Source organism: Perca fluviatilis, chromosome 7, assembly GCF_010015445.1.
Source record: "Perca fluviatilis chromosome 7, GENO_Pfluv_1.0, whole genome shotgun sequence".
In the NCBI taxonomy this organism is placed as follows: Eukaryota; Metazoa; Chordata; class Actinopteri; order Perciformes; family Percidae; genus Perca; species Perca fluviatilis.
In genome coordinates, this window is record NC_053118.1 from 40,115,185 (window position 1) to 40,178,503 (window position 63,319).

At 40.5% G+C, this 63,319-nt stretch overlaps 2 protein-coding genes across 2 annotated transcripts; one reads left to right on the forward strand and one right to left on the reverse strand.

Annotated features, from left to right (window-relative positions):
• Positions 1-10,240: 10,240 nt before the first annotated feature.
• LOC120562362 (membrane-spanning 4-domains subfamily A member 18-like) lies at positions 10,241-59,932 on the reverse strand. The gene is made up of 9 exons (XM_039806077.1): positions 59,795-59,932; positions 59,598-59,708; positions 56,051-56,107; positions 55,234-55,401; positions 52,907-53,011; positions 46,174-46,223; positions 45,590-45,637; positions 13,050-13,099; positions 10,241-10,880 (listed from the first exon to the last, which is right to left on the reverse strand). The coding sequence occupies exons 1-5, from the start codon at positions 59,930-59,932 to the stop codon at positions 52,958-52,960; spliced, it is 528 nt and encodes a 175-aa protein (XP_039662011.1). The 3' UTR covers positions 10,241-10,880; positions 13,050-13,099; positions 45,590-45,637; positions 46,174-46,223; positions 52,907-52,957.
• Positions 24,549-36,901, forward strand: LOC120562363. The gene is made up of 5 exons (XM_039806078.1): positions 24,549-24,681; positions 24,790-24,873; positions 25,046-25,108; positions 29,546-29,756; positions 35,276-36,901. The coding sequence occupies exons 1-5, from the start codon at positions 24,549-24,551 to the stop codon at positions 35,550-35,552; spliced, it is 768 nt and encodes a 255-aa protein (XP_039662012.1). The 3' UTR covers positions 35,553-36,901.
• Positions 59,933-63,319: the final 3,387 nt, after the last annotated feature.

Here is a 63,319-nt window from a genome sequence, read left to right on the forward strand (position 1 = left end):
GTTTCTGTTGATTGGAAGATGGTTGTAGTATTGTTGTTGTAGTATTGTTGTTTTGACTTCGGGTCAAATTGACCCATTTTCAATTTATTTTTTATATCAGAAAATATGGGACGTAGAAATAAGCGCTGAAATTGTGTTGAAAAAAATGTAACAATTTAAAACGCTGGAAAAAGCAAAAACAAACTGTGGTTTGACAGAAAGACAACACAAGAGTTATGATAATGTTGAAATGTACCAATGCATTCCTGTGAGGTGAACTATGTCATTATCACATTGGCCAATGTCTTTTTCTGTACTTGGACCCACATAGACAGCAAGATGGTTGTAGTATTGTTTAGGGCTGCCACCTCTTAGTCGATTAGTCGACTAATCGGTCGTTTTGGTCTTAGTTGACTAAGATTTCTTTAGTCCATTAGTCATTTTGTATGCTTATTCATGCTTGATTACTTATTTCCAAGAAACTCATGAGCACATTTATGGTAAACACAAGATTTAAAGTGGTGCTTTTGCAGGATTAATTGTGGAGAAACTCAGTTTTACAGATGGTTAATTAACTACATTTATATTGTGCTTTTCTAGTCTTAACCACCTCTCAAAGCGCACAGCTCTGTCAATTAAATCAACTAATCGATTAGTCAACTAAATCCTATAAGTGTTAGTCGACTAAGAATTTCTTTAGTCGAGGACAGCCCTAGTATTGTTGTTGTTGAAGATAATCTTTAAATGTATAAATGTTTTGTAGTTTTATTCATTAAAATGTTAAACTGGTATTTGCTTTGTTTTTATTTTTAACATGTTGGTATAGGTCTGGGAAAATCACGTCAAATTTACAGTGTTCACTGTAAATTCAAAGCAAATTGCTGGCTACTGAGTTGCATTACTTTTACAGTAAAAATTCAAAATATACAGGATATTATTGTGATTATATACAGCAAGATACCTTAAAATAATGTAATTCACAGCAAATTGCTGGCTACTGAGTTGCATTACTTTTACAGTAAAAATGAAAATATACAGGATATTATTGTGATTATATACAGCAACATAATGTAATTTCACAGCTAAATGCTGCTTTATTACAGTAAATAGGTGTGCCCGACTGCTGTGAAGTTACAGTATATAGCTGTGGATTTATTGTAATTTACTGTAAAATAGTACCAGTAAATTACTGTGAAATTACTGTGAAAGTAATGCAACTAGTAGCCAGCAATTTGCTTTGAATTTACAGTGAAAAATTTTACAGTGTTTTGCTGAAATAGTCATAGTTGCATGCAGTATGGACGCCACCTTAAAGCTACTCAAGATGGGCTTCTCTCCCTGATCTCATCAGAGATGGCTCTCCTTCTTCCTCTTCTTCCCTCCTCCTCCTCCTCCTCGTTGTTATCCCCTGTCTCTTCCTCCTACTCCTCTTCCTCTCTGTCTATTGTTGGCATCCATTGTTCCAAACTGGTAATCTGACCTTTGACCTATGTATAGGCCTATACTAAAGCAATGATTGGTTAGTGTTCAGTTTTGACATAATGTGTTTGCAAATGTGAGGAGTGAGTGTGTGTGTGTGCCCTGGTAAATAAGTGTAGCATTTTGATTGGTTGTGTTTAGAAATGGATAGCAAGTCACTTCCTGTTAGATTTTTGTGTCTTAGGTAAAGTGTGTAATCAAGTTCAAGTTCATTTATTTAAATAGCACATTTAAACAGCCGCTAGACAGACCAAAGTGCTTTACAGAGCTAGCATAAAAAAACATAAAATCAGCAAGACAGCGCGTAAAACACATAATAAAAACAACAGGGCTAAGAGCAACCTTAAAACACTGACTCAAATATACAAAAGGACAACTCACATAGGAAATCAATATGCTAATGAGAATAGGTAGGTTTTTACCAACGACTTGAAGATAGCGAGGTTGGGGGCCGTTCTGATCTCTAAAGGCAGGCTGTTCCACAGACGAGGCCCTGCCACCGCAAACACTCACTCCCCTCTCCGCTTTAGTCTGGCACCAGGGGCCACCAGCAGAGCCTGGTCGTGTGATCTTAGGCTTCTGAGAGGGGTGTACGGATGAATGAGTTTGGATAGGTAGACGGGAGCTAAGTTATGTAGAGATTTGAAGACAAAGAGAAGGATTTTGAAATCTATTCTCTGTCGAACGGGCAACCAGTGTAGAGATTTGAGAATAGGAGAGATATGGTCATATTTGCGACAGTTAAAAATAAGTCTGGCTGCAGCATTTTGAACTAACTGAAGACGGGCAATTTGGGAACTAGATATACCACAGTAAAGTGAGTTGCAGTAATCTAGCCGGCACGTGATGAACGCATGAACCGCCTTTTCCAGAGTTCTCGCGGTGAGAAAGCCTTTGATTTTAGACAATAGGCGTAGTTGGAAGAAACTGGAGCTGTAATGTTTTGAAAAAAGTGTTTTATGCAATTGAAAACTGAGTGAAAGGCTGAGAAATAGCTTATGGTTTTGGAGATTTGCTGTGTAGTTTTGCACTTTGAGTGAGAGATTTCAAAAATTGTGTGACATGAAAAGATTTTGTGTGTAAGCAATTGGAAAAAACTGTAATATGACAATCCCCAAGAACCAACTAGAAAATGTGCATAGAGCTTTGAAAGATATTGACTGGTTTGGTCTTATGGAATGCGAGGATGCAGACACTGGCAGTGACTTATTTCTCTCGAAGGTCGATGAGGTTGTCCTCTCTTTCTCCAGGAGGGGGCACCATGGGAGAAAGAGGTCCAACTCTCTCCCCTGTCTCAACCCTGCCTGTTTAAAGCTAATAAAGCATAGGGATCAGTTACTCCTAAAATCAATTAAATCTGGACTTAATATAGACAGACTTAACTTTACAGGAGCCAGAATAAAGTTATGTCCGAATTACGAAAGGCCAAAGCAAACTTTTTTATCCAAATTATTGAAAACCCTAGAGGTGACAGCAAAAGAATATGGCAGAACATAAATTAATTGACAGGTAAACAACCCAAGCAGGAAACTAAAGGTTTAGAATTAAAAATGAATCTGCTGGTGAGAGACCCTGTTGTTCTGGCACAGGAGCTTAATTCCTTCTTCGTTAAATCAATAGAAGATTTGGTGAACAATTCACATCTTTCAAGGGTTCTGATCAGCAGGTTTCTACTCTACCTGACAATGCTCATCCCAAATTTTATATCCAAGAATTCACAGAACCAGAAGTTATTGATATTATTACGGCTTTGAACAACTGTAAAGCCAAGGATATCAATTTACAGGCAACACCGAAAACTGCCGTGAATTGTCGGAAATTGACGTGGGCCTTTCTTGGCAGTTGTCCCCCCATGACCCCCCCTCCCTCTAATTCTAAGGGAGGCTTTCACATGTAAATGAAAATGCTGTGAGCTATACAAATGCAAATCAGGGCAGCAGGGGGAGTTTTACCCCAGGTGACATTTTTCTAAAAGGTATTAACTTCATTTTAAGAAAATCTCTTAAAATAGATCAAACTCAGTATAGCCTAATTGTAGACTCTTCAATTTTAGCTTGAATTGATTTATTTAATGGAAGTATGCTAGATTAATTACGTATGTCATTAGTAATGACTAATGTTATGTAAAAAAGATACACAAAATAATTTATTTCAACAATTAGTTTTAATCAGGCTTTGCCACAAAGGTAAAATGTGCAGTCTATGATTCATTCACAGTCTCCTCGAGCTCAACCACTGTGCATAGTGACAGGACTACAGTGACCTTTCTTTGGTCTTGCTCATCCAACATTGTCTGGTGGAATGGAGACAGAGGCTCCACTGGACAGTTTTCTAAGAGAAGTCTTTCTGCTGACACCAGAACACTGGGCTTCACATAAAGCATATCAGCTTTGTCATTGCATGACAAGGTCCCAACCATTTCTCTTCTTAAAATACTGGCAAATTCAGCACCATATTCACATGTCCATGGCATATGAAGCTGTTGGCTCTGCTGAAATGGCCTCATAATCCAGACTTCAATAGTCCTATTGTTATTAAACTTCCCCAGTAATCCATTATAACTCACTGTAATTCACCTCCACACCAGTATGTGCGCTGTTCGCGCCCTGCTGGTTAATCTGCTCCACGGTCTCTCTATCACTCTGCCCCCCCCCTACCCCCGCCCTCACTGCTTCCATTTGAAAAATAGCGGCGGGAGATGAGTCCGAGAGTTAGAGCAAAAGCTTCCGAAATATGGGAATATTTAATAGTTCAGGCCAAATGGTAAAAGAGTTGTCGGTACACTCTGTCAAACTTCACTTGGAAACACACAGGAGTTGTTCAAGACGTTTGGAGCGTTTTTTCTCTCCTCCATGTCACCTCCGGGGCTCCAGAGATGCGCTCACAGAAAAGAAGACAACGTAAGTATATGATTATTAATGAAACGGCGAGCTAGTCTGTACTGTTTATTAACTCTTGATCGTACAGTGACTGTCTTTGGATGTTAAACAGGCTACTTAGACTTGGCAGTAATGTTTTAACCCCACCAAGTTTAAACGCGAGCAGCACAGAGCTGTGGCTGCTTTCAGCGCCATTCATTATTGAGGCAGAGCTGAGAGGGTGAGTTGTTTTATAAAAGTATATTTTTATTATCTTGTAATTTTCAGAAAGCAGTCCGCCGTCTTCACAACTCGGAGACAAATTGTAGTAGGCGCTACGAACCGGAGCAAGGGTAAGATTTAAAGAATATGCTTTCATTGAATGAACTTCATTAATTCATACGTTAATAGATACCGATCTTAACCGTACTTTTTTATTATTATTATTACAGACCTCGTCTCATAACCAGGCTGTGACCTATATTTGCTCGGAGCTACGTCTGCAAGTCCAGATTTACATGATGCTGATAATGACGCCATTGTAAGTATTTTTTACTTTTTCATCTTTCCATGTTTAATTTTACTGTGACTTATGTTTTTTTTTTTTTTGTTCATACCACTCTCATTTAATTGTTTTCCAGCTGCCTGTAAGACATATTACGAGACAGCAGCAGGAGCTTCAGCTAGAAACAACCAGATGTGGCATCGCGGGCAGAAGCTGTGAAGAGTTCAGCTCGGAGTCGGTCGAGAAGAAAAGAGGGTAAGATTAGATCCGTTTGGTTAATGTGAATATTTTTCAGGTGCATTCATAGATGTGTTGTGTCCATACGCATCGCACAGTACTGACTGTCTTTATTGATTGATTTTACAGCTGCTGGAAGCGAGACAGAGTGCTGGCTGCGGGTGAGGTGGACATTTGGAAGTGCGCCACCATAGACCTGATGATCCAAAATACAGGACAACGCACCACAGACGTCTGCTAAATGGACCGAATTGCGTTTGTGTTTTGTGTCAATAAAGCTCTATCTTTGAATAAACAGCACGTTCCTGGCAAATCATTTTAATTAGGATAACCATGACATGAATATACAACATAGCATATGAAATAAATATATAATACATAAATAAATATATATATATATATATATTTATATATATATATATATATATATTATATTATAATAATAATGGCCCAGGTTGACCAATAACCTAACCCATGACAGACCTGTCAACCAATCACGAGAGATTTTTCTTGTTTAAAAGTAGTGGTTTCAGCCAATCCTGAGTGAGTAAATTCCAGCCAGGCCAGACGTTCTCTGGCCAGGCGCCTATTCATATTCTAATTAGATCCTTTAACACCTCCGCGGGGGCTCTCCACATACGTCATGGTTCGTTTCCGACAATTTGTGGCACAGACGACCGTGACGTTCGCAGCCTGTAAATTGTCGATAACTGCCGAAAATTAGGGGGATTTCCGGGCATTTACAGGCATTTACGGGGACGGAAATCCCACTTTTCATGCAGTGTGTGGAGTGGTCTGATCTCATGTGATCTGATCTGATCTGGAGTGATTTCATGTGATCTGATGTTTTTTGAAATTTTTATTAAGGTGGTGTAAAAGAATAAAATGTGTGGGAAATAATAAAAAAAAATGTATATTATGGGAGGAAGTAAAAAAGGTGATAATAAAAAAGAAAAAAAAGGGAGAAAAAAAAAGGTGGGAAGAAAGAAAGGAAAAAAAAAAAAAAAATGAGATAGGGAAAAAAGAAAAAAAAAAAAAAAAAAAAAAAAAAGAGGGGCAGAAGGGGGAAAAAAAAAAAAAAAACAAGGAAAAAAAAAGGAAGAAGGTAACTGGTCTGAATAATATGTTTTGTTTGGTGTTTTGTGTGTGGTTTTATGGTTTAGGTTTTTGTTTTTTTTTTATTTTTTTGTGGTTTGTGTGTTGAATGTGTTTTTATGTTTTTTGTTTTGTTTTGTTGTGTTGTGTTGTTTTAGGTGTTTGGTTTTGGCTTTAACACTCTAGGGGGGAGAGAAGGGTTAAGCGTAAAAAGTTCGTTTCTTCGGCAAGGGGGATGGGAGAGATACTTTTTATTTATTTTTGAATTGATTTTATTAATTTTTGTAGTTTTATGATTTTGTTTTTTTATTTTTTTTTTTTTTTAAATTTATTAATGTATTTTTTTTTTGATAAGAGTTTTTTGTTAAATATTAGATTTAAAAATTTAATAAGAAATAAAGATAACATGCTCAAATACCAGGTAGGAGCTAACTGGGCTAACATGCTACACGGGCTAACTACGGCTCAAATACCGGGTACAGGAGCTAACGGGCTAACATGCTAACGGGCTAACACGCTCAAATACCAGGTAGGAGCTAACGGGCTAACATGCTTAAATACCAGGTAGGAGCTAACAGGCTAACGGGCTAACATGCTCAAATACCAGGTAGGAGCTAACGGGCTAACATGCTCTAATACCAGGTAGGAGCTAACGGGCTAACATGCTTAAATACCAGGTAGGAGCTAACAGGCTAATGGGCTAACATGCTGAAATACCAGGTAGGAGCTAACGGGCTAACATGCTAACGGGCTAACACGCTCAAATACCAGGTAGGAGCTAACGGACTGACATGCTAACGGGCTAACACGCTCTAATACCAGGTAGGAGCTACCAGGCTAACAAGCTCACAGCTTACTGAGTTCATACATACCAGCAGGGAGTTCAGAATGGGTCTCTAACATGTGTCTAAAGGGTGTATTGTGTGTGTCTGTGTCTGTGTGTGTGTGTGTAATGTGTGTGTATAATGTGTGTGTGTGCATAATGTGTGTGTGTATGTGTGTGTGTATAAAGTGTGTATAATGTGTGTGTATAATGTGTATAATGTGTGTAATGTCTTCAGGATCTGCTGCAGCTGCAGTATGAAGGCGTGGCCGTGATGAAGATGTTCGACAAAGCCAAAATCAACGTCAACCTGCTCATCTTCCTCCTCAACAAGAAGTTCTTCAAGAAATGAAGTCCTGCTCTTCTTCTACTCTCCTATCTCTGGTTTAATATCTACAACAGAGTGACCCATCCTCTCTACACTCCTATCTCTGGTTTTATATCTACAACAGAGTGACCCATCCTCTCTACACTCCTATCTCTGGTTTAATATCTACAACAGAGTGACCCATCCTCTCTACTCTCCTATCTCTGGTTATATATCTACAACAGAGTGACCCATCCTCTCTACACTCCTATCTCTGGTTTTATATCTACAACAGAGTGACCCATCCTCTCTACGCTCCTATCTCTGGTTTTATATCTACAACAGAGTGACCCATCCTCTCTACACTCCTATCTCTGGTTTAATATCTACAACAGAGTGACCCATCCTCTCTACTCTCCTATCTCTGGTTTAATATCTACAACAGAGTGACCCATCCTCTCTACACTCCTATCTCTGGTTTTGTATGCTACTACATCATGTTTTTATATATCTCATAACTAACTAACCAATCAGCTAAGCTTTATCGACATGTTATTGCTGCATTATTGCACATTTTAATAAGGGAACCAAATAGTTAAATAATCATGAGACAGGGTTAGTGTTGGGCATCTTCTCTACACTCCTATCTCTGCTGTTATGTCACTACGTTATCTTTTATATATATTATATATCTATCTCTATATACGTCACTGTACTTGTGTTTTTCTCTCACTCTCAACGTGTAGATCTGCTTCCTGTCTGTGTTTTAATCTCACTAGAGTTTAAACAGAGTGAAGCATCTTCTCTACACTCCTATCTCTGTTTTATACGTCACTACGTTTCCTGTTTTTATTTCTTACTAATCAGACAGAGTGAGACATCCCTCTGGCTCCTATCTCTGCACGGTGTAAATTGTTGTATGCAGGGTTACAGGTTGCCAGGTTGAGGGTTATAGGTTGCCAGGTTGAGGGTTATAGGTTGCCAGGTTGAGGGTTACAGGTTGCCAGGTTGAGGGTTATAGGTTGCCAGGTTGAGGGTTACAGGTTGCCAGGTTGAGGGTTATAGGTTGCCAGGTTGAGAGTTACAGGTTGCCAGGTTGAGGGTTATAGGTTGCCAGGTTGAGAGTTACAGGTTGCCAGGTTGAGGGTTATAGGTTGCCAGGTTGAGGTTACAGGTTGCCAGGTTGAGGGTTATAGGTTGCCAGGTTGAGAGTTACAGGTTGCCAGGTTGAGGGTTATAGGTTGCCAGGTTGAGGGTCACAGGTTGCCAGGTTGGGGGGTGTAGGTTGCCAGGTTGAGGGTTATAGGTTGCCAGGTTGAGGGTTACAGGTTGCCAGGTTGAGGGTCACAGGTTGCCAGGTTGGGGGGTGTAGGTTGCCAGGTTGAGGGTTATAGGTTGCCAAGTTGAGGGTTAGAGGTTGCCAGGTTGAGGGTCACAGGTTGCCAGGTTGAGGGCTATAGGTTGCCAGGTTGAGGGCTATAGGTTGCCAGGTTGAGGGCTATAGCTTGCCAGGTTGAGGGTTAGAGGTTGCCAGGTTGAAGGCTATAGGTTGCCAGGTTGAGGGCTATAGGTTGCCAGGTTGACGGTTATAGGTTGCCAGGTTGAAGGCTATAGGTTGCCAGGTTGAGGGTTATAGGTTGCCAGGTTGAGGGCTATGGGTTGCCAGGTTGAAGGCTATAGGTTGCCAGGTTGAGGGTTATAGGTTGCCAGGTTGAGGGCTATGGGTTGCCAGGTTGAGGGTTATAGGTTGCCAGGTTGAGGGTTATAGGTTGCCAGGTTGAGGGTTATAGGTTGCCAGGTTGAGGGTTATAGGTTGCCAGGTTGAGGGCTATAGGTTGCCAGGTTTATAGTTTTCATTCTCTTGATATGATCATATTAATCTGCTGTATGTCTCGTTAGTGTTGAGCTCTGACTGTCAGACTGTAAAAAACGTTGAGCTGCTTTAATGTGAGAAAAGTGCTGAGTCATGAATCAGCTCATAGCTCCTCCAAATAATAAGAAACACGAGACCACACGTTGTTAAGAGTTGAACTGTTTTATTCAACAGGATTTATTCATCAGGTAGTAATAGATTACTCTGGTTCATCAGGTAGTAATAGATTACTCTGATTCATCAGGTAGTAATAGATTACTCTGGTACATCAGGTAGTAATAGATTACTCTGGTTCATCAGGTAGTAACAGATTACTCTGATTCATCAGGTAGTAATAGATTACTCTGATTCATCAGATAGTAATAGATTACTCTGATTCATCAGGTAGTAACAGATTACTCTGGTTCATCAGGTAGTAACAGATTACTCTGATTCATCAGATAGTAATAGATTACTCTGGTTCATCAGGTAGTAATAGATTACTCTGGTTCATCAGGTAGTAACAGATTACTCTGGTTCATCAGGTAGTAATAGATTACTCTGGTTCATCAGGTAGTAACAGATTACTCTGATTCATCAGGTAGTAATAGATTACTCTGATTCATCAGGTAGTAATAGATTACTCTGGTTCATCAGGTAGTAACAGATTACTCTGATTCATCAGGTAGTAATAGATTACTCTTGTTCATCAGGTAGTAATAGATTACTGTGATTCATCAGGTAGTAACAGATTACTGTGATTCATCAGGTAGTAATAGATTACTCTGGTTCATCAGGTAGTAACAGATTACTCTGATTCATCAGGTAGTAACAGATTACTCTGATTCATCAGGTAGTAACAGATTACTGTGATTCATCAGGTAGTAATAGATTACTCAGATTCATCAGCTGATTACTGAGGCAAGATTTAAGGATTAATAAACCCTTCAAAGTGATAAGGATCGCTTTTGTTATCACATTCGACTTTAACTCTCCCGTGTTGATCCTGATGCTGAACAGCATAACCACATGGATGTGGTGTTTTGTCATTAGTCATGAATCAGCTCATAGCTCCTCCAAATAATAAGAAACACGAGACCACACGTTAAGAGTTGAACTGTTTTATTCAACAGGATTTATTCATCAGGTAGTAATAGATTACTCTGATACATCAGGTAGTAATAGATTACTCTGGTTCATCAGGTATTACTAGATTACTCCGATTCATAAGGTGATAATTACTGTGGCAAGGCTTAAGGATGAACAAACCCTACAAAGTGAACAGGATTACCATTGACACAGTCGACTTTAACTTTCCCTTTTTGATTGTCACGCTGAACAACATACTCGCATGGATGAGGGTGTGTGTCTCTAGTCATGCATTTAACACCTTGGAAAGGTTCTGTGGTTGTTTTGTCATCTCTATCACAGGCGGCTCTGATGTCAGCATACTTCCCAAAGATGAAGGTATTGGAGGGCTTACATTTGTTGCTGTTCGGGGCCAAGAGATTTCTGCGTTCCATCACATCCTTACAATTATAAAAATTATCAGCAATCATATCCGAGATGATATGATTTCTATCAAAATCATTAACAAACTTCTCAGCCTTAGTTTCCTGCCCAGAGAGATCCAGAGATGTCCAAACCTTTTTCTTTTTACCAGCATCTGCAGGTTCTGGTCCCAGGAACATGAGAGCAGCAGAGATCAGCAGAACACCAGCAAAGATAGAGATCTTCATGTTGATCTGGAGAACACAGAGTTATAAAAGCTGTTAGAGACTTTACTCTGACATATCTAACATCTCTTTATATTATCATATAAAAGCTGTTAGAGACTTTACTCTGACATATCTACCATCTCTTTATATTATCATATAAAAGCTGTTAGAGACTTTACTCTGACATATCTAACATCTCTTTATATTATCATATAAAAGCTGTTAGAGACTTTACTCTGACATATCTACCATCTCTTTATATTATCATATAAAAGCTGTTAGAGACTTTACTCTGACATATCTACCATCTCTTTATATTATCATATAAAAGCTGTTAGAGACTTTACTCTGACATATCTACCATCTCTTTATATTATCATATAAAAGCTGTTAGAGACTTTACTCTGACATATCTAACATCTCTTTATATTATCATATAAAAGCTGTTAGAGACTTTACTCTGACATATCTACCATCTCTTTATATTATCATATAAAAGCTGTTAGAGACTTTCCTCTGACATATCTAACATCTCTTTATATTATCATATAAAAGCTGTTAGAGACTTTACTCTGACATATCTAACATCTCTTTATATTATCATATAAAAGCTGTTAGAGACTTTACTCTGACATATCTAACATCTCTTTATATTATCATATAAAAGCTGTTAGAGACTTTACTCTGACATATCTAACATCTCTTTATATTATCATATAAAAGCTGTTAGAGACTTTACTCTGACATATCTAACATCTCTTTATATTATCATATTAAAGCTGTTAGAGACTTTATTTGACATATCTAACATCTCTTTATATTATCATATAAAAGCTGTTAGAGACTTTACTCTGACATATCTAACATCTCTTTATATTATCATATAAAAGCTGTTAGAGACTTTACTCTGACATATCTAACATCTCTTTATATTATCATATAAAAGCTGTTAGAGACTTTACTCTGACATATCTACCATCTCTTTATATTATCATATAAAAGCTGTTAGAGACTTTACTCTGACATATCTAACATCTCTTTATATGATCATATAAAAGCTGTTAGAGAACTTGTTTAACATGAAATCACCATCTCCAAATCCACCAGACTCCATGTAAATAATCAGGACTTTTAGCGTGTATAGAGCCAGCATATCTCCACCAGACTCCATGTAAATAATCAGGACTTTTAGCGTGTATAGAGCCAGCATATCTCCACCAGACTCCATGTAAATAATCAGGACTTTTAGCGTGTATAGAGCCAGCATATCTCCACCAGACTCCATGTAAATAATCAGGACTTTTAGCTTGTATAGAGCCAGCATATCTCCACCAGACTCCATGTTAATAATCAGGACTTTTAGCGTGTATAGAGCCAGCATATCTCCACATGTAAATGGGTGAATTAACGGTTCATTTAACCCAAACCAGAGTGGTGATTGGAAATATGAACCAAGACAGCTTTTGATAGTTTTATTTAGTTTCTGTGCACTTTAAATGAAGTGTGTTTTACGATGATAAAAGTCCTGATTATTTACATGGAGTCTGGTGGAGTTTGGTGATGGTGATTTCGGGGCTGTTTCATGTTAAACTAAAATTATCTTACTCTGAGAATTGAAGAAAAAAAAATCATTGAATAAGGTGAGAAAATAATAATAAAAGTTCAGTAATCTAACCCTGTTGGAACAGTGAAAGATGAACCAGTATATCTCTACCAGACTCCATGTAAATAATCAGGACTTTTAGCGTGTATAGAGCCAGCATATCTCCACATGTAAATGGGTGAATTAAGGGTTTATTTCAACCAAACCAGAGTGGTGATTGTTGGAACAGTGGAAAGATTTATCTCTGTAGAAGGTCTATCTCTGTAGGGATCCATCCCATAATGTTGTCAGACACTTAGAATAATAATCTGAGTCTGTCAGCAGCAACAACAGAACTTTTAGTTGAAGGGAAACCAGATTTCGGGTCCTTACCTACCATATGTTTTTAGTTTTATGAAAAGAGTTCTGCAAAACTCATAACTAAACATCCTGATGCAGTTAGAATACGGCAGACAGAGAAATGTTTGAGACCATCAAACTGAAAATAAAAACTAACCTTTTGTGTTTTTGTCTTTGCATCTGAAACAGAATCTAAACCAATCAGAGAAGTTTAAAAGTGTTAAAGAGAGAATAATAATCTAAAGTATATTTACCTGAATGACAGGAGAGAGATGAGTTCTAGAGTCAACAGCAGGAGAGATACCTGGAATATCACATGATAACACACTTCATTACATCACAGTTAACTACAAGGTTCTTTAGAAAACAATCGAGAAAAGGACCACAAATGTCCCAAAAATGTCTGTAAATTGTATTTATGTTCTAACGACAAATAATAAGTTGTCCAAAAAACAAAAAAACAACAACAAAGAAGTTGAAAAAGTGCCCAAAACGCAAAAAAGTGACTAAATTGTTAAAAAAAATGTAAATTGTATTATTTTTAATGTTTAACATAAATTGTCAACAAAAAAGTTGTCCAAAACGTTAATAAAGTGAGAAAAATGTTGGAAAAAAAACGTTGAAAAAACCTTAAAGAAGCTGATAAAATAATAAAAGTTGGAGAAGAGTCGTAGTCTACGAAGAGTTGGTGGAGAAAGTTTCAGGTACGAAGGTCCAAAAATGTAGAAATGTAAAATCTAAACTGCACAAAATCTGAAGATGCAGATGAAGAAGAGCAGACCTCTGACACGATGAAGAATCTGAAGAATGTTCAGACACAGAAATGAAATAAGTTCTCAGTCTTATATCCTCCGACAGAGAGAGGTTGTCTCTGAAACAAACAGCTGAATATCATATCCATATACGGTAAACATTCAGCTACAGGTTCAGGCGTTACACCCCCACAGATCAGATACATTAGAATAAACAGTTTCTAGGGTTACAGGTCAAAGGTTCAGACACGTACACATTTAACCAGAAGAGAAGTTAAGATAATATCACAGACATGTACACATTTAATCAGAAGAGAAGTTAGGATAATAGCAGACATGTACACATTTAATCAGAAGAGAAGTTAGGATAATAGCAGACTCATGCTGTGTTGTTGTGAGTCAGCAGCTACACTGAGTAGGTTTATATCTACTTTATATTCCACTATTACTCTGAATGTGTTAACAGCATATTCTGGTTGGATATTGAGAATAAAACCTTTCTCTGATTATAGCATTTCCAGATTAAAGAACAACATGCAGGTTGGACACCTTATATAGCATAGTGTATATTAATGATAAACAACTAGATTTTCAAAACTGGAAAATATATAACTATGCCATAAACAATATTTTGAGATAACTTCTGCATCTATAAATCACTGGGCATGCCTATGATGGCCCACAGGCAGTGGTGTAGTCTCACTGATAGGCAGGTGTATGGAGTATACCCACTAGGAAAGGTCAAGGATTTCCATATACCCACTTACAAAAACACAAGGATAACATTACGTAATAATGATTATTTTTTGAGAGAACGTTACGTAACAATGATTGTTTTTGAGAGAACTTTCACACTCAAGCTACGTTTCATAAATTCACCTGGTCTGTGTTGTCACCCGGAACAATACTGTTGCTCGGCGGTCATTTTCTGTGCATATTTGAAATGAACTAATGTGAATCACTGAAATAAATATATAAAACAAAAGCAAATTTAAACTACACTCTTTCAGTGTTTTGGTAAGCCTGCCCCCTGATGCTATCCTGCCACTTTGAGTGACTGCAGCAGACGGTAACGTTACAGAAACTACAGAAAATGAGCCAGATGAGGCTGATGCTTTATGCAGTTGTGTTACAAAAAAAACCTATTGGGAGAGTCTAATGCTTAGAGGGAAATAATTACAGTATACTCACTACAAAAAACTAGACACACCACTGCCCATAATTATGAGCATCCTAGGTGAGATAGAGGCCAGGGGGAGATTAGGGGGGAGATCAGGGGGAGGAACAATGGGCAGAGGAGAGAAGTAGAGTCATGGTGTCAACAAAACCAGTGGCGAATCGGACAAGTGACTTGGTGAGTTACTGTAGCACGGTGGCTACTGCTGGTTCATCTAGGCTAGTACCTTGGTGTTATACAATAAATCTGCTTTAGTAAACATACTTTCGACCTTGTTCTTGATTAAACATACATGTAGATTGTCTGAATGTAAGCCAGCAACATTTTGTCTTCTCATATTCTACAACCTAAGATTTTAATGCTGAGACGGGGACTGTGCAGCCCATCCAAGTGGGTTAGCACTAGTAACTTTTGACCTAGCTACAGTGACTAATGGCCATGCCATAACAACATAAATAAATAATGTCAATACCTACAATAGCAACAGTCCAACAATCATCTCACAATGTCTATAAAAATCCAGTTCGCGGTTTAGCCTGCAAAAGGGAGGGAGGAAGGGGCAGATTAGGAAGAGAGGCAAGGGTTTCTCTTATTTTTTTTATTTATTTGATTAGGACAATGCACATTAATGAACATTTCTGTAAATGCACCAGTGTTAGCCAGTCGGCTAATTTTCAACTGTAGTCCTAGTTACCCAGCATGCATGTCTTTATGGTGGAAAGAAACCGGGGAAACCCACGCAAACACGGGGAGAACATGCAAACTCCACAAAGAAAGGGCTGGGACGAGCTGGGTTCAAACCCAGAACCTTCTTGCTGAACCACTGAGCCACCGTGCTGCCTTGTGCGGACATATTGAGGCTAAGGCGTCGGCGGTGGACAGCATGTGTTGTCGAGAGGTGGATGCCTACTGGGTTCTAGTTGAGGGTTTAGTCGGACATTACCTGCCTGGCGCTCCATCCCGGCTTTGATGCGTGCTGCCTCAACCTGTTCTTACTGCAGGTAGCATATCTCAACTTCAGGCATGACTATGGCCCTCCCCAAGCCAACAGACCAGAGTATGTTTACACAAGACTAATTCATAACACTATTACATTATTACACATTATCAATGACTTGGATATTAACAGGTTTCTAGATACGAGCCAATCGTTTCTAGAAGCTGGTTGAAGGAATGAAAGACAGACGCTCCAACAAGTCCTCCACCACTGGAATATGCTAGAACAGGGGTCTCCAACGTTTCTAAGCCAAGGACCCCTTAACTGAAAGAGAGACAGAGCAGGGACCCCTTACTACATATATTGTATAAAATGAAGTTGCATATTAAACTGGGCCTACAATAACGTGTGGGCGGTCTAAAGCCTTTATACATAACTTTTCAGTGCATAGAATACTAAACTTTTAAAATAGCCTTATAATTGCTGGCGTGGTTTTATAAATCATGTTTTTATTTGTATTTTATTTGTTGCACAATGAATCTTTAGGATGAACTGTATCTGTGGATGGCTACCTTAGTGACTACCTTACCTATAGGCCAGTAAGCAGTGGGGATTTATATTTGCTAATTATATGTTGGACTTAGGTGAAGAATTTTTTATTTTAATAAAAGAACGTTTAAAAATTAACAATAATTTGGTGGCCCCCCTGCATTGACTCTGAGGACCCCCTAAGGGTCCCAGACGCCCTGTTGAAGATTCCTGCGCTAGAAACATCCTGTTAAATTTGTCTGCATATAAATGTCACTGTTATTGTTATATTCTGGCATGTCTACGCTGACATCGCTACGTCAACGTTTTGTAGAAGCTGGATGAAGGAATGAAAGAGAGACGCTGTGTCTGTCACGTTTAGATGTGGATAGATGAGGCTTGGACCCAAATGCAGAGTTTGAAGTTTATTAAAGAGAGAAAATCCAAAACGAAGAGGATAACGGGGCAAAAAACTAACAAGATGTCCCAAAAGCATGCAGGCCAGGAGCGAGGAAGCCAGGAATGAGCAGGCACACACAGTACACCGACGAAAACAAGTCTTCTGCCATGTCTGTAATTTATCACGTAAAATAAAAAATGCCACCGTAAACTACCGAACATATTTCACCAACAGAGTATTTTATCATAGAGCTGACATACACTTGACAATATAAACTTACAAACTGTATTCCTTACTCATCACATACACAGAACAATGTAGAGAATACTATTACTGCATGTAAGCCATCCTAGGTATTAGGAGCAGTGGACAGCTATACATACAGCGTCCAGGGAGTAACTCAGGGTTCAGTGCCTTGCTCAGGGACACTTTGACATGTGGCTGGAGGAGCCGGGGATTTGTGGTTATGGGGTGACCTCTCTACCTCCAAGCCACAAGCCACCCAACAAAGTGATATGTGGACATTTTGAAGCCACATCATCATAGCCACAATTTACATATAGTTCACATCTTTCAGCATCAGTGATAACAACTACCTATTACACAACGCTTTGCTTCAGATCATGAAGCTATTGCACAACTCCTGCAGCCTCAAGCAACATTATTTATAGTTTTAACTGAGGTAGGTCACAATTAGGCCTAGTTTAATTTGGGGTAGCCTATATCTGCTGCCACATGGATACGTTGAGGGTATAGAAAAAGGTAACAGCATCTCACCGTAACAATGTTTAAACTCCAGTAGAAGAAACACAAAAGAATACAGACCCAATTAGGCCTAGTTTACATTGGGGTTCCCTGTATCTTCTTCCAGAGGATAAGAGCTCATACTTGGCATGGCGAATAAAGATAGATCAGACCATATTCTCTGTGATTGCCTGGAGGTTTCTATTCCTCTCCACAACCTTCATGTTAGTCACCTGACAAGCAAGCTTTAAATGAGATATTTTATTACCATACCTTCAGACATCCCATTTCTGACTCTGCTCTGTAATACAGCCTGGTATAATATAAACCCTTGATTCACCCTAAGTGTGCGTAAGAAGTATAATCTCTGCTGTAAATTAGAACACATACTTTCAACGCGCCCTTCTACCTGAAGGAAATGAACACCAAGGTACCTGTAGGAGCACACCTGATTGGTTCATCACGTATGACCCCTGATACCCTCTGACCCATGGCACGACCATTTCCTCAGTTTTAGAAATGGTTGAATAAGATGGTTGGCATGGCACCACTGCACACAGGTCTCTAGTTCTTTATTTAGTGTCTGTGATCAGTAGGCTGAGGTAGAAGTGTGCCAACAAAGCCAAATCACATGGTGGATAATGTCTATAGACCCTATCTTACACCCACGCAGCACAAAGCTAGCTCAAGTTTCTTTGCTAGTTTAACCCCTTGACCCTGAATTTATTCACAATTATGTAAGAACTTTATTATGTGTGTTCCTGGCTCCAAACTGATGCTAAATTAAGTTGAGATTGTTAATTTGTCTATAGCATATAGAATAGATATAAATTGAGGTATGATGCAAATTAGCGACAACAGGCATTTATGGTAAAATTCACATTTTCAAGTAATTGACAAATAAATGAATCTTGACAACAGCAAGAAAGAAAACACTCTCCTACTCCCTAACATTGACAGTAGTCTTTTTAGGGTTAGGGTTAGGGGTTAGGGTTAGGGGTAGGGTTAGGGTTAATTTCGCTTCCGTGAACTGGATGTAGTTCCCACTCCAACCGGTCCTATGAGAAACCAGTGCGTGCAAAAGGTTCCTAGGTATGTATCGAATGTAAAAACACCGGCATTGGGGGGAATACACACGCTATCTCGCCTGCAGTCAGAATGGAAGGGGTTTGATGCAAATTAGCGACAGTAGGCGTTAAGGGGTTAAGGTTTCCCGTCTAGCGCCCACGTCGTTTAAATAACAAATGTACCTGCATCCATCTGTGGCCCATGGGGGTGCTGGTCTTACAGGGAGGTGTGATCAGGTGCATTCTGCTGGTCTTACAGGGAGGTGTGTTCAGGTGCATTCTGCTGGTCTTACAGGGAGGTGTGTTCAGGTGCATTCTGGGAGTATTGCTATCTTGAGGCAGCAGGAAGTGATTGCACCATTGACCAACAAAAACCTGGTCTAAAGTCAATAACGCAGCATTTCATTGTTATTTTAACAGAGCATTAGGAAAATGCTCCTAGGCTCGTGCACAGCACGCGCCCACACTATGCTTGTTACACACACTATGCTTGTTACACACACAGGGACGCACAGCAGCACACACACATGCAGAAGATTACAAATAATAATATTACGGTGTGTAAATCCTCCATCATAACAGCAATGCTCCAAGGTCCAAACGCGCCTGGCTTTTAAAGGGAATGGGAGATGATCTCTGATTGGTTGATTGCATGTAAACTGACTGGATGATGTCACTGTCTGAACGTCCCACAGCTCACCTGGAAATAGACCTGGCGTGGATCTTGAATCCTGAAAGCTTCTGGCACGCGGCTGGTGAATGGCTGCGATTGCTCACAGGGGGATCACACATTTGAAGATCATCCTGACGTCTTTCTCACTTTTATCGATGTTTTTCAACATTCTATTATTAATTTTTCTTTACATGCTATAAAATTGAATAAAACACCCAAATTCAATGAAAGTAGTGAACTGATCCTTTAATTAACTTGTGAAGAGCGTTGCATGGAACCATGCATGTTATTTTGTTATAACATTTGGTTGAAATAAAACCACATTTCTGATATAGAAAGGTTTTGAAAATGGGTCTGATTAGACGCGAGGACACCAGGAGGGTTCAATACCTTTACAGTCTGACATCCTGTCTGTCTTTTAATCAGACTAACCCTTGTAGGTCTCAGGGGCAGTTCAATGTCTTTTCAGTCTGACATCCTGTCTGTCTTTTAATCAGACTAACCCTTGTAGGTCTCAGGGGCAGTTCAATGTCTTTACAGTCTGACATCCTGTCTGTCTATTAATCAGACTAACCCTTGAGTCTGGTCTTTGTCTGGAGGATGGAGACATGAGGATAGGTGACTGGGAGCCGGCTCCAGAGCACCACCAGCAGCCCCTCATTTCAGCAGACATTACTGTTATGTTTAGGCAAGAAAAACTGAGCGTTATGCAGCGATCAAACTTAAGTTTAGGAAAAGATCCTGGTTTATATTTAACCACTTCCAAGGAACACACGTCAGCCATCAATGTGGTGCAAACAGCAAAAAGCCGAAGTCCAGAGCTTAACCTTTCGTAGCTTTTTGAACCAATGGTTCATGAGAACAGGCAGATTTTTATCGTCTAAATTTTCACCTATAACGTGTGAGAAGAAAGACGTTGACATTGTGATGTAATGCAGCTGAAAGATATTAAGGAACAATATGAACACAGTCATCTCCTGTTGATCTGATACAATCTTATCAGAATGAAGCAGGCAGGAAACAGAGAACAACCTGTCCATGAACTCTGCTAAGCTAACAGCTAGCATCTGACTGTGTGGGCGTCTGTGTGGGTCTGTATGTGTGTCTCTGTGTGTATTTGTATGTGTGTGTGTGTGTGTGTGTGTGTGCCTGTGTCCATGTGTGTGTGTGTGTGTGTGTGTATGTTTGTGTTTTTTGTGTGTGTGTCTGTGTGTACGTATGTTTTGTGTGTTTGTGTATGTGTGTGTGCGTGTGTGTGTGTGTCTTTGTTGCCTGTGTGTGTGTGTGTGTGTTTGTGTGGGTGTGTATGTGTCTGTGTTTGTGGTGTGCCCTGGATGCGGCGTATAGACAGAGACACATGTACAGGACATTAGCATGAACTAGACACATACAGACAACGAAAGACAGAGACACATGTACAGGACATTAGCATGGACTAGACACATACAGAATACTAAAGACAGAGACACATGTACAGGACATTAGCATGGGCTAGACACACAGACAACTAAAGACAGAGACACATGTACAGGACATTAGCATGGACTAGACACATACAGACAACTAAAGACAGAGACACATGTACAGGACATTAGCATGGACTAGACACATACAGACAACTAAAGACAGAGACACATGTACAGGACATTAGCATGGACTAGACACATACAGACTACTAAAGACAGAGACACATGTACAGGACATTAGCATGGGCTAGACACACAGACTACTAAAGACAGAGACACATGTACAGGACATTAGCATGGGCTAGACACACAGACAACTAAAGACAGAGACACATGTACAGGACATTAGCATGGACTAGACACATACAGACTACTAAAGACAGAGACACATGTACAGGACATTAGCATGGGCTAGACACACAGACAACTAAAGACAGAGACACATGTACAGGACATTAGCATGCACATACACACAAATACAGACACAAACACAGGACATTAGCATGGACTAGACATACAGACTACTAAAGACAGAGACACATGTACAGGACATTAGCATGGGCTAGACACATACAGACAACTAAAGACAGAGACACATGTACAGGACATTAGCATGGACTAGACACATACAGACAACTAAAGACAGAGACACATGTACAGGACATTAGCATGGACTAGACACATACAGACAACTAAAGACAGAGACACATGTACAGGACATTAGCATGGACTAGATACATACAGACTACTAAAGACAGAGACACATGTACAGGACATTAGCATGGACTAGACACACACAGACAACTAAAGACAGAGACACATGTACAAGACATTAGCATGGCTAGACACACAGACTACTAAAGATAGGAACACATGTACAGGACATTAGCATGGACTAGACACATACAGACAACTAAAGACAGAGACACATGTACAGGACATTAGCATGGGCTAGACACAACAGACAACTAAAGACAGAGACATATGTACAGGACATTAGCATGGACTAGACACATACAGACAACTAAAGACAGAGACACATGTACAGACATTAGCATGGACTAGACACACAGACAACTAAAGACAGAGACACATGTACAGGACATTAGCATGGACTAGACACATACAGACAACTAAAGACAGAGACACATGTACAGGACATTAGCATGGGCTAGACACACAGACAACTAACACAGGCACATGTAAACATTAGTGGACACACAACAAACAAGACAGAGCAAGTAAACAAAGACGATAGCAAAAAAATATCAAGAATAAATAAGACACCAAGATAAAAGGACAATACAATAAGCTAAATACATAAAACAAGAATCGACATTAGCAACAACTAAAGAGCACTGTAACATTAGCATGATAAATAAGATACTAAAGACAAACATATTACAGGTTATTAGCATGATGGACACATACAGACAACTAAAGACAGAGACACATTACAGGACATTAGCATGGACTAGACACATACAGACAACTAAAGACAGAGACACATGTACAGGACATTAGCATGGACTAGACACATACAGACAACTAAAGACAGAGACACATGTACAGGACATTAGCATGGGCTAGACACATACAACTACTAAGACAGAGACACATGTACAGGACATTAGCATGGACTAGACACACAGACTACTAAAGACAGAGACACATGTACAGGACATTAGCATGGACTAGACACACACAGACAACTAAAGACAGAGACACATGTACAGGACATTAGCATGGACTAGACACACACAGACAACTAAAGACAGAGACACATGTACAGGACATTAGCATGGGCTAGACACATACAGACAACTAAAGACAGACAGACAGTCCAAACAAGACTTGGACAATACAAGAACAATCAATGAGTGCAAGTGTAACTGTTGACTTATGGAAACAGTCAAATTTGATTGAATTTGATGAATTTCTACACCAGCGATATGGCGTTACGTGCATCTGCATCATGATAGCGATGTTTTGATAGTGTCGTTATTGTATTATAGCTAATTATTGTTATATGATTATAGATTAATGATATGTTCAGCTGGCACATAAGCACAATTACAACTTGGGCAATATGAAAGTTCCAATATGTAATACTGACAGCTAGTGCTGTAATCTTAAACTGAGAAAGGGTGGCTGTCAGTAGGGTAGAGAGGATGGTGAGGTTGTTGTGTGTGTAGCGGTAGATGCTGTAATCTTAAACTGAGAAAGGGTGGCTGTCAGTCGGGTAGAGAGGATGGTGAGGTTGTTGTGTTTGTAGCGGTAGATGCTGTAATCTTAAACTGAGAAAGGGTGGCTGTCTGTCGGGTAGAGAGGATGGTGAGGTTGTTGTGTTTGTAGCGGTTGATGCTGTAATCTTAAACTGAGAAAGGGTGGCTGTCAGTCGGGTAGAGAGGATGGTGAGGTTGTTGTGTTTGTAGCGGTTGATGCTGTAATCTTAAACTGAGAAAGGGTGGCTGTCTGTCAGGTAGAGAGGATGGAGAGGTTGTTGTGTTTGTAGCGGTTGATGCTGTAATCTTAAACTGAGAAAGGGTGGCTGTCTGTCAGGTAGAGAGTTCTGTGAGAGCACAGGCTCAACACAGCCAGCATCCAACGTTAGCTACTCCCAGTGATATGGAGTAAAGTCTGCCAATTGCAGATTAGCATTTAGCTAACATTGACAATGTTGGATGCTACGTTCTCAACCTGGCAACCCCCGTGAACTTCCAGTCTGGGGAGGTGGGGCCAGGGGAGACGACTCTTTCCATTATTTAAAAATAAAATATTTACACAGAGGAGCATTTTGTTGCCATACATCATTATTTAAAAACACAATGTTCTAGTTTTGCGGTTGATGAACATTAATAGCTAGAAACTAAAAATAAAAAAGATGAGCACCCTCCGGCAGAAAATATAGGGTACCCTGATGTAAAGTCAACATTGTTTTAAACTAGGCCTAATTTGGACATACTGAGATTAAACCTTTGTTGCATGAGGCTGCAGGAGTTGTGCAATAGCTTCATGATCTGATGCAAAGGGTTGTGTATGAGTTGGTCTTATCTGGTTGGGAAAGATGTGCAGCACATGTAAATTGTGGCTTTGATGTGCTTCAGTCTGGCTACATATCACTTTGTTTATGTTATTTTTATTGTAAGTTTATGACAGCTGTATGATAAAACAATATCTCAAGTGTTATGTGGGAAGCATTTGAGCTTAACCCTCCTGTTGTCCTCAGGTCAAATTTTACCTGTTTTCAATAAGTTTCTATATCAGAAATTTTTGGTTTCTTTCAAACAAATTGTCAAAAGAAAAAATCTGGATGGTTCCGTACAACGCTCTTCACAAGTAAATTAGATGATCAGTTCACTACTTTCATTGAATTGGGGTGTTTTTGTGAATTTTATAACATTTGAAAAACAAATTGATAAAAGAACTGTGGTGGCAAATTTTATTTTAACCATTATTGATTAATGATTTTAACCATTTGCTTAAAGATTGTTTTAAACCTCCATTCAGTGCTGTTCTTTCCTCTTAGACTCTTAAAGACTAGAGAGGGACAGCTGCAGCCATGAACTCTTAGCCTAGAAGCTTTATTTTGGAGAGACACTAGCCTCTCATTTGTTTAACTTTTTAGCAGACAAAGTAGAGAAGGCCACAAAACCATGTCTCCTACTCAGGCCCGGATTGGCTAATCGGGAGCACTGGGAAAATTCCCGGTGGGCCGGTCTGTTTTTTGGGCCGTGAGGGCCGTTGTTGTCATGGCACTGGGTTGAAATATGGATGCTGTCCCTAGGTTGCCTGCACTCCCAGCAGCCCCACTCTTTTTATTTATTATTTTACAGCAGCCCCACTCTTTTTATTTATTATTTTACCGCAGCCCCTCTCTTTTTTATTTAATATTTTCTCGCAGAGTGCAGCCTGTAGGTTAATGATGACGTGATTATCTTTTGACTCCCTGGCCCCGCCCCCGACACGGCACCTTGCAAGTTGCTCACAATAAAAAAGTCAGATAAAAATGGACAGGAAGCGCAAAGGCGGCGCTGAAAAGGCAAGAATCAAAAAAAAGAAAGCTTTGGAAACTGATGCGGCCAAATGTCCTAAGTTGAGCACATTTTTCCTAAAAAGAACTAATGAAGACGACGAGGCCGGTAAGTAAGCTAACGTTAAGGTAGTTAGGAGCACTGCAAGATGCTAGCGACCGTGTAAAACAACGTTGTCTGCAAACCACCGTTCATGTATCAAACGTTTTCTTGTAGCTCTTCAGCAGCAGCCGCCTCAAGGCCCTGGCCCGGTAACGTTACCAAGCTCCAGTCATGAGCCCAACACACCAGAGTGGGCAGGTAGGATTGTCATTCAGAAGAACTAATAGTAATGAAGAGCCCTGCTCAATGAAAAATGCCCTGAGATAAATAATGATACCAATACATTAATGAAACTGACTTGACTTGATTTGAAAGCTTTGTAAAAACGGGATATTTGTGGTGAGAAATAAATGTAAAAAATTTCATTTAGTGTCAGAAACAGAGCCAGGACCCAGTTGTAAAGAGACTACTGCTCTCACTGTGAAAGACACAGGTAAGCTGCTGTTGTACCATAGTGTATGAATAAGCAAACATTATCACTGAAAAAATGCTTTTCTTACTTAGTATCTTACTTGTTTCCAGTTCAAATATCTAAATATTCGTAATTCAAGGTACGTTTACTAGACAAGTGAAATGGCATAAGAAATTAAGTCTTGTTTTCTGAAAAAAAAACTAAAAATTAAGTGATTTTTATTTTATTTTTGTTGTTGCTTAAAACAAGCTAAAACAATTATTTTTCTTACCCCATTGGCAGATAATGTAACTTGTTTTAATAAAAAAAATCACTTAATTTTTAGGTGAGTAAGAAAAGCATTTTTTTTGCAGTGATCACATTAGTTACAGTATAACAACTTTCTATGCCAAAGTGTTACTAGTGACCCATTATGTTTTTAATCAAACGATAGTGAATATACAAAACCCACGATTGAAAGGGAATAGGATAAAAGTCATATGAATTAAGCCTGCATATTTTGCCATTTGGAAATTTTTTATTTTGCTTTGATTTAATTCAATTTAATTTGAACGTGCTTTCCATTTCAAATATTTTAAAGAGTACAATATGCTTTTATTGTGATTAAATACAGGTGCACTCGAGTCTAGGGATACAGAAGGAAGTGTGAAAGGGAGAGCATAGTCGACTCAGGGACAGATAGCAGAGTCAACAACTCAGCAGCAGAACCCAGAACGACAAGCTAGAAACAAGGCAGATAAAGATGATTCTGTTGATAGTTTTGATTACTTTGCTCGACCTCAGTCACAGGATATACATACATTTTTTTCTTATCATCCTCAACAAATCCCAAATGTTCCTATACCAAAGGTTTTCAATAGCAAAGATGGAACAAACCGCAAGTGGCTAACTTACTGTGAAAAAAACCAATCTCTGTACTGTTCAGTTTGTTTGGCATTTGCACCTTTGGTAAGTGATGGCCCTTTCATAAAGGGAGGCATGAAAGACTGGAAACACATTCACCAAAGGATAGTGGAACATGAAAAAAATAAGACACACAGAGATAGTGCAGATGCTTACTTTCTGAAAATACAAAATCCAGATGTGAAAAGCCTGTTGACTGGCAACCAAATGTGATTACGTGCTGAGCAAGTGAAAAAGAAATGCCAGGTGATGGAGCGCATAGTGGACGTTGTTAAAGTCATAGGCAAATGTGGCCTTAGCTACAGGGGAGATAAAGAAGAGTGAGCCTTTAGCTTAAAAAACATTGCTGTTAATCATGGTAACGTCCTGGAGTTGATTCTACTCTTGAGTAGATATGACATTTGCCTCCAACAGCATGTTAACTCTTGCATTGAAGACAGCAAAAAGCAGCATGAAACTGGTGCAAAAGGCAGAGGCGCTCTAGTTACTCTGCTGTCAAAAGAGACAATAAATAAAGTTGTGGATGTCATTAGCCAACTGATAAAGGTGACTATAGCAGAAGAAGTGAGACAAGCTGGCATGTTTTCAGTTCAAATTGACACAACCCAAGATATCACCTCCAAAGACCAGTGTTCAATCATACTTCGATATGTAACAGATGTCATTCACGAAAGACTGATTGCTATGGTGGACTGTGAGTCATCTACTGGCCAGAATTTTGTAGAGCTTCTGGAAAAAGTGCTACTGAACCTTAATATTGACATTGGCACATGTGTGGGCAACTCAACAGATGGTGCAGCTAATATGCAGGGTCAGTTTAGGGGGTTTTCTACACTCCTCTCTGAGCATTCCCCCAATCAGGTTCATATTTGGTGTTATGCACATCTTTTGAATCTTGTACTGGCAGAGACAACAGGCAGTGTTGTGGAAAGCGCGTCTTTGTTTTCACTGCTTAACGATGTAGCAGTTTTTTTAAGAGTCATACAAGCGCATGCAGAAGTGGGAGGAGAGGAGTCAGGACAAGCATCACAGACGACTGTGCCCAATAGGGCCAACTAGGTGGTGGGCTAAGGATCAGGCACTAAGTAAAGTGTTTGGGTGCTTCGGGAATCCTCAGGAAGGCCTGTTTTTTGAAGTGCTCATGACTTTAGACACCATTATAGATGACAGTACACAAAAGCCAACTGTGAGGGCCAAGGCAAAGGGATTCCTAGAAGGCTTTTTGAAGTATGAGACAGTGGTCACTGCTCAACTCTTCCTTCGCATTTTTGAGCTTACATCCCCCCTTTCAAAATACTTACAGACAAAGGGAATGGATATCATCACAGCTCAACATCTGGTTGAGGGGACAGAGGAGGGTCTCAGGAAGTGTGCTAGGGACTTTGAAGGAGTTAAGTGTGCAGCTGATGAGTTTGTGAAGTGGGCTAATGGAAAGTTGCAAGAGGAGAAAGAATGTGAGCTTGTAGTGCAGGCTGCCTTTTCTGAGAGAAGGATCAGAAAAAAGAAAAGACTGCCAGGAGAGCTTGCAGAAGATGAGCAGTTAGCATCAGCTGATACTGACTTTGAGGTAAAAGTACACAATGTCATTGTAGACACAGTAATAGGCAGTATCCAAAGGAGGTTTTCTGCTAATGCAAAACTTTGCTCAGATTTTGCCTGTTTAGACCCTAGAAACTTTGCTCATATGAGGGAAAATGGACTCCCCAGCTCAGCTCTGGAAGAAATAAGCAAATGTCTGCTTAAGTTTGACGACAGGGCTACAGTTGGCACATTATCTGGTGAACTGTACAGCCTTGCATCTCAGTGGGACAGACTAAAGATGTCCCCTCTGGAGGGTTACATTGTCAGGACAGCTAGTGAAATCCCACAAGGAGGTGATGAGGATCCTTCCATGGAACAACAGGATGTCGAACTAGAGAGCAAAACTTGTTCCTCCTGTAAAAACTGTGTCATTTGTGTTCATCTCATTCTCTCTCAGTACAATCTACTAACTGATGCCTACCATGTGATTGGACTCGCCTACAAGTTGCTATTAACACTGTCCATCACACAAGTAGCCTGTGAGAGAAGCTTCTCAACAGTGAAATTCATAAAAAACAGCCTCAGGAGCACTTTAACCCAGAAGAACTTTGAGGCATTCATGCTGATGTGCACTGAGAAAGAAATTCTCATGTCTGTGGACAATGACACTGTGATAGATAAAGTTGCAGAGACCAGTGCTCTGCTCAGGCGTTTATTAATGTTTTAGGGTTGTCCATGTTTCCTTGAAGCTAAACTTATGCAGAGGAAAAAGAGATGAAACAATCATTAGAAAGTTATACTGTGAAAAAAAGTCAGATAACTAGGGCTGTCCTCGGCTAAAGAAATTCTTAGTCGACTAACACTTATACAATTTTGTTGATTAATCGATTAGTTGATTTAATTGACAGAGCTGTGCGCTTTGAGAGGTGGTTAAGACTAGAAAAGCACAATATAAATGTAGTTAATTAACCATCTGTAAAACTGAGTTTCTCCACAATTAATCCTGCAAAAGCAACACTTTAAATCTTGTGTTTACCATAAATGTGCTCATAAGTTTCTTGGAAATGAGTAATTAAGCATCAATAAGCATAAAAAATGACTAATCGACTAAAGAAATCTTAGTCGACTAAGACCAAAACGACCGATTAGTCGACTAATCGACTAAGAGGTGGCAGCCCTACAAATAACAGTACAATACTTGTTTAATTCTTTAACTAATGTTCTCATATTTGTGAAAAATATTTGAAGTTGTAAAGCAGCTGTTTCCTTGAAAAAGAGATTATACTGTCATTAGAAAGTGCAATACATTTGATTTTAATCTTTATTTTTTATTTTGTTTTATATATTTGTTTTTGTTAGATTTCTTTTATTCATTTCAATGGTTGAATATTTATGAATACTAATTCTTAAAGAAAATAGATTCTGATACTGTCCTGGTATTTACTGTTCTAATAAATCTTCACTGTGAAGCAAAACTTAGGCTACTGTTTTTGCAATATTTTTCAAAAATACAATGAATTACAAGGCTGTAGAGAACATTGCGCCTATTGCAGACTTATATTTTGAGGTTTTAATTACATTATTTTAATATAGTCAGTAGTGAACTAAAGTGGGCCGGTCTAAGGCATGAAACTCCAGGGCTGAAAATGAGTCCCAATCCGGCCCTGCTCCTTCTGCCTCCTGAGATAAACCATTTTTTGGGTTAATGTTGGGAACAGAGGCAGAGGGGAAGGTAAGGATGGGTTGACTTCTGTTGATGACCTATTTTCAACTCTGACCAGGCTAGAAGATAAAGTTAGAGGGGTGGCTTGAGAGGGGTTTTGACTATATGATGATGTGATGTTTAGATTTCGTTAGTAATGCTCATTCAGTCGTACTTCATGTACCTGTGAATCTGTATTCTCATATTTTGCAAAATATAATAAATGCTCAAAGACCAGCTTTTGGTTTAATTCTCAATCAGTCTCTATTGGTTTTTCATTTTATCATTGATATTTACTAAACTCTGCTGCTGCAAAGAAATTTCCATCACAGATTGGCGTTGTCGAGAGCAGGACGGTTGCGAACAGCGGCACGGAGAACTCCGTGGACCTGGTGTCTTGCAAACCAGGAGATCAACGATCAGCCTGCCTCTATACCTCGAAATAAAAACATTTTTTAGAGAGAAGGAGGCCAGGACCGCGGAGGACTCCAAGCTGTTTTTCCACTCCGTAAAACAAACAGGAAGAGATTTCTGGCAGCACGGGTAAGATCCATACACTGATTTAATTGGATTGTAAAATCAATATCTGGTCAATTATGTCAAAATGAATAATTGCAAGAATCATCAAGTTTGAATACAAACAAATGAAACTTATTCTGACTTTTGAGACTGAGTATTTAGATGTGTGTTGTGGGTCATTTTGGGTAACAAAACATAACTGAGGTTATGAATGACATCTTTTGGCAGACACGGACATATTTATGATTGAATTCTCATATGGTGATAAGATAATTGATTGACGGACAAGACCAGTAAGAGAACTGGCAGAACAATAGGCAAGGCCTAAAGAATTAATCTACGAAACTAATAACACGTTTCTTGATTAAAGAGGCGAACTGCAGAGTAAATTAAATACTTAACTATTTAAGAGATTTTGACTGCAGGGTCGCACCGGGTTTTTCATACAAGTTTCCTGAGCAAAAACAAATAGTCTATACTCTAAGTGAGTGCTGGACCCTTTAAGAACAACCTGCAGGACGGTCTGGGTTGTAACGATACTCTAAAAGAGCCTCTTGATTATTTAGAGACAGACTGCAACAAGGCATAACATACTAAATAGGTCAAGTTATTTGACTATTAAGTTGAGTTCGCCCCCGCAGGGCTGTGACACGGTTTTTACGTAAGTTTCCCGAACAAATAACCTCGCGGTGTGGTGACGATCACATCGAGTAAGACATAGTATACTATAAAGTCCAAGAATCAATTATGGGAAACGAAATTTCCCGTTCCAGTGATGCAACTGGACCCATAGTGGGTGAAATGACTCATAAATATGGACCGGATTGTTTGCGGTGTCTATCTTATTGGTCGAAAAGCTTTGGCTTTCCGCCAAATGGTTCCCTGAGTGTCCCGAAGCTCAGAATGCTAAAATTAGATCTTGAGACAGAAGAGAAAAAATTGAAGGGGAAGAAAACAATTAAAACAGAGGTCTTAGAGCAAATTGAGGATAATAAGGCATGTTTTAATGTGTGGATGAAAGAAGCTGATAACAGAGAGAGAAAACAGTTGCAGAAACAGATGACACTGTTAAACATGACTGAGACTAACAAAAAAGAGAAAAAAGAAAAAGAGATGAACAATGTCACTGACACTTTTTCTCCTCTCTATCCAAGTTTGAAAACCGTGAATCCGGTCCTTGACATTCCACCCCCATATCTGTCCAAACCCGCCGCACAGAAGAGGAAGAGAGCAGCCACGGTACCAACGACCCGACAGACGAGAGGCGATCGGGCACGGGAACAGCTCATCTCACTCCTCCGCCGCACTGAAGCAGCTGCGACCGCTGGATTGCCAGTATTCCAAGGCCTCACAGAGGAAACTGATGAGGACGAAGAAGAAGCTGATGCATTCCCGATGATTCAAGTCCCTACACAAGGAGGGGAATAGGCCTGGTGTATAGGGCCTGGACTGAATTAGACATTGGCGACAAGCCGCAAGCCACCTTCTCCCGTGCAAAAACTCTGGTACACAATTTACCATAGCCCTTCAGGCATTCATTGAGACTTTTCTGCCCACTGTTCCAGAAATACGACGTCTTCTGATGGTAAACCTGGGGCCTATGGACTATGCAAAGATCCGACACCTTCTCCCCGAAGACCCGACCGATGATCCAGTCATCCTCCATCCAAATCTCACAAATAGAGCAAATGATGGCTACAATGACCTGCTGGATGATCTCTCCACCGGACATAGAAACCGTGTTTCCAGACAGAATCGACATGACACGTGTGGCAAACACCAGGCAGTATAAAGGCGAGCGGTGGAGGACTTCCAGCCCCGATTGTCTGAGACTTTTGATAGACACAGCGGCATCGCTCGCACCACTGCCGCCGGAGCAGTGGTTGAACTTTGGGAAGCTCATTTCAAAAACGTGTTTTGAGTGGGCTGCCCCTGACATACGAGCTGAAGTGGACAAAACCTGCATTGGACTGCCCCGATCAGCCCTGACGGAGATTGTTAGACATGCCAGACATGCTGAGAAAATCCTGACCAGCACAAGAGACAAGACGGAGAAGAAAAGACAACAAAACAGTGATGCTGCACAGTTAACCCTCATAAAAACTGTGGCAGCAATGTCTCAAGAAAGAAGGAATGCGGGCAGAGGACAAGGGGAGGGGGAAGGGGCAGAGGCAGAGGCAGAGGAAAAGGCAGAGGAAGCAGAGGCAGGGGCCGTGGGACAACACAACGATAGTGGACAAAGACACTTGCTACAACTGTGGCGAGAAAGGGCATTGGGCCTACGAATGTCCCCACCCCAAGAAGGACTCGTCCAAGGGCACGCGAACGATCTGTATTCATCAGAAGTGTATAAAAAACTGCCTACAACTGTATTGATAATACAGGGGAGGGAAATAGAATTCTTGGTTGATTCAGGGGCTTCAAATTCGGTTTTGAAAAAATCATTGTTTCCTAAACAAAAACTTTCTGGTAGAGTAATTCTTTCTAGAAGTGCGAGTGGTATGGTATTGCCAGAAAAATTTACTGCTCCAATGACTTGTGTGCACACAGATCCTACAGATCCAGACCCAGAGAGAAGAGCAAAATGCTCATTTTTGCTCTCACCTGTGTGCCCGGTAAATTTATTAGGCAGAGATTTGATGTGTGTTTTTGGTATAGGGGTAATTCCTACCCCCACTGGCCTAAGGGTTGTGCGTTTTGACAAAAATCTTTTTTTTTTCTGACATGTTTTTGTTAAAATCAAAAAACACACACTCTTTCACATTTCTTTGGGACATTAACCTTTGTCAGGCTATCGACCTCCTGACAGAAGCACAACAACTAGTGTCGCCTTTAGCAGTGATGAGAACACCACAACAAATGAGTTGTATCTCACATGTCTCCCCAACTCCAGACGAAGAATATGTTGACAAATTCCTTGACCAGTCCAAGGACGAGCTAGAGTTGTCTTACGTCTACTGGCACACGCACACATGCGCAGTGACGGTAGCCTTGACTGATAAACAGAAACAGTTTTTCAGAATTTCTAACTCTGCAGCTCATATTCTTCTCTCTTTGTCTCCAACAGACCAGGAGACAGACCCGGGACACTTTGTCATGACCTGTGAGAAACTGACTGACTGGACTGACACGGCTGATGACTGTATTTCATATTCTCCCTCAACAGGAAATTATAGAAAACTTCTATCATGGCGCGTGCCTTGTATCTGCAGTATCTATATATTGAGTGAAACTGCGCCTACAACAGACAAATTTTTGCACGGTAAAAACGACATTTTACCTACTGATGTATCACCACTTTTAGTTAAAGTGCCAACACACCTTTGGGCGACACATAAATATGACGTGGGGTTGATTAAAAACTGTCAACCTGTCGTCATAACACCACGTTCGGACTACAGACCACAGAAACATCAATATCCGTTAAAACAGGAAGCTATTGATGGAATCCGACCCGTTTTTAACTCCTTATTGGATACAGGAGTTATAATTCCGTGTCCAGATTCTCCTGTAAGAACACCGATTTTTCCGGTAAAGAAAATACGGCCAAAAGGCATTCCGACAGAATGGCGTTTTGTTCAGGACTTGAAAGCTGTCAATGCAGCTGTTCATGCGTAGCGCACCAAATGTGCCAAATCCATACACAATCCTACAGGGAATTAAGAGTGATGCTAAATGGTTCTCTGTCGTTGATTTGTCTAATGCTTTTTCAGTGTCCGGTGGACAAAGACAGTCAGTTCTGGTTCGCTTTCCTGTTTGATGGAAAACCATACACTTTCACGCCTTTGTCAGGGATACACTGAATCTCCGACCATCTACAATGACGCATTGCGCGACAGCCTAGAGAGCTTCACACGAAACCCAGGTTCAAGTCTGCTGCGAATGCGTAAGCGACATTTTGATGGAGCAACACAAGAGCTGTGTGAGCAAGACACGATTGCGCTATTGTGTCATCTTGCAACTGAGGGACACAAAGCCAGTCTTAAGAAATTGCAATTTGTAAAACAAGAGGTCCACTTCCTGGGACATGACATTTCGGGGTCAGGGAAAACCTTGTCTCCTTCGCGGATTGAGGCAATTGTTTCCCTACCAAAACCGTTAACAAAAAAACAAATGATGTCATTTTTAGGAATGTGTTCCTACTGTCGTGTTTTCATCCCAAATTACGCGGAACTTGTTCAACCTTTAGGGGACGTGATACACGACAGTGGATGAACGCGTAGGATGCATGAAACTATGATTGCTAAATCTCTCCCAAACCATTTGTCTGCACAGGCTGCTGAGCTCATTGCCCTCACGGAAGCATGTAAGTTGGCTGATGGCTCATCTGTTACCATCTTCACGGACTCAAGGTATGCTTTTGGAGTGGTGCACGACTTTGGTGCACTGTGGAAACACCGACAATTTCTGAAATCTGACGGTAAGCCCATTTTACATCATCATTTGATCAACGATCTTTTGACTGCTATTCTACTACCAACACGGGTGGCTGTATGTAAATGCGCTGCTCACACAGGGGCGCAAGATGCTGTCTCTAGGGGTAACAGTCGTGCTGATATAGCTGCTAAAGCAGCTGCACGCCTGCCCCTCACACTTGACACCTTAGCTCACACTGCAGAGGATCACTTCTCCCTTCCAGAGTCTGTGATTGCTATGCAGGCACATGCTACACCACAAGAAAGGCAACAGTGGAAAACAGTAGGGTGCACCTTTAACACTGGCATCTGGCTAGGGCCAGATTCTAAACCATGTCTCCCAAAACACTTTTTCCCACATTTTGCTAAGTTGACACATGGGTTAGACCATATCTCAAAAGCGGGGATGGTGGTAGCTATCACACAGACATGGTTTACAAAGGGGTTCACTACATTTGCAGAAAAATTTTGTAAAGCTTGCATAATATGCGCACAACACAATATTGGCAGAGGAGTGAATGTAACACGACAGGCAGCACACCAACCACCAACACGACCATTTGAACATTTGATGATGGATTTTGTTGAGCTAACACCTTCAGAGGGGAAAAAACATTGCCTTGTTACGGTTGATATGTTCTCTAAATGGGTGGAGGTGTTCCCGGCCAAAAGACAGACAGCTTCAGTGGTGGCAAAAGCTCTAATGACTGAAATCATTCCCAGATGGGGAATACCTAGCCTTTTGTCTAGCGACAATGGAGCTCATTTTGTAAACTCAGCGATAACACAGATAAGCTTGTTTATCGGGATAAACATCAAGACTCACTGCGCTTATCATCCCCAGTCCGCGGGCTTAGTAGAACGCATTAACGGGACGTTAAAAGCAAAACTAGCTAAATGCTGTGCAGACACAGGCCTTCCTTGGACAATGGCGCTTCCTTTGGTCCTAATGTACATGCGAATGCGTACACAAACTCGTTCCAATCTCAGTCCATATGAGATTCTGTTTGCCAGGCCTCCTTATGTAAGGACAGAAATGCCAAAGGCGGCAATTCCCTCAACAGCTCTATGTGAACATGACATGTTGAAATACTGCACCCAACTTTCTTCTGCTCTTTCTGACATAAGAAAACAGGTTTCAGCAGGTCTGCCTAAACCAGCTGAGGGACCACTGCATAAGCTCCGGCCTGGGGACTTTGTGGTGATCAAAAGCTTCAGGAGGAAGAACTGGCAGTCCAGACGCTGGGAAGGACCCTTCCAGATCCTCCTGGTCACTCATACAGCAGTCAAGGTTGCAGAACGATCCACGTGGGTACACGCAACACACTGCAAACAGGTTCCAGACCCAGGAGAGGTGCCAGGTTCGCTAACACCTGCAACAAGTGACGAGCAGGTTCCCTGCTGAGTCACCTACGAGGGAAATTGATTCAGAGACCAGCCTGACAGACGGCGTTCTGTGCTATCTCTGAAATCAATCGGGGAAAAACTGGAGTTTTTCTCACTGATTTGCAAAAAACACACCGAAGGAGGAGAGAAAGTGTGACCAAAATACTGGTATTGTACCTTTGACACAGCACATTCCTGAAAAACACCCATTCTGTTGAGCTCTGACAGCTCTCACACTCACAGCACATTCCTTGTTTTTCCTTACACTGCGGAACTGTTGACATTCCTCTGTGACTCAGAGCAGTGTGCTCAGGCACACACACACAAAACAGGAGCAGAGTGCTGTGATATGCACATATGATGGAGCAGCACGAGAAACTACTGAAGTGGTACCCCCCAAGGAGATTCGGGGGGTCCAAATTTGTACTGGGTTTAGTCTTCATTACTGCATTTGTGATTTTTGCATTCGTAATGTTAGAAAAATATGATAAACCGCTGACTGAAATAGCCACTTTTTCCAACACCACTTCTTCCAATGACACAGACACACCCAGACACACTAGGAACACCAGTGAGGAGCATGGGAGGGGAAAGCGAGTGACGCGTTCCATAGTTTCTGCGTCTAGAAGTAGATGGCGTTCAGAGTACAACAGCTATCACAGAGCTAATGTTACTATCATGATCAACACTACATCCACTCTTATGCTTCAGCCCTGTGACTATGTGTGGTGTGGGGAGAAAGGAGCATCAATAGGAGAGAGAGAGGTATATGTATGCTACATTGCAGTGATAATGGATTTAGGATACTACAGAGAAGGAGGACCCATATGTTCCTCATGGAAGCAGGCTGTTTGGAATACGGGTAATGTGGGTTGGGGCTATGAAATTCCTAACGACCACACAGACCTAACTAATAGATTGTCAATAAAGAAAGTAAACTATTCCTCAACAGGCATCTTGTTAACATTGACCAATGCTCAGTATTCGGACCAAGGTTACTTCGTTGTGTGTATTATGACCCTAGGGAGACTTCCCTGCGGATCTTTCTATCTTGAAGTAATCTCACCTTCCACATCTCACACAGAATCACCACATGAGACACAGTTTTATGTTTTGATGATTTTTACTTAGACGTGAAAGCTTGCTACAATTAAAAAGGGTTTTTTTTGTACCTCTTTAAAAAACAGCATTTCAGCAATAGACAATTATATCCATAAGTTTGAATCTTAAGAAGAAAAGTTTGATTATGTGATTAATGATTTAATAAGGTTTGAATCTTTAAAGGTAAAATTAATTTTTTGTGATTATTTTGTAATCAAAAGGGTGGACTGTGGTGGCAAATTTTATTTTAACCATTATTGATTAATGATTTTAACCATTTGCTTAAAGATTGTTTTAAACCTCCATTCAGTGCTGTTCTTTCCTCTTAGACTCTTAAAGACTAGAGAGGGACAGCTGCAGCCATGAACTCTTAGCCTAGAAGCTTTATTTTGGAGAGACACTAGCCTCTCATTTGTTTAACTTTTTAGCAGACAAAGTAGAGAAGGCCACAAAACCATGTCTCCTTCTGCCTCCTGAGATAAACCATTGTTTGGGTTAATGTTGGGAACAGAGGCAGAGGGGAAGGTAAGGCTGAGTTGACTTCTAATGATGTCCTCTTTTCAACTCTGACCAGGCTAGAAGATAAAGTTAGAGGGGTGGCTTGAGAGGGGTTTTGACTATATGATGATGTGATGTTTAGATTTCGTTAGTAATGCTCATTCAGTCGTACTTCATGTACCTGTGAATCTGTATTCTCATATTTTGCAAAATATAATAAATGCTCAAAGACCAGCTTTTGGTTTAATTCTCAATCAGTCTCTATTGGTTTTTCATTTTATCATTGATATTTACTAAACTCTGCTGCTGCAAAGAAATTTCCATCACAGAACGTCTGAAAAAGTCACATTTCCAAAACATCGGGAAAAGCGACAAAAGTGTCATAAAACACAACCAAAACATTGGAAAAAGTTAAAATTTTTACACAAAAAAACAAGGGTTAAAACAAATAATCTACTGCAAAGTGGTCTCCATGATATGAATAATTAAAACGTTGTAGGACTATAACAAACACATCGTTGGAAAGGTCTCAACCTGGACAGTAACATATGTCAGTCTGAAGAGGAAACATCACTTCTGCTTTGAAATATTGACCTCTGAACCTTGAACCCAGGACATGTTTGAAGGCTTGTCATTCAGCAACAGAAGGTGCTACAACATAGGACCAGCTGTTATAGAAGGTACTACACACATAGGACCAGCTGTTATAGAAGGTACTACACACATAGGACCAGCTGTTATAGAAGGTGCTACAACATAGGACCAGCTGTTATAGAAGGTACTACAACATAGGACCAGCTGTTATAGAAGGTACTACACACATAGGACCAGCTGTTATAGAAGGTGCTACACACACAGACCAGCTGTTATAGAAGGTGCTACAACATAGGCCAGCTGTTATAGAGGTACTACAACATAGGACCAGCTGTTATAGAAGGTACTACACACATAGGACCAGCTGTTATAGAAGGTACTACAACATAGGACCAGCTGTTATAGAAGGTACTACAACATAGGACCAGCTGATATAGAAGGTACTACAACATAGGACCAGCTGTTATAGAAGGTACTACCACATAGGGACCAGCTGTTATAGAAGGTACTACACACATAGGACCAGCTGTTATAGAAGGTACTACAACATAGGACCTGCGGTTATAGAAGGTACTACACACATAGGACCAGCTGTTATAGAAGGTACTACAACATAGGACCAGCTGTTATAGAAGGTGCTACAACATAGGCCTGCTGTTATAGAAGGTTACACATAGGACCAGCTGTTATAGAAGGTACTACACACATAGGACCAGCTGTTATAGAAGGTGCTACACACATAGGACCAGCTGTTATAGAAGGTACTACAACATAGGACCTGCTGTTATAGAAGGTACTACAAACATAGGACCAGCTGTTATAGAAGGTGCTACACACATAGGACCAGCTGTTATAGAAGGTACTACAACATAGGACCAGCTGTTATAGAAGGTAATGCACACATAGGTCAGCTGTTATAGGGTGTACACAATACCAGCTGTTATAGAAGGTACTACAACATAGGCCAGCTTTATAGAAGGTACACAACATAGGACCAGCTGTTATAGAAGGTACTACACACATAGGACCAGCTGTTATAGAAGGTACTACACACATAGGACCAGCTGTTATAGAAGGTACTACAACATAGGACCAGCTGTTATAGAAGGTACTACACACATAGGACCAGCTGTTATAGAAGGTGCTACAACATAGGACCAGCTGTTATAGAAGGTACTACACACATAGGACCAGCTGTTATAGAAGGTACACACACATAGACCAGTGTTTAAGGTACTACACACATAGGACCAGCTGTTATAGAGTACTACACCATAGGACCAGCTGTTATAGAAGGTAATGCACACATAGGATCAGCTGTTATAGAAGGTGCTACACACATAGGACCAGCTGTTATAGAAGTACTAAACATAGACCGCTGTTATAGGTACTACAACATACCAGCTGTTATAGAAGGTACTACACACAGCCAGCTGTTATAGAAGGTACTACAACATAGGACCAGCTGTTATAGAAGGTACTACACACATAGGACCAGCTGTTATAGAAGGTGCTACAACATAGGACCAGCTGTTATAGAAGGTACTACACACATAGGACCAGCTGTTATAGAAGGTGCTACAACATAGGACCAGCTGTTATAGAAGGTACTACACACATAGGACCAGCTGTTATAGAAGGTGCTACAACATAGGACCTGCTGTTATAGAAGGTACTACACACATAGGACCAGCTGTTATAGAAGGTACTACACACATAGGACCAGCTGTTATAGAAGGTACTACACACATAGGACCAGCTGTTATAGAAAGCTCTGGACCTCAGCTGTCATGGAGATATGGTCTCCAAAGTTTACCGGTAACACTTTATAATAATGGTACATGAAGTATCATGAATTCATGCATAAAAAAGCATGTATTCATTACAAGGATTAATAGTATCTCATTCATGAGTTAATACAGAAACATTAATTAATGCATAATAAAATAAAATGTGTGATGGTTAGAAGTTAGTAAAAAGTAAAATTTCATAAATATCCGACTTGGCGGAGCCTTGTTCTCAGGTATTACTGTTGAAGTGCTTAATGTTGTGAATAAAGCAACTATGAAATGTATCTGGAGTATTCTGTATGTTGTGTCAATGTAGTGACCTCAGTGTCAATTTGCCAACCCACTCCTTTAATTCTTAATACATTTTGATTTGTCGGAGGGCAGGTAGGAGGCAGGAGGGCAGGTAGGGAGACAGGTAGGGAGGTACGTAGGGGGGTAGGTAGGGAGGCAGGTAGGGAGACAGGTAGGGAGACAGGTAGGGAGGTAGGTAGGGAGGCAAGCAGGGAGGTACGTAGGGGGGTAGGTAGGGAGGCAGGTAGGGAGGTAGGGTAGGAGACAGGTAGGAGGTAGGTAGGGGAGGCCAAGAGGGAGTACATTAGGGGTTTGGTAGGGAGGCAGGTAGGGAGGTAGTACAGGGAGGTAGGTAGGGAGGTAGGTAGGGAGGTAGGTAGGAGGGCAGGTAGGGAGGTAGGTAGGGGGGAGGAGGCAGGTAGGGAGGTAGGTAGGGTGGTAGGTAGGGTGGCAGGTAGGAGGACAGGTAGGGTGGTATTTTCTGTGACTGTTTTCTTGTTGAAAAAGGGAACAATGAAGAGAGATCAATGTGTGTGTGTGAGGATGAGTTGAGGATTGTTCCACCAGATGGAGCCCTGACTCTCTTACACAGTTTAGATTCTGTCAGAAACAAGAACAGACTGAACACAAGTGGAGCACTAACTAAAATAATCTGTTCATATTCAGCTCTGATCTCTAAGGGCCCTATTTTAACGATCTGAAACGCAAGTATGAAACGCAAAACGCAAGTAGCTTTGTGGGCGGATCTCAGAATCTCACAAATCTAAAATGGGTTGGTCTGAAGTAGCTAGGTTTGGTTTGGGCATAACGTGCAATAAACCAATCAGAGCGTCATCAGCTAATGGTAGAGGACTAACAGCAGCTAATGGTAGAGGACTAACAGCAGCTAATGGTAGAGGACTAACAGCAGCTAATGGTAGAGGACTAACAGCAGCTAATGGTAGAGGACTAACAGCTAATGGTAGAGGACTAACAGCAGCTAATGGTAGAGGACTAACAGCAGCTAATAGTGTAGAGGACTAACAGCTAATGGTAGAGGACTAACAGCAGCTAATGGTAGAGGACTAACAGCAGCTAATGGTAGAGGACTAACAGCAGCTAATGGTAGAGGACTAACAGCAGCTAATGGTAGAGGACTAACAGCAGCTAATGGTAGAGGACTAACAGCTAATGGTAGAGGACTAACAGCTAATGGTAGAGGACTAACAGCAGCTAATGGTAGAGGACTAACAGCTAATGGTAGAGGACTAACAGCTAATGGTAGAGGACTAACAGCAGCTAATGGTAGAGGACTAACAGCAGCTAATGGTAGAGGACTAACAGCTAATGGTAGAGGACTAACAGCAGCTAATGGTAGAGGACTAACAGCAGCTAATGGTAGAGGACTAACAGCAGCTAATGGTAGAGGACTAACAGCAGCTAATGGTAGGGTCAAATGTGGGAGGAGAAGGTGAAGAGGTTAAAAGTTATGATTTACATTCTACTGCTTGCTAGCGGTGTGCAAAAAAATTATTCACATTCGTATCACGATTCAAGCTCTGCCGATTCAAAATCAATTCATATTTTGTTTATTTTTTCTGTTTTGTAATGGAGTGTATACAGTGCCCTCCACAATTATTGGCAACCCTGTTTAAGATGGGGTCATGGACTTCTAAAAATTCTCCTTTTTTTTTAACAACATAGAACTCAAATGCAAAAAAAGAGAAAAATCCAACCTTTTATTTAAGTACATTACTTTGGTGGTAAAAAAAAAAAAATCACATTTAGAAAAAAAAAACTTGAAATCATGTGTCCCACAATTATTGGCACCCCTGATGTTAATACTTTGTACAACCCCCTTTTGCCAACAAGACAGCACTTAATCTCCTTCTATAACATTTCACAAGATTGGAGAACACAGAGAGAGGGATCTTTGACCATTCTTCTTTGCACAATCTTTCTAGATCATCCAGAGTCCTGGGTCCTCTCTCATGCACTCTCCTCTTTAGCTCACCCCACATGTTTTCGATTGGGTTGAGGTCTGGGGACTGAGATGGCCATGGGAGGACCTTGAGTTTGTGACTGCTGAACCATTTTTGTGTAGATTTTGCCACATGTTTCGGATCATTATCCTGCTGAAAGACCCAGTGACGACCCATCTTCAGCTTTCTGGCAGAGGCCATCAGGTTTTTATTTAAAATGTCCTGGTAGTTCAAAGCATTCATAATGCCATGCACCCTAACAAGGTTCCCAGGGCCTTTGGAAGAGAAACAGCCCCAAAGCATCACAGATCCTCCACCATACTTCACGGTGGTGAAGGTGCGTTTCGGCATACTCATCTTTTGTTTCAGACCACTTAGAGTGTTTGTTGCCAAAAGCTCAATCTTAGTCTCATCTGACCAAAGCACCCCACAATCCCAGTTGAAGTCCCAGTGCGCGCAAACTCGCAGACGCTTTGCTTTTGTAAGGTGTTAGTGAAGAAGGAGGCTTTTTCCTTGCATGCCTCCCAAACAGCTTGTTGGCATGTAGAGAGTCTGATGTTTTTTTTAGACTCGTGTGACCCCAAGATGCCACTCTTTGATGCAATTCTGTGACAGTGAGCTTAGGACTTTTTTTTACTTCTCTTACCATCCTCCTCACTGTGCGTTGTGGCAAGATAAACTTGGGACCTCTTCCAGCCTTGTTTGTCACTGTTCCAGTTGTTTTAAACTTCTTAATGATTCCTCTGACTGTAGATACGGGCAAGTTAAGGCCAGTGGCTATTTTCTTGTAGCCATTGCCTGACTTACGAAGGTCGACACACATCTGCCTTACTTGAATTGTGTGTTCTCTTGTCTTTGCCATGTTGACAAATGGGTAAGAGAATTAGGACTCTGTGTCACGTCATATTTATACCCCAGGGAAACAGGAAGTCATGAATTACTATTTAAAAGTTCCTAGATACCCTGACCAACTTTAGCAACTACAGAAAAATATATTTAAAAAAAAATCTATTACATTTTTCAGCGGAATTGTTAGGGGTGCCAATAATTGTGGGACACATGATTTCAAGTTTTCTTTTTCTAAATGCGATTTTTTTTTTTTACCACCAAAGTAATGTACTTAAATAAAAGGTTGGATTTTTCTCTTTTTTTGCATTTGAGTTCTATGTTGTTTAAAAAAAAGGAGAATTTTTAGAAGTCCATGACCCCATCTTAAACAGGGGTGCCAATAATTGTGGAGGGCACTGTACCTACCATAGCTGCCAACACTCCCGTTTTTTTATCCCTATCTCCTGGAACCCCCCCAGTTTGTTATTTCTCCCAGAAACTCCTTCATAAATAATAAGACCAATATGTTTGTCTAATGGTGACCAGTTGCCAGATCTGGTATGAAACACATCCTATTCACACAATCCACCATTTACAATGTTCAACCTGTTAGTCACCTCAACCTGGCAACCTATAACCCTCAACCTGGCAACCTATAACCCTGCATATAACAATTTACATGTATCTTACTGAGTCATATGGACAACCTCCACGCATTTTGTAAGGTCGCATTTATTTTAATGTAGCGCACGGTGGGAAAAATGACTTTACCATATTTAGATTATTTTTATCATTGATCATTACCCAGCACGTTAAAACACAGCTGAAGAAGCACATAAGGGAACATGGGTGATTTCATCCTTCATCACGAAAGAACAGACAGAGGCAGAAATAAAATAAACAATAAAACCATTAGAAATACTATACAAACAAGCATTAAAAATACTGGACAAAAAACCATACCATTACCACCACTGTAGTATCCTGAGGAAATATCAGTTACTTACCTGGGATAATCTCATTAAATTCAAAAATATCTGTTTAATTTATAAAATTAGACATGGTTTAGCACCTCCTCCACTATGTGATTTTATAAATTTTAGATCCAGTGAGGTTAGGTTAACTAGAGGGGCAGTGAGGGAAGACTGCATTATCCCACGGAGAAAAACAGCTTTTGGTCAGGCTTTCTTCTCCGTAAGAGCAGTTCAGCAATGGAACACAGTGCCGGCAACTACTAGAGAGTCTTTGTCATTCTTTTCGTTCAAAAAGAATGCAAAAAAATGGCTGGTAGAGAGCCAAACTTGTGGGCACTAATGTTATCTCTGTGCATTTAAATGTTATATAAGTATTTTACTGGAATTGTATTTATTTAACCATAATGTGTTGCATGTAATTTTATTTTGTGATTTTATACCTGTCATTATTTTAAAGGCTGCCTGTTTTACATCTGGCTGGGGGACTACCGATGAAAATTAGCACTTTTGAGCTAACTCGGGAACATTTACATTGTTTCAATGTTGATTAATGTTCACTGTCCCCTTTCAAAAATAAAGAAATTAGAAATTAGAAATTAGAAAACGTGAAGCATGCTGAACTCAAAATAGCAATGTGGGTAGAACAGACTTACAGTTCACTTAACAGTAAGACCTATGATCGTTATAAGACCTGCGATCGTTATAAGACCTGCGATCGTTGTAAGACCATCTTCTGATGGAAATCTTCTGGTTCTATTCTATTTTTATAGTTTTCATTCTCTTCATATGATCATATTAATCTGCTGTATGTCTCGTTAGTGTTGAGCTCTGACTGTCAGACTGTAAAACACGTTGAGCTGCTTTAATGTGAGAAAAGTGCTGAGTCATGAATCAGCTCATAGCTCCTCCAAATAATAAGAAACACGAGACCACACGTTAAGAGTTGAACTGTTTTATTCAACAGGATTTATTCATCAGGTAGTAATAGATTACTCTGATTCATCAGGTAGTAATAGATTACTCTGATTCATCAGGTAGTAATAGATTACTCTGATTCAGCAGGGTGGACAATCAGTTGCTGCAGGTGCTGCAGGTTCTGCAGTTGCTGCAGGTGCTGGTGAACCTCTAGAACGGTCAGTCTTCTTATAATTATTCTTGATCTTGATCTTGATATACGTTGCATCAGCAGTTTCTGGTCCAACGAAAAGCAGAGCCGCAGAGAACAGCAGAACGAGGATATAGATCTTCATGGTGATCTGGAGAATACAGAGTTATAAAAGCTGTTAGAGACTTTACTCTGACATATCTAACATCTCTTTATATTATCATATAAAAGCTGTTAGAGACTTTACTCTGACATATCTAACATCTCTTTATATTATCATATAAAAGCTGTTAGAGCCTCTTACTCTGACATATCTACCATCTCTTTATATTATCATATAAAAGCTGTTAGAGACTTTACTCTGATATATCTACCATCTCTTTATATTATCATATAAAAGCTGTTAGAGACTTTACTCTGACATATCTAACATCTCTTTATATTATCATATAAAAGCTGTTAGACACTTTACTCCGAACATATCTACCATCTCTTTATATTATCATATAAAAGCTGTTAGAGACTTTACTCTGACATATCTACCATCTCTTTATATTATCATATAAAAGCTGTTAGAGACTTTACTCTGACATATCTAACATCTCTTTATATTATCATATAAAAGCTGTTAGAGACTTTACTCTGACATATCTACCATCTCTTTATATTATCATATATATGTCTTTAGTTTTATAAATGTCTCCTGACTGTCTGATGATGTAAGAACTTGTTAAGTGACATCAGGAGTTTCTACAGCGCAGAATAACTGCACACAGGATTATTAATCTAAATCTTTCTGCAGAAGAAATCCATAAAGTCCTGATGCAGCCAGAATAAGTTCTGAATGATTGCAGATATAAACATACAGAGTTTAAATATGTTAAAGAGAGAATAATAATCTAAAGTATATTTACCTGAATGACAGGAGAGAGATGAGTTCTAGAGTCAGCAGCAGGAGATGCCTGGAATATCACATGATAACACACTTCATTACAAAGATTATACATAAAACCCAAACATGTGCTGGTCATATGGGATCATAACAGACAGGTTACATCACAGCTAACTTCTTTAGAGAGGGACGGACAAAAGATGCAACCACTAATGAAAAGTGATAAAAAAGCAGAAAAACTCAACAGAAACATCAAAAACGTGACAAAAATGCGCCTTAAGTTTTTGAAAACCACATCTAACTTCAAGGCTCTTCAAAAAGCTGCAAGAATTCGCCCCAAAAGCAAGGACAGAAACATCTGAAATAACAGAAAAAAGAAAAAAAAAAAGAAACATGTGCTGGTCATATGGGATCATAACAGACAGGTTACATCAAAAAGGCGACAAACGTTTAAAAAAAAACACATTTAACTTTAAGGTTGTTCAACAAACAGAGAATAAAGATGCAAGAACTGAGAAAAAGAGAGAAATTCACACGCACAGCTGAAACCGAATCAGAGACGTTTAAATGTGTTACAGAGAGAATAATAATCTAAAGTATATTTACCTGAATGACAGGAGAGAGATGAGTTCTAGAGTCAGTAGCAAGAGAGATACCTGTGACAAAAAAAGCAGAAAAACTCAACAGAAATATCAAAAATGTTGGAAAAATGCGCCATAAGTTTGAAACCCGCATCTAACATCATGGCTCTTCAAAAGCTCCAAGAACTGAGAAAAAAACTACAAATTCTCCCAAAATCAAGGACAGAAACATCTGAAAAAAACGCCAAAATGTCTAAAAGAAATGGTGCTAAAAATGTTGGAACTGCCGAAAAAGCATCAAAATGACAAAATCATTAATAGAGTGACTAAACATTTTTAAAAGGCATCTAAAGCTTGGTAAACAGTTAGTTTCTGTCAGCTGAAACAGAATCTAAACCAATCAGAGAAGTGTTAACGTCTCAAAGACAGAAAATCAAAAGTATATTTACCTGAATGACAGGAGAGAGAGATAGAAAAGTCTGAGAACTCCTCCATCTTTATACTGTCAAATATTATAATATCATATTATAATACACGCCCACTTTATCTTTCATAGGGTCAGCAGCAGATAACATATTATAATATATTATAATATAGTGACACATCATCCCTACAGGAGGAGATTAGAGGTTTATTTCTCTCATCTTTTATTCTATTTTATACTGTTTCTCATATACAGCAACTCTCACGTCATTTAGTGTCTACTTTCAGTCATTTAATGTCTACTTTTTTAGTCATTTAGTGTCTACTTTCAGACATTTAGTGTCTACTTTCAGTCATTTAGTGTCTACTTTCAGACATTTAGTGTCTACTTTCAGTCATTTAGTGTCTACTTTCAGACATTTAGTGTCTACTTTCAGACATTTAGTGTCTACTTTCAGTCATTTAGTGTCTACTTTCAGTCATTTAGTGTCTACTTTCAGTCATTTAGTGTCTACTTTCAGTCATTTAGTGTCTACTTTCAGTCATTTAGTGTCTACTTTCAGACATTTAGTGTCTACTTTCAGACATTTAGTGTCTACTTTCAGTCATTTAGTGTCTACTTTCAGTCATTTAGTATCTACTGTTAGACATTTAATGTCTCACATCTCTTCCTTCACACACCTAGTCTGTTCTTATTCAAACTGGAAGCCAATCGCTGAGAGCTGTGTTTGCTTTGGTGGTAAAACTTTAAATTTTAGATTAGAGATAAAGTGTGAGGCCATCCAACCGTCTCCCTCTGAGAACAGGCTTTATACCACATCAACCAAACACACTTCTACTGGTCCTCTCTCACAAATATGACTTTATTAACACATCTCAAGTCCTGACAAGGTGGAAAGGATAGAAACATAACAGGTGAAGTTAGAAATATAGACACAGCACATTTAAGTCCCGCCCCCAGCGGGGGGGAACACCTCTCCTCTCTCTGTTGACTTGTATTGAGTGAAGGTTTCTCCTCTTTATTCCGTCTTTTAGCAAACAACAGAAACCTGTCTAGAAGCTGCTGGGTGCTGATATTCACCACCAACAGGGTCCAGAACCAGAACTTCAGTTTTTAGAAGCTGCCGACCCCAAAAACTGAGTTTATGAAGCCTTAGTCTCAGGATGCAGCTTGTGTTAAAGTGGAATGGATCAATTAGAAAGCTATGCAGCATTATGTTTGCTAAAATAATCTCTGTGATTCTTTTGCATCTATTTTTTGTGTAATTTCTTTCATGTAGCTTTAGTTAGTCGCACCCGCGCATTAGTTAGTCGTACATGTGCATTAGTTAATCGTATCCGTGCATTAGTTAGTCGAACCAGCACATTAGTTAGTCGCACCCGCGCATTAGTTATTCGTACATGTGCATTAGTTAGTCGTGTATTGCGGTAGTTGACCGCACCATCGTATATCGTGCGTGTGCATTAGTTAGTCGCATTCGTGCATTAGTTCTGCATTTGTGTTTTGGAGTACGTGCATTGTGTACGTTATTTCGTGCATTAGTTAGTCACATCCATACAGGTTGTAATGTAACAGAGTATAAATATTCTATTTCGGTAGTCGACCTTGTCCTCATTCTGTAGTCTTTTTGCATCTATGGGATTGTTTTGCATCTACTTTTTATATTTTGTGTGTACTTTCACTCATGTAGAAAGTATTGTGTGTTCTCCATAATTACAGTGCTTTATACTTATTCAGAGCAATATTTACAAGGATTATTGAGAACAGGCTGACATTTTGAAGCCACAATGGACTAGGAGCTGATGAAGCAAGTCATTTTAAAATGTGTCTTCTCCTGGTTGACCTGGGTCTGAGTCCTGCTGCCAAACTAACCGTGATGAAATGACCTCCTACTGTTTCTACGGCCGTTGTGATATCATCTCCTCCTTCACACACCTAGTCTGGTCTTATTCAAACTGGAAGCCAATCGCTGAGAGCTGTGTTTGCTTTGGTGGTAAAACTGTAAATTTTAGATTAGAGATAAAGTGTGAGGCCATCCAACCGTCTCCCTCTGAGAACAGGCTTTATACCACATCAACCAAACACACTTCTCAAGGTCCTCTCTCACAAATATGACTTTATTAACACGTCTGAAGTACTGACAAGGTGGAAAGGATAGAAACATAGCGGGTGAAGTTAGAAATAAAGACACAGCACATTTAAGTTCCGCCCCCAGCGGGGGGGAACACCTCTCCTCTCTCCATTGATTTGTATTGAGTGAAGGTTTCTCCTCTTTATTCCGTCTTCTAGCAAACAACATAAACCTGTCTAGAAGCTGCTGGGTGCTGATATTCACCACCAACAGGGTCCAGAACCAGAACTTCAGTTTTTAGAAGCTACCGACCCCAAAAACTGAGTTTATGAAGACAGAAGTCTTAGTCTCAGGATGCAGCTTGTGTTAAAGTGGAATGGATCAATTAGAAAGCTATGCAGCATTATGTTTGCTGAAATAATTTGTTAAACTTCAGCTCTGATCTCTAAATGTTTTATGTTTATGATGCTGCTACTTACTCACGTGTGTGACTAACTAATGCATGCGTGCATTAGCACGCATGCATTAGTTAGTCACACACGTGAATTACTAAGTCGCACGCACGCATTAGTAAGTCACACTTACTAAGTTGCATGCGCACATTAGTAAGTTGCACTTAGTATTCAAGTTTCACCTGCGTGTGCTGGGTGAAGTCTTGTGTTTTCTCTATAATTACAGTGCTTTATACTTATTCAGAGCAATATTTACATGTGTTATTGAGAACAGGCTGACATGTTAAAGTCCCAGTGGACTGTGAGCCGATGAATAAAGTCATTTTAAAATGTGTCTTCTCCTGGTTGACCTGGTTCAAACTAACCGTGATGAAATGACCTCCTACTGTTTGTACGGCCGTTGTGATATCATCTCTTCCTTCACACACCTAGTCTGGTCTTATTCAAACTGGAAGCCAATCGCTGAGAGCTGTGTTTGCTTTGGTGGTAAAACTGTAAATTTTAGATTAGAGATTAAGTTTGAGGCCATCCAACCGTCTCCCTATATATATATATATATATATATATATATATATATATATATATATATATATATATATATATATCATATAATGGAAACAGAGAGCGGTGTGCCAGAGATGCTCCATGATGTTGTCTCCTTGAAGACCAGGCTGTGGTGTTAGAGGTCCCTCTAGTGGACAGAACCTGTAACAACAACCACATGCTGATACTCGCCATAAATGAGCCTGGGTAGTGGAGTACATATTAATAACTGGCTGCATATGAGCATTAAATATTCAAAGATTATTTAAATATTGAAAAAAATAACAAATGAAATTCAAATGGTATTATAGAGGAAGAATGATAGCTCTAACACACACACACACACACAGACACACACACACACAGAGACACACACACACACACACACAGACACACAGACACACACACAGACACACACACAGACACACACACAGACACACGCTTCTGTGTTCACAACCCTGCCTGCCGGGACATACTAAAATACTTAACGTGAAAATTCTTAACGTGGTTTAATGTACCTAAACAACGATCAATCATCACCAAATTTCTCATGGCCACATCTTGTCATGAATATGTACGCCTGTCAAAAAAAACTAAACCGAAATCCAACAATTCTAGAAGTTATCTCACATTAATGCTTTCTTCATTGGTAACTATGCTGAGGAAAGAACTTGACATGGTTTAATGTACCTAAACAATGATCAATGTTCACCTAATTTCTCTCTCATATTGCTCCTCATAACCACTGAAAACTGTCAAAACATCGAACCAGAAATTTGGTGTTGATTGATCGTTGTTTAGGTACATTAAACCACCTTAATCTTTTTCACGTTAAGCGTTTTAGAATGTCCCCTGCATGTCTAATGCTTTTTGAAAACTTAAGGCTTTCTTCTTTATAAAACGTGTCAGACATCATTCAATTCAATTAAGTTTATTTATGGTATCAATTCATCCATCCATCCATCCATCCATCCATCTTCGTCCGCTTATCCAGTGTCGGGTCGCGGGGGGAGCTGCTCTAGCAGGGGACCCCAACTTCCCTTTCCCGAGCAACATTAACCAGCTCCGACTGGGGGATCCCGAGGCGTGTCCAGGCCAGGTTGGAGATATAATCCCTCCACCTAGTCCTGGGTCTTCCCCGAGGCCTCCTCCCAGCTGGACATGCCTGGAACACCTCCCTAGGGAGGCGCCCAGGGGGCATCCTCACCAGATGCCCGAACCACCTCAACTGGCTCCTTTCGACGCAAAGGAGCAGCGGCTCTACTCCGAGCTCCTCACGGATGACTGAGCTTCTTACCCTATCTCTAAGGGAGACGCCAGCCACCCTCCTGAGGAAACCCATTTCAGCCGCTTGTACCCTGGATCTATAGATGATAGATGGAATGTAATACCGCACCCGCTGCGCCGATTCTCCGACCAATCTCCCGCTCCATTGTCCCCTCACTCGCGAACAAAACCCCAAGGTACTTGAACTCCTTCACTTGGGGTAAGGACTCATTCCCTACCCGGAGAAGGTATTCCATCGGTTTCCTGCTGAGAACCATGGCCTCCGATTTAGAGGTGCTGATCCTCATCCCAACCGCTTCACACACTTCGGCTGCGAACCGATCCAGTGAGTGCTGAAGGTCGCGAGCTGATGATGCCATCAGGACCACATCATCTGCAAAGAGCAGCGATGAGATCCCCAGCCCACCGAACTGCAACCCCTCCCCACCCGACTACGCCTCGATATCCTGTCCATAAATATTACAAACAGGATTGGTGACAAAGCGCCGGCCCTGGCGGAGGCCAACCCTCACCGAAACGAGTCCGACTTACTGCAGGAAACCGGACACAGCTCTCACTTTGGTCGTACAGAGATTGGATGGCCCTGAGTAGAGACCCCCACCCCCCATACTCCCGCAGCACCTCCCACAGTATCTCCCGGGGGACCCGGTCGCCATACCTCCCCAAATCCACAAAACAATATATAGCCGGTTGGGCATACTCCCAGGCTCCCTCCAGGATTGCGACCGAGTGAAGGGGCTGGTCCGTTGTTCCAACGACCAGGACGGAATCCGCATTGTTCCTCTTCAATCTGAGGTTCGACTATCGGCCGAATCCTCCTTTCCAGCACCTTGGAGTAGACTTTACCAGGGGAGGCTGAGAAGTGTGATACCCCTGTAATTGGCACACACACTCTGGTCCCCCTTTTTAAAAAGGGGAACCACCACCCCAGTCTGCCACTCCTTTGGCACTGTTCCAGACTTCCACGCAATGTTGAAGAGACGTGTCAACCAGGACAGCCCCTCCACACCCAGAGCCTTGAGCATTTCTGGACGGATCTCATCAATCCCCGGGGCTTTGCCACTGTGGAGTTGTTTGACTACATCAGTGACCTCCGCCCGGGAAATCGACGACAATCCCCCGTCATCCTCCAGCTCTGCCTCTACCATAGAGGGCGTATTAGTCGGATTCAGGAGTTCCTCAAATTGCTCCTTCCACCGCCCTATTACCTCCTCAGTTGAGGTCAACAGTGTCCCATCCTTACTGTACACAGCTTGGATCGCTTCCCCCTCCTGAGGTGGCGAACAGTTTTCCAGAAGCACTTTGGTGCCGACCGAAAGTCCTATCAATTCATAATAAGAGTTATCTCAAGACACATTACAGATAGAGTAGGTCTAGACCACACTCTATAATTTACAAAGACCCAACAATTACAGTAATTCCCCCAAGAGCAAGCATTCAGTGGTGAGGAAAAACTCCCTCTCCGGAAGAAACCTGGGACAGACTCAGGCTCTTGGTAGGAGGTGTCTAACGGGACAGACCCAGACTCTTGGTAGGAGGTGTCTGACGGGACAGACCCAGGCTCTTGGTAGGAGGTGTCTGACGGGACAGACCCAGGCTCTTGGTAGGAGGTGTCTGACGGGACAGACCCAGACTCTTGGTAGGAGGTGTCTGACGGGACAGACCCAGGCTCTTGGTAGGAGGTGTCTGATGGGACAGACCCAGACTCTTGGTAGGAGGTGTCTGATGGGACAGACCCAGGCTCTTGGTAGGAGGTGTCTGATGGGACAGACCCAGACTCTTGGTAGGAGGTGTCTGATGGGACAGACCCAGGCTCTTGGTAGGGGGTGTCTGATGGGACAGACCCAGGCTCTTGGTAGGAGGTTTAATTGATCATCAAATATTTTAATACATTTTTATTCATTTACATCAGTAAGCTACCGGACAGTTCTTTCAAAACATGACCTGCGCAAAACAGAAAAAAAAGTATGCATCACTTTACCCAGTACTTCTGGAAATGCACTTCCGAATGCGTCTCTGTCCTGAGCACATTTCAAACCAAACTGACGCCCGTGATGTCGGTGTTGTATTCCTGAGGCTTCACGGTCTGTAAAGAACAACAGGTAGGTTAGCAGGTAACACACAGCTGAGCTTGTAGAGTCGGGCTGGGTTCCGGTCCAATTTACATGCTTAAAATCAGATTTTATGATGATGTTCTCGCAAATTAAAATGACGCCGACATCAGAAACCTGTGCCGACAGCATCATGACAACGCAACAGGGCCGCTATTCAGTGCCTCCAGGATTTCGTGGCCTTTTTTTGAGATTGTTGCAGCCCAAAAAGCCTGATTTTGCGGGAGCTTTTGTAAAACATTACGATAAAAGTTGCCATCTTTTGTATGTTTGTTGCAATGAAGTTGGAAAAAAGTTGCAATTATTTTTGTATAGTTCTTTAAAAATAAAAAGGAAACTTGTTTTAGGGAGAATAAAACTACTCCGGGCTGAGATTTCCTAGTAACCTTAAAGGCTCAGGATGATGATGTTGGCATAATATGAAAATGGCTGGTGGATTTAAGACAAAAAATAATAATTTATTGAATTAATCAAATTTGAACATGTCTGTCAGTGGCGTGTTGATCTTTATATTGTTAGTTAATTTCCTATCCTGGCCTGGGACAGACACACACACACACACACACACACACACACACACACACACACTATCCTGGCCTGGGACACCCATTCATATGGTTTGATAAAGTACTTATTAAACTTTAACTTATAATTACAATAACGAGCGTAGTTTTCCTCAATTTAGGTCATCTTTTCGTCTCATCTCTGGTTTTTCCTGCATCCACCGTGTGTGTGTGTGTCTGTGTGTGTGTGTGTGTGTGTGTGTGTGTGTGTGTGTGTGTCTGTGTGTGTGTGTGTGTGTGTAAGTGTGTGTGTGTGTGTGTGTGTGTGTGCGCGCGCGCGCACGCGCATCAGTCGCGGGGGGAACTGAGCAGCAGCCATGCCCGCTGCAGAGCCGACGGGAAACAGCAGCAGCTTTCAGCGACTTTATAGTAAAAACACTGAACAGCGTACATTGATGTAAAAATGTCTACAGGTTGGCAGGACGGTCTGAAATGTTTTTAACGGTTTTTCGCTGTACGTTTTGTTGCAGCTGTCGCCGTGGTCCTGCTGCACTCCCTGCTGAGCTCAGCGGTGCCCTGCAATGTCATGCTGCTTCCTGCTGAACCCTGCTGCTTCCTGCTGAACCCTGCTGCATCCTGCTGAACCCTGCTGCTTCCTGCTGAACCCTGCTGCATCCTGCTGAACCCTGCTGCTTCCTGCTGAACCCTGCTGCTTCCTGCTGAACCCTGCAGCTTCCTGCTGAACCCGTGCATCCTGCTGAACCCCGCTGCTCCTGCTGAACCCTGCAGCTTCCTGCTGAACCCTGCTGCTTCCTGCTACCCTTCTCCGCTCCCTCTGCTCCGCTGCCCTTCTTACTTGTGAACCCTCTTCCTGCTGCCCCCTCCTTGACCCTCACTTCGACCCTTCTCTACCTCCCTCTTCCTCCTTTGTCTTCCTTCCCTCTCCCTCCCCTCTGCACCTACATCCTGTAACGCCCTGCAGCACCCTGATATGACATGAACTACTACGACTACCATTTGAAGTCACTGTTCCATTATTAATTTGACTATTATCGCCACTGTTCATCACACCCCCAACTGGCTCGTCAGACACCGCCTACCAAGAGCCTGGGTCTGTCCCAGGTTTCTTCCCAAGAGGGAGTTTTTCCTCGCCACTGTCGCACTGCTTGCTCTTGAGGGAATTACTGTAATTGTTGGAATTGTTGGGGCTTTGTAAATTATAGAGTGTGGTCTAGACCTACTCTATCTGTAAAGTGTCTCGAGATAACTCGTGTTATGATTTGATACTATAAATAAAATTTAATTGAATTGAATTGAATATTTCTAAAATTGTATAATGTTTTTGTTATTATTATTATTATTATTACACAATACTTTTTCTGACCTTTTTGAATCCCCCGACAAATAACCCATATTACAAAAAAGACTAAAACTAAGACTAAAACTAATAAAAAACTAAAACTAAGCATTTTCAAAAAATTAAAACTAAACTAAACTAGCAACCCTGCTTAAAAAACTAATTAAAACTGAACTGAATTTGAAAACAAAAAGTCAAAACGAAATAAAAACTAATGAAAAATGCAAAACTATAATAACCTTGATTCACATCTTCCCACTGCAACAAAAATCACATGTGATGTAATAATTAATCAAACATCTGAGAATGTCAATGACATTAAACCAAAATGTCTCACCACAGAGGAGTCATTGTAATAGTTGTGGTGGTAGTAGTAGTGAGGATGGTTAGAATCATATCTCTGGAACAGGTATCCAGTTACATCCAAAACATCCAGAACGTAGATGGAGGCAGCAGCACCAGAAGCAACAGCAGCAACAACACTGAGTCCCACACCTCCATTCACCTGCAGACCAGAGACACGTCAGAAAACACCTGGAACACCTGGAAATCATAGGAGCAATATGTGTTTCCTCTTTAGCAAACTCGTTCCATGGCAACTCTCCGACAAACTCTGAGTCGTCAGCAGGGGTGGATGAGGAATATGTTAACTCCCAACTTTCCAAAACACACAACAGCAAACTGATCTCATGAAGTGGTGCATGTATGACACGTCAATTCGTAGGCCATTATTGGCATGTTATCAAGATGCATACTAGCTTTGTAGCGTGTTTATCAATGCCGTTTGGCCTCCATTGAATTACATTACCTTTAGATTGCGTGTGAATTTACGCCGTAGTAAGTAGTATGAAAGAGCGAAAATCTGCATAGCTCAAAATGCGTACAGTTTACACACCACTTGGCTTAAGAAAGTGGTTGTGTATGTTTACGTAAAGTCATGATGTCATGTTGACAACAGAGACATCATATTGTTTAGGAAACGAAGAGTGGCCAATGATGTGAATGTTGTCACGTAACTTGTGTTGCTGCATTATGTTTTGTTTTATCAGCTGATTCGGACCAGAGCAAACAGTGTGGTGTCATATGGACCCAAACGATGTGAAAGCAAGAGTAATTTACTGCCATCCTGAGTGTGGTGATAATGAGTTACTGACCCGACATTTGTTCAGCGATGTCCCAGCAGACACCATCAGAGATCCAGACAAGATGTCCTACAACAGACCAGAGACAGCTTACGTTCAGCTCACAGGTTTAATACAGAGATAAAGTTTTCTCTTCTTTAAGTTATTTATTATTTATTCTCCTGACAAACTAAAAGACTAACTGTATAGTGACTCTTTACTACATCTCAGAATTGTATAGACTGTCTATTCATGCATATAGTGTTATTTCTGATCTACATCACTACCTAGTCCAGTATTTGCACTAACTGTATATTGACTTTTCACTACATTCAACATCTACATAGACTGTCTATTCATATATACAGGGTATATACAGAAATCCTGGAGGTAAATTCAATACCTTTTAACACCATTTTTAATACCTTCTCAATATTTTTTAAAACCAACATGCCATTACAGTATAAATGATGTGCTAAGCAAGAATGTAAATATTAATGAATCTATGTTTGTTAAGGGAACTGATGAAAAAGAAATTATTGAGATTGTTAAAACATTTAAGAGTAAAAAGTCCACGGACTGGAATGGCATTGACATGTTTATGGTCAAAAGTATTATTGGTTGTGTTGTTAAACCTCTAATGTATGTATGTAATCAATCTCTGAAAACTGGAGTCTTTCCAGATAAAATGAAATTGGCAAAGGTGATAACAATATACAAGGCTGGTGAAAAACATACACTATCAAACTACAGACCTATTTCACTGCTCTCCCAATTCTCAAAAATATTAGAAAAAATATTCTCTACAAGGCTTGATAATTTCATTACAAAAAATAATATACTGTGTGATCAGTAATATGGTTTCAGGGCTAATAGGACAACTTCACATGCACTTATTCAATTTGTAGAAGAAATAACAACAGCAATTGAACAAAAAAATATGCAGTGGGGTTATTCTTGGATCTTAAGAAGGCATTTGATACAGCAGACCACAATTTATTGATCATTAAATTATACAAATATGGAATTAGGGGGGACTGCACTTTCTTGGTTAAACTACTTATATAATTGACAACAATATGTTGAACTGCAAAAACATAAATCTAAGTTAAAGAACATCACCTGTGGGGTCCCCCAGGGGTCAGTGTTGGGATTGTGCTGGGAAGTACATGTTCTTATTTATCTGTCATTTTAATTTTATATATGTATGTATATATATATATATATATATATATATATATTTTTATTTTTGTTACATGTTCAAAAAACTACTAAACTAAAAAGTTACAGGTTTATACGGCAACACGTTTCTAACAATTAAACGGAGTTTGAGATTTATAAAACTACACCCTCTAGGTCAATAGAACAATGCAGATAGGGAAAGTCAACAGAATAGATTGCATTTATTCCACCATTTGAATAAAATTAATAGATTAAATAAAATGATAAATTCAAGCATTTCAAAGAAACAAGAATTCACTGATGCCATTATAACCACTTCAAACTAAGTGAACCTTCTTCTGAATGTACAGACACCCAAATGAGTACACATGGAAAATATTCCATGAGGCAAGTGACATACAAGAAAACAGACACACAGACATGCATGCCATTCTAACCATTTAAAACTAAGTGAACCTGTGATCTCATGGGAAGTGCTTTTTCTTCCCCACTAGGGGTGCATACCGCTCAAAACCAACATGAAAAACATAGCTAGTAATGTTCACTCAGCGTTTAGTTTTGTTGTCAAACCGTGTGTAAAATGAACGGTGACGTTAATTACCGGTTTCATGTAGCGGCACCGTCTATTTGCTGGATGGTTTTAAGGTAACTGTCGGTAGCTAACATTAGCAGATAAGCCCATTGACATCGACATTATTGTTCATATTTCGCACAATCAATGTTTCTGACCGTAGTAGTAGTGGTCATAGTGACTAAAAGTGTGATGTGAGATGCTAAAATTAATCTACGTACGCTGGTTTCAGGTAACGTTACTTTTTCCCGTTCAACACCCCCACCCCCGCTGCTGAAAACTATTCTAGAGGAAACACTGTCAACCATCACAGCATCTACATCGAGAGCTAGGAGTACATAGTAGATTTTTTCAGAACTTGTTCAAATAAACTATTTACATAAAAACAATGACACTTCCACACTGTTAAGATAATGCACAAAACCACCTTGCACACTGAGACCACTAACACATGTCATTAATCAATCTGAATAACCGATCCACTTCTACTTTCCCTATACAATATTTTCTTACCAGCTGAGATGCCACCTGCCAACTGCTTGTCCTGGAGGAATGTTTGCACTATACTCTTCATCTGTGTGATGCATCACTCAGGAGCTCTGTTCATCTTTTGTGGGATACAAACAACTTTTAAACAAAGCAGAGCTGCTGCTGGCTAACAGCGGTCTTTGGAATCGGCTTTGTCCGCAACTCTGGAAGACTTGGAGTTAATCTTTTCTTTGAGAAAAGAAAGAACGGCACTGAAGTAATTCTTAAAAAAGGAAGATGTGTTCGGAGTTTTGCCGACTGGATATGGCAAAAGTTTAATCTATTAACTAGCTCCGCTATCTTCTTCGTTGTTCTGCTTGGTTGTAGCATGCACTTTGAGTGAGACATTTCAAAAATCGTGTGACATGAAAAGATTTTGTGTGTAAGCAGTTGGAAAAAACTGTAATCGGACTAACCCTTGTAGGTCTCAGGGGCAGTTCAATGTCTTTACAGTCTGACTTCCTGTCTGTCTTTTAATCAGACTAAGCCTTGTAGGTCTCAGGGGCAGTTCAATGTCTTTAAGAGGGAATTTGAAAGACAACCGTTTATCCCACTCGGATTGAGCCCAGCCAATGGTATGAACCCAGACCCAAGACCTTGATGTGGGTCTGGCTTTTCAGGCTGAGATAGGCTATCACCCGATGCGGGATAGGATATAGTATCCCACAAACTTTACAAGATCAACTTAAATAGACATAATAAAACAAATGGACAACTCATAGTTTGCAAAAAAAATATTCAAAAAATTAATACCTTGTAAAAATACGATTAATACCTTTTAATACCTTTTAATGGCCTTAATTTTTACTAATTTGATTTACTACCTTTTAATACTTTTTAAACCCTAACCCTGTATATATTGCATTATAACTGATCAACACCACTAACTAGATCATAATTTGTACTAACTGTTCATGTTTTGTTTTGTTTGGCTCTTCACTACATCTCAGCAGTGATATAGACTCTATTCATGACTCTATTCATGTATATTGTGTTATTACCATGTCACTTTCGCATATCCTTCGTCTTACTTACACCTCACTTTGCGCCGGCTTTGTAATGCCTACTTAAGCTGTATTTTAATCTGTATTCCATGTAACCTATTGTATTCTGTATTACTGTACTGTATGGAATGTAAAACTGTATGTTGTCTTGCACGCTTATACTTTTCTTGGCCAGGTCGCCTTTGCAAATGAGAATCTATTCTCAACGGCCTACCTTGTTAAATAAAGGTTAAATAAATCAAATAAAACAAATCACACATCTTCTAGCTTCTTCAAACTTTTCTTGTTAACTCACAAACAGCGGGGCCCAGATGAAAGCGCCGGAGTTAAACCCCAGAGTATATGTATCTGGAATCATGGCGAGCTCAAAGAGAAAGACGGCCAGGCCGATCATGATCTGCACCGTCTGTAGGGAGGAAACACGGCCACACATCAGTCCTGCATTCTCAGTTCTTATCAGCTATGAAATCATAATCAGATGGTGTCTCTCACCCCGAGGGCCAGCAGTTGTTCCCGGTGGTTCTTCTTCTCTGCAGAGTTTTGTGTCGCAGCACCCTGAGGTGCCGGGATGACATGGGTGACCACGAGCACGCCGCCCGCCGCTGTAGTTATAGACGTAGACGTCGACATGTCAGAGAGGAACTGAGAGGATCTACTGTGATTTGCTGCTTCATAATGGAGTTTTAATGTTAATTATTGATCAGAGAATCAGAAATACAGAAGCTGTTTCCTCCTCAGAGTCCCAGGATCAGGAAATCCCCAATCTCCCAAAAAGAGTTTGAGCTGCTTGACTCAGCTTTCTGCACACCTTCTGCATTCTCTCGTTGGTCATTAAACTAACAACTTATTATTATTTAACTTTTTAACTTTTCTTGTAGTATTGCCAAGTTTTTGCCACAGTGTGCGGTGTTTCAGTCATGTTGATGGAAGTAGTGAAGCTTGTTAATTTTCCTGTAACAGATCCTTCTGATTCAGAAACTTAAAATCACGACACATAGGTGCTAAAAACATAATAATGAGGAGATCAGGAGCTGTTTCTTCAAGGAATCAGATACTGGTCACAGTCTGATGAAAGCAGCAAAACCACATCATCTGGAAAGAGCAGAGAAACAATCCTCAGATAAAATCATTCTCTCTCCGTTTATACAGACTGAAAGACTCGTAGTAACGTCCACTTCAGTCCTCACAAAATACTTCAGAGGAGACAGTCCTAATCCCCCTCCAAGTCCACAAACACAGACTGGATGGAAGTGTTGTAGTACTCGGAATCTGTCTTGGTCTCGAGAACACTTTTTGAAAGTCTTGTCTCGATCTCAAGTGCAGTTTTACTCGACCTTCTCTCGGATTTTATTTCAAGACCCCAACTGCAGGGATATCACTAAATTGCCTGTGCATTGTCCTATTTATGTGTTAACGTCATAACTGTAGTTGGATGTAAAACTTCCTGCTTCAAAGGCAACCAATAACTTGACTAAAAGTGAATGCAAAGGTAGACAGGAGACAAAGCTCTGGCTGTCTGGGAGATTTTAGCCAAATCCTCGTGTAACAAAATGTGACTACCTAAACCATTAGGAGTTTATTTGTTTTCTAAATTTTATCATGTCATGCAGTGTGGGACGGACTCTCAACACCTCAAAATCTCGGTCTTAATCCCTTAAAAGCCTCAGTCTCAACCCCTAAAAGTCTCGGTCTCAACTCTTCAAAGTCTCGGTCTCAAACTATGCACCATAAAGGTAAATATATGACAATATGCTGCTGGAACATACGACTTATGGGGGCATTTTTCGGGGGATGACGGTCTCATTTCAACAGGTCTGAAATTTAATTCTCCCTTAAAGTGTGATATTAATTTTCGGGCATTTTTCCTGTTTTCAAACCCTTCAGATCAATGAACCATTCGCAGCTTCACCACGTCCCACCGGTCTGATTTACGTCTTTAACTCATATCATGACCCGAGTCAGTCCAATGTTGCTGGAACATACGACTTATGGGGGCTTTTTTAGCGGGATGATGGTCTCATTTCATCAGTCCAACAGTCAGAAACAACTACTGAATACATTCAGATATTCATGGAGATAAAATATTTTATATTCGTTTAGAAGGAAAGTTTGACCTCATTTACTGAAAAGAGATTCAGATCAGCATATTAAAACTGCCCAACTGTAAAAAAGGGGACCTTGTTTCCTGGACAGAAACCTTTAGATGTTGTTAATGTTTAACAAAGTTTGATCCAGAGACGTCTCAATGAGGAGAAAGTGAACTATTCTTCTCTCAATTTAATTCAACTATTCAAACTCTGCTGCACTGAATCTGTCCTCAGACAGCCAGAAAGGATTTAGAAATGATGTGGAGGAGTAGGAGTGTCATGTGCAGCTCATGGACCTTTTGATGGACGGGCAGATGCCAGCGGTAGTTCTTTTAGGGTTACCACATTGGTTAAATCTGTAGATTCACTAGAAACTTGCAAATTCCCTCCTGGTCTTGGAAAAGTACAGCAGCTGTTTACCCATGCAGGGAAACTAAACAGGTCATTAGTTTGTCCATCCAGCAGTGATGTAGTCAGGACTTTCTAAACCGAGACAAAGACATCAACAAGACCAAAGACTTTGAGGGGTTTAGACCGAGACTTTGAGGGGTTGAGACTGAGACTTTGAGGGGTTTAGACCGAGACTTTGAGGGGTCGAGAGCGAGACTTTTAAAAAACAAGTACAATGGCCATCTACTGGCCAAATATAAGTATTACATTTTATGGAAGAATTCAAGCTCAGACCTCCTGATTTTCATAAAGTAGCCTGGTTTCAACTTCATGCAAATGAGGAGCGGGCAACTTAACACCCTGTCTCTCATAAGTCGCAGCAGCGTTCCCAGAATGCAATGCTCCCAGAATTGTACAGTACAGGGATAGTATACAGCTGTTTACTGCACTGGCAACATGACATCATAACTTTGCATAAACATACACGCCACTTTCTAAAGCCAAGTGCCGTGTTCTGTATCTTATCTGTACACATTTTGAGCGCTGTATACAGACAGGTTTAGTTTAGGAAACGTGACACGAGACCGATCCCCGGTCTCCTGAGTGAAATTCAATTCAATTCAATTCAATTTTATTTATAGTATCAAATCATCTCGAGACACTTTACAAGGCAAGGCAAGGCAGGGCAGCTTTATTTGTATAGCACATTTCAGCAACAGGGCAATTCAAAGTGCTTTACATAAAACATTAAAGAGCAGTTAGAAGACAATTAAAAACAATTTAAAAACATTAATAAACAAATTAAAAACATTAAAAGACAAGAATAAAATTGATAGTGCAGTATAAGAATAAAAGTTACAGTGCAGTATAAGAAATTAAAGTTAATAGAATTGATTATTTAAAGAAAAGCAACATCAAAAAGATAGGTCTTTAGCTTAGATTTAAAAGAACTGAGAGTTGCAGCGGACCTACAGGTTTCTGGGAGTTTGTTCCAAAGATGTGGAGCATAAAAACTGAACGCTAGAGTAGGTCTAGACCACACTCTATAATTTACAAATCCCCAACAATTACAGTAATTCCCCCAAGAGCAAGCATTAGCAGTAGCTTTTGTGACAGTGGCGAGGAAAACTCCCTTTTAGGAAGAAACCTCGGCAGACCCAGACTCTTGGTAGGAGGTGTCTGGCGGTGCCGGTTGGGGATGTAATGAACAGTGGCGATAATAGTCACAATAAAGATAGTGGAACAATGACTACAATGGTAGTCATAGTAGTTCATGTCATAGCTGGGCACAGCAGGGCGTTACAGGATGTAACGTGGCACAGCAGAGCATGGGTGATGCAGTGGAAGCGGCAGGACGCAGCAGGACGCTCTGCGATTCCCTGCAAAGAAGAAACATAATGACTCCGGGGAGTTAACTCTCCAGAGCTAGATTAGTAACAAGCTTTACTGGGAGAGGATGCACATGAAAGGGAAAATAATAATAGAATGACTAAGAGAGGCAGGTTAAAGAGAGGTGCCTGGTCGGGCTAGAACTCTCCCC

What these genes read in the sequence shown, in the direction of transcription:
- LOC120562362 (XM_039806077.1), bottom strand. Translation starts at nt 59,932, where the DNA reads ATGTCGACGTCTACGTCTATAACTACAGCGGCGGGCGGCGTGCTCGTG. An exon ending in TCATCTGGGCCCCGCTGTTT is followed by an intron (nt 56,108 to 59,597) that starts GTGAGTTAACAA and finishes GGTCTGTTGTAG; the next exon opens with GACATCTTGTCTGGATCTCT. An exon ending in ATTACAATGACTCCTCTGTG is followed by an intron (nt 53,012 to 55,233) that starts GTGAGACATTTT and finishes TGTTCTTTACAG; the next exon opens with ACCGTGAAGCCTCAGGAATA.
- LOC120562363 (XM_039806078.1), top strand. Translation starts at nt 24,549, where the DNA reads ATGGACAGGAAGCGCAAAGGCGGCGCTGAAAAGGCAAGAATCAAAAAA. An exon ending in TAATGAAGACGACGAGGCCG is followed by an intron (nt 24,682 to 24,789) that starts GTAAGTAAGCTA and finishes GTTTTCTTGTAG; the next exon opens with CTCTTCAGCAGCAGCCGCCT. An exon ending in AGAGATTTCTGGCAGCACGG is followed by an intron (nt 29,757 to 35,275) that starts GTAAGATCCATA and finishes TTCTGACATAAG; the next exon opens with AAAACAGGTTTCAGCAGGTC.